This window comes from Dipteris shenzhenensis, chromosome 11 (genome assembly GCF_047967505.1).
Source record: "Dipteris shenzhenensis isolate YYH24624 ecotype China chromosome 11, Dip_SZ_1.0, whole genome shotgun sequence".
Classification (NCBI taxonomy): Eukaryota; Viridiplantae; Streptophyta; class Polypodiopsida; order Gleicheniales; family Dipteridaceae; genus Dipteris; species Dipteris shenzhenensis.
In genome coordinates this window covers 4628794-4689741 of record NC_141606.1, presented here as the reverse complement: position 1 = coordinate 4689741, position 60948 = coordinate 4628794, and the positions used below count along the sequence as shown (strand labels likewise).

At 44.2% G+C, this 60948-nt stretch overlaps 1 protein-coding gene across 1 annotated transcript; it reads right to left on the bottom strand.

The window, feature by feature from the left end:
* Positions 1 to 434: 434 nt before the first annotated feature.
* LOC147896521 (phosphopantothenoylcysteine decarboxylase-like) lies at positions 435 to 28834 on the bottom strand. Its single transcript, XM_087382034.1, has 2 exons — positions 28355 to 28834; positions 435 to 1259 (listed from the first exon to the last, which is right to left on the bottom strand). The coding sequence occupies exons 1-2, from the start codon at positions 28694 to 28696 to the stop codon at positions 957 to 959; spliced, it is 645 nt and encodes a 214-aa protein (XP_087238160.1). The 5' UTR covers positions 28697 to 28834; the 3' UTR covers positions 435 to 956.
* Between the last annotated feature and the right edge of the window lie 32114 nt (positions 28835 to 60948).

The window sequence follows — 60948 nt, the reverse complement described above, 5'->3', positions numbered from 1 at the left end:
CAAGTGCTTTTAGACTGATTTGGTTAAGGATGGCATCATCTAATTTGATTAAGAGTAACAAATACATTACGTTATTTCAGATTCTTAAAGATGTTGCATTTTTTGCTTGGTATACTATCTTAAGCAATGAAGACTTATGAAAAAATGAAAATTTCATTGCCAAAACTTTTTGGAACGAAAAAAAAATCGATGCGATAAATAACATTTGGGCTTCTAACCAGTACACTGGATTCAAGCAACGAGGTTATAATTTGTGGAGGTTTGAGTTGATTATTTTGGATCGGTAAACAAGATACAGTACTTAATAATAGGATTAGAGGTTCGCTTATTTTGTCTCTCCCCTTTGACGTTATAAAGGCTCTCAGCAATTGAGCATTAGTGCCCACAATTCTACATTAGACATTAGGAGGATACCTCTAACTAAGCCAACTTTCACAACCACCAATCTTGGAGAGCAACAAGAGGGTAGGTATTTTTAACTCTTGCAAGGAAGCCAAGTTTGTCACATTTTATAGCAAGACACTTTGTTTCAAGCAAACGAGCTTGAGAGGCGAACTAAAAATTTTAGCAATGAAACATGACCTGGCCGCCTTCAGGTAAGGCATGGAAGAGACTAATATAAAGCCTGGTCAGCTTGAAGCACTCCAATTTTAAAACAGTCGCACCTAAAAACACCACAAGATGAACATAGAGCATAGTTGTCTGAAATTTCAGTGCTTTTGGCCTGATTCAGTATTCTAGAATCTTACGGGGACTCCAGCATGGATGAATATGTCAACATAACCACTAGCAGGCAGCCTTTGATCTGGTACGAACTGCTTGAGAGAGGAAGCATTTACCTCCTCGCTATCTTTGAGTAGAGAATCCTTCCAAAGACATTCATGAAGGCATACAGTATTTTCTCGCTTGACTTGTTCGCTTGCAAAATATATTCCTCACATGCCAGCAGAATAGGCCTATATTAAATCCAAAACCATGGGTTTGACTTGTTTCTCTAGGTTATGCATTGAGAGCCTTAGCGTTGAATCTATTACAGATGGTTCTGCCATGGCTCCATTACCATAATCGCCACATGCAAGCCTTTTAGGTATAGGAGATATGACTACAAACCCCAAACCTTTGATTGCCTCAAGGTGCCTTTGTGTGAAAGGATTGTCCCACATAAATGTGTTCATGGCTGGAGCCACGAATACAGGCTTTGAAAAATCCCATGCACGGATGATGCATGTAAGAAGGTTATCACAAAGGCCACCTGCAACCTACATCCATAAATCTCAGTTAAACAATCAACTCCCAGTTTTAACAATCAACCAAAGACGGTAAAAGTAGCACCTTGTCTAGTTAAACCATTACAATCATGAATTAACCATTGTAACTACTCTTTATCATCACCCACTGTTGACTCAGGTCGTCCACCCCACTCCAGCCCTCTTTGCTGCAGCCTATGCTACCAGACAATGCCAAGTAATTTGAAGAGAAGCCAGCGAGTTTGAAGAGCAGACAGAGGAGCTGCGAACAACGCTAAGAAGGAGGAAGTAAACGAGAGGAACGCAAGGCAACACAGAAAGAAGGTGCTATAAGAGCAAATCCCAACCATTACGACGTAATACCTATGCATGGGAGAGGGTCATTACAAGACAGGGTGCCCACCCTATGCAGTCCTTCAGGGCTCTCATGCCATGTCAGAAAATAAATTGTAGCACACTCACCACAGATCTGGCCGATGCCCTAGACCGACATTGCTGGACCACCAATCAGCTGCTCTGACTTGGCCAACTGGCCCTTCTGGCCATCCCACAGCAGGCCTATACATAGCACTGCCCAGGTCAAATTCAGAAATTTGGTGGGCTTTCATAAGCCCCATCCTGCGCTCTTGTGTTGTCACATCTGCTGGCTCTCCATCACAACCCATATGGCTGTGTATTTCTTATCAGTCTTGCAAGGTCCTCCATCATGAATCATCTCTACAAGCTATCTTCTTCTCATGCCCTCTAGTCCCTATGGACGTAGTTCAGCATGATGAAGCCCCCCTTTCACAACCATCATTACCTGATCCTACTTTCTTTCTTTTTTCAAAAAGATCACTTCATTAAGTATGATTGAAAACCACAAGAGCAAGCTCTAATGCGGGAGTACGACAAGCCATGCATGAGAAGAAAAGAGCTAACAAAAATCGAAGGTGGAGGCTGAAAATGCCACCTCAACCCTAAAGAAGACTCACAGAAGAAGGGAGATCCTCTCCAAACTCTAAAGAAGATAGCCTTCCTCACAGTAGCTGCTCTGGAGGATCCTTGCATGCTCGACCAGATGGCCATCAGAGTATCTATAGTATCAGTCCATATACTGGCCATAGACTGAAAGGAATAAACCTGTGAACCCTCTATCGCCTCCGTACATCTAGCCCTCCATATATGCCATGCTGTAATGCTAGCCAGAATCTCCCATGATGTGTCTACCGAGGCATGAGCAGCTCTGAAAGGAGTGAAAGGAACATCCTGAAGGGAACAAGAGTCCATAGAGTGTCGTCGTATAATGAAGGCTGAATCTGAGTCATGTCCCTCGAAAAACACCTGAGTACTAGTGAGAGATAACCATGCCACTGATCCCCACATCATGAAGAAGGGTGCTCTATGAAAAATACAAAGAATCCTAGCAACACCCTTCCAAATCTCCTCGCCTGTCTGCACTCCCAAAGGCAATGTTGAACTGACTCAACTGCTGTGTGGCATCGAGGACAAGTAGGGTCAGCCCCCAAACCTGGATCTCCACAAGTTCACTACAATCCCTCCATGAATAGAAAGCCAAAAGAAAAGAGTGATCTTTCTATTCCTGAGGGATTTCCAAAGCCTCCTCCAAAAGTTCCTCTGCATCTCTATAGGAATCCAAAAAGAATCCCAATGTGGAGCTCTGGAAGACCACCAACCTCTACTGCTGAGCTAAAGTCTCCTAGCATTTCTGACTATGTAATGAAAGAAGGGAATGCTCTTCTCTCAGTGCCCTTCATCAATCCATTCCCATTCCACAGGGTCCCACTACCAGAACCTAATGGGGAGCCACCATACAACCAGAGTCTCCAAGACCCAAGTGCCAAGAGAAGAGGGTCGGGATCAAGATACCACTGTGAGCCCCACTCCATGTAACCTGCAATCCTAACAGGCTAGAAGGAAACCTCCAAAAGAGTATCACCTGAAGATCTGAGTAGCCTGCCTCCCGACTGAACATCAAAGACCAGGGTCTCCTAAAGTGCATCCCATAAGGCTATGACCTGTAAAAGAATACCCGTCCTCCTGAAAGCTTCCAACCAAGTGGACTCTGTGATCGGTAAATCATCTGTATCTATCCACTCTACTGGTATGGCTGCCTCTATCTACTGCATCCTGAGTGCACTCCCTCTGAGATGGCCAACAGAAGTGAGTCTCTGATCCTCTGGAAGCTGCCTAAACACCTTCTAGGCACCTACTGTAGAAGTAGGTCCCCTCTCCCATCTAGACCACTGCATATAATCTGATGCTCTTAGTGATCTGCCATGGTCATCCAGTATCGAGTCATTCCACATGACCGGTTGCCTGTCTATCTCTTCTCGAGAGGAGGGTGGATCTCTCTGAAGAGTGTTTCTGAACCTGCCCCAAGCTTTCAAAATGGCAGCCATAAAGAGGGTGATCTAAGATGGGCTGAAGTAAGAATCCATCTGGAGCAATCCATCCAATCTCCCCTATGGGATGGTATGCAAGACTGAATGCTGAGTAAGAAAAAACCCTTCCAAGGCTCCTGTCCAAGCATCAGTCTTCGTACTATGAACTTGCAGAGCAAGGATATACACTACAAGTTCGGATCAATAATATTGAGGCCTCCTTCCCCTGTGGGGAGAATGAGAGTCTCCCAAGCCACCCTGGCCACAACATCTGAGGTGCCATCTAACCCACTCCAAAGGAAATTCCTTATAGGTCTCATGAGCTGAGCGATACAACCTCTAGATCTGCACAAGCAAGAGCAGACGAACCATGCAATAGCCAATAGTACCTGGTTCACAACCACCATCCTGGATGCGAGGTCAAGTCTAACGGAACTCCAAAAATTTCCTCCTCATACTCTTTAACACGGAAGCAAACTGTTGTGCTGGAGAGATCCCAAACCCGACCTGAAATCCTAAGTACCTAATGGAAACACCCCTCTGAATCCAAGTGAACCCTCTGTCGTTACCCCAGTCTAGAGTGTCCTCATCACTAATCCAAAAACCATTGGATTTATTCCAATTAATGTGAGCCCCTACCGCAGTACAAAATAAATCCAAAGTTATTCTGAATGAAGGAGATGGATGGAGCCTTGGATCAATTAGGGTGGCAGAGGGTCAGAGTAGTGGGCCGTCTGGGCAAGGAGTGGTAGATCATGTAGGATCAATAAACGAAAGTAGAGCAAGTACAAGGTACAAGAGTCGATGGATATCAACCGTCACGTCAACTAGAGTGTTATGAAAAGAAAAGTACATAGTCCTTGTAGCTAGACCCTAGGACTAAGTGTCCTAGGTGTCACATAGGACAAAGTGTCCTATGTGGCATAAAAGGCACAAAATAAACTAAGTGCCTATAACTATGCCTACAACGCACAGACCAGGGCCCATAGGGCATCACTAGAACTGGGTGAAGATGGCCTACAAACCCCCCTCCATGATATAGGCTGAAGTATTCTGGAAACGTCTCAGAATACCTGGTATTTTCTTGTCATGGTGGCACATGTTCATCCAAAAGGATATAGCCACCTATGAATGTACAAGGTATGTCAGATCATGTAACAAAGGGAACCAAGTGTAAAGCTTGTCGGAAGACTTCGAACTTGAGACGAGGAAGTGCCTTTGTAAACATATCTGCTATGTTCTTCTCTGTGGGAAGATAGGACAACTCTATGTCTCCTACTGACAACCGCTCTCGAACATAATGATAGTGATCTTCAATGTGCTTGGTACGCACATGAAACACTGGGTTACGCACAATGGCCAAAGCACTCTGGCTGTCCGTGTAGACCATAGTAGAGGATGTCTGGCGAATACCAAGATTTGTTAAGTAACTGTCGAAGCCAGACACACTCTACTGTAGCGGTGAAGGCTGCCCTGTACTCAGCCTCACAATTGGTTGCTTCTTGCTAAGCCAAGAGATAAATGAATTGCCAAGCAAAAAACAATTGCCGGTATGTGACACTCTGGTGTCGAAACAACCTGCCCGATCACTATCCGTGTAAGCATGCATGGTAAGTGAACCTTGATCACCATAGAAGAGAGCTTAATCATGAGTGCCTTTGAGATATCTGAAAACTCTCTTCACTGCCTGCCAATGCTGTGAACTGGGCATGTGTATGAATCTGCTGAGCTGAGATACTGCATATTGTAAATCAGGTCTAGTGTGACGTAAGTAAATGAAACATCCAACAGCCTGCTGGTAAAGAGTGATATCACATGGTGCGCTCCCATCATGAGCTGAAAATTTGAAGCGAGGGTCCACTGGAGTAGAGATTAGCTTGCAATCCTCGAACTGAAAACAATCAAGGAGTTGTCCAATATACTTGGACTGTGACATCATGATACCCCCCTCAACATGAGCAAACTGAATGCCCAAATAATAGTGGAGCTGTCCCATGTCTGACATTTCAAAAAACTGCTGCAAATCAACCTTGAAAGCTGCAATATGCTGAGTATTTGGGCCCGTGATGAGCATATCATCCACATATAAAATCAGCACTAAAAAATCAGATCCACTCCCACGGACATAAAGAGTGGGTTCTGTGGGGCTATTCTGAAAACTAAGGGATAGTAAGTGTGCATGAATTTTGGCATACCATGCCCTGGGTGCCTGCTTCAAACCATAAAGGACTTTTCTAAGCCTGCATACCTTGTTTTCAGAATTAACAACCTCAAAGCGAGGAGGTTGTGTCACATAAACTTCTTCCTGCAAATCCCCATGAAGAAAAGAAGTTTTGATGTCAAGCTAGTGCACTTGCCAATGATGATGGGCTGCAATGGCAATGACACATCTAATGGTAGTGATCCTGGATGTGGGAGCAAATGTCTCTTCAAAGTCAATGCCTTGTTGTTGGGCATACCCTTTTGCAACAAGATGGGCTTTGTGTCGATCTATACTGCCATCAGATTTCCTTTTCAATTTGTAGACCCACCGGGTACCAATGGCATGCTTGCCGGGCGGGAGATCTACTAATTCCCATGTGTCATTTTTGGCAATGGATTGTAACTCAGCTCTCATTGCATCCATCCACTCTTTGTTGTCAAAAGCATCTTTATGGCACAAACGCTCTTCATTGCAAGCTGTAGCAAGGAGTGCAAACTCAAGAAAGTGACTATGCATCTGTCTATTCCCTGATCTTGTCTGGGCAGCAAAAGGCTGATCTTGTTTGCTGTCCCTCAACGTATCAAGAAGCCATCTGGGAACTTGCCTTTGCTGTCTATTGACAGCTCTTTCTTCAATCACTGCTGGAAGAGAAACCTGCAAATCAGCATGTTGTACAGGCTAATCATTGCTTGTTGGAGGCCCTGCAAGAGGCTCATGTTGCTGGTCAAAGTCTCCCTCTGAGGAAGGAAGCGGTAACCAAGAGTCAAAGGCATCAAACATGTCAGCTTTGCAGTCCACAAGAGAAGAAGTCGAATGTTCAGCAAAGATGACATCTCTAATAACAATAATCTTCCCAATATTTGGTTGGTATAACCTATACCCTCTGCTCTCCTGGCTGTAACCAATAAATATGCATTTGATTGCCTTGTCATCAAGCTTATGTCTCAGCTGAGATGGTACATGAACATATGCAAGAGACCCAAAAACCCTCATGTGTGAAAGTGAAGGCTTCCGACCTTTCCATGCTTCAGTCTTCGCCATCTCCATAGTGGACCTGTTCTTCCTTTCAAGAACAGGATTATGCTGAGGAGTGTAAGGAGTAGTGCATGAGTGAGCAATGCCCAGTGAAGACAAAAATGCATCAAACTCCTTTGACATATACTCTCCCTCCCTATCTGTGTTGAGGGTGACAAGCTTGCATCCTGATTCATTCTCAACCATATTCAGCCACCTTTGAAAGCATGAGAACACTCCAGATTTGGCTTTTAAAGCATATACCCAGCAATATCTTGTGAAGTCATCAATGAGAGTCATGAAATATTTGTACCCCCCAATGGCATTTGTCCTCGTTGGGCCACAGACATCACTGTGCACTAGCTGCAATTTCCTTTGTGAGAGTTTTGGACAATTCTTTTGAAAAGGAAACCGATGCATCTTACCCAAAAGACAACCCTCACACACATGTTTGGAAACTGTGTGAGTTTGAGGTACATCATTTTCCATGTCCTGTGAATGTAACTTGGCAAGAGCTCTATAATTGAGATGATGCATTCTCTCATGCCAAAGATGAGTTTCAGCAAGCTGTGAATCTGAAATAGCAAATGCTTCAATAGAGAGTGCAACTGAGTGATCATCAAGGTGATGAAGCCCCTTTTTCAAAGTGCCAGTAAGGACTATGGCATTGTCATCACGAAGATCATATACTAGGCATTTGTATCCATCAAAAATCACTCTGAAACCTGAAGTGGCAATTGCTGAAATTGAAATCAAATTGACTTCAATTCCAGGCACAAACAGAACATTTGTCAAAGTGATAGGATGGCTTGAAATGGATGTGAGTTGCACATGTCCAATTCCTTTCACAGCATAGGAGGCATTATTAGCACATGTGACAGTTCCCCCACGAGGTGCATTAGCTAAGGAATGAAACAACTGTCTGCAAGATGTGACATGCTTGGAAGCACCACTATCAAAATACCAAGACTGAGCATCATTAGCAGTAAAGAGTGCATCAACTTTGGAGGGATCAAATGAGCAATGGACAGCCCATGCCCAATCATCCTAAAGAGCATGTGCATGTGAAGCATCTTCTGGCTCGTGGGATTCAATTGCATGTGAGGCATTAACTGTCAATCCTGCTTTCTTTTTCTCTGAAACAATGCGCTTCCTGCATTTTGAAATGTCATGTCCAGGCTTGCGACAATAGTTGCATCTTTTCTTCTTTGACTTATCTCCTATATTTTTAGATGCATTGGAGGAATTGCCACTGCTATGCGCACATTTAGGCTTGCCCATGGTCTTGGAAGCCTTACCTCTTCCTGTCTACTGTGAAGCAAATGCATGATCAGGAATAATAGCTTGTCTAATGGCTCGACTTTGCTCTTCTGACAAAAGCAATGTGACTAGCTGATCAAAAGAGTAGTGGTCTGGATTACCCATGGCCACTAATCGAAGGGTTGTAGCAAACCCTTGATATGTATTTGGTAGTCCATTCAATGTGGTACTGACAAGCTGAGAATTTGGCACCACCTCATCAATATTGGCAAGTTGTTCCATGGGGTCCTTGACCTTTGTCGGTTATGCATCCATACCTGAGTCACCTTCATTCATACTGACTTCCTGCAATTGCCTTCTTAAATATGCAACACATTCCTCATTGCGAATCTGATAAAGAGAAGCCAATTTGTTCCAAGCATCCTTTGCTGTCCTCCAAGATCGGATGTGTGGAATAATGATTCTCTTGCATGATAAAGCAATACAGGAATGTGCATTTGCATCTCTAGCATCCCATCTTGATTGTTCTTGAGTTGGGGGAGCAACAGCAGGGGTGCTAGAAGATAAGGCATCAGAAGTAGTACCTCTGCAGAGGGACCAACAGTAGAGGCAACCACTGTAGCATTGGCTGGCCTTAGATCAACCCCAGAAACAATATTCCAAAAGTGCCTTGCAACAAGAATATGTTTCATGAGATAGGACCACATCGGATAGTTGGTCCCATCCAACTTATCATCTTCACGAAGAATGCCAAATAAGTCGTAATTACTCCCAGCCATTGTAAATAGTACTGATAGAAATGCACTGACAAAGTGACCAAAGTATAGCCTCAAGGCTTTAAACTGCAAAAATATGATTTATTGTCCCAAACACCTATGATAACAACAGATATTTCCAGGAGGCTGAAATAGGCCTCAAGGCAATACTGTGCCTTTTCTTGCTCAGATGATGAAATAGAAAGAGCAAATAGACTGAAAATATGTGCAGCAAGGTATAGAAACAGGGTTACCAGCTAAAATTGAGCTCCCAACACAAAGCCCCAAATTTTGTTGACCTGAGTGATGACGTGGCACAATGTGACAGTCCTGAACCTGAAATTGACTGAAAACTTCAATTTTTGGAATGATTTCAGTTGTCAACCTTGTCCAAGGTGTTGTATTGACAGATTGAAGGTCCAGATGTCAAAAGCCCTAAATTTTTCTGTTGGAAATTAGGGTTTGACAGTGAAAACTGTCAAAACTGCAAATGTTGCTTGTGAATCAGCTTCTAGTCCTCTGAGCTTAGGTCTGAGACTTAAAAGACCTCTGTAGGTAGAGTATAACAGACCACGGAGCTGCTGCAGCAGGTTGAAGTGCAAAAGGTGGCTGGAGCGTAGCTGGAACAGCCCTCAGACACCTCGAACTGAGTGCGTGGCTGCTAGTGTCTCCTTTGGAGGGCTCTGAACAAGTCGTGATAGCTGGACGTCTCCTGCAGATGACTCTGGAGAGGTCACGAGAGCTGGGCGCCTGGATCTACAGTACAAAAGTGGCGACAAATGGCCACGGGTACTATAGAAGACCTCGAAAATGCTGCAGCTAGGGCCTAGAAGCAGTCGCCTCAGCCTAGAAACAGCAATGAGGCACTTTCTGGCGACGAAAAGACTCTCGAACCCTTGGACAGCAGCTGGAGAGCCTTGAACAGGCTGGAGCAGTGACGACCAGCAGAGGAGCAGACTTCCAATGAGCAATGGAGGGCTCAAGGGGCTGAGGAGAGCTGGAAGACAAGTGTAGACCTTAGCTCTGATACCACTGTAGGATCGATAAACGAAAGTAGAGCAAGTACAAGGTACAAGAGTCGATGGATATCAGCCATCACGTCAACTAGAGTGTTATGAAAAGAAAAGTACATAGTACTTGTAGACCCTAGGACTAAGTGTCCTAGGTGTCACATAGGACTAAGTGTCCTATGTGGCATAAAAGGCACAAAATAAACTAAGTGCCTATAACTATGCCTACAAGGCACATACCAAGGCCCATAGGGCATCACTAGAACTGGGTAAAGATGGCCTACAGATCAACCCCTCTTGCATCTCAGATCTAGATGTAGCTCGCTGACGCTTATGGTTATGGGAGGGTCGTCCCCTCAATGAGGTACAGTGGGACTAGGGCAAGTGGTTCTAGCCATCCAGAGTAGGCCACTCAGAGAGAGTGGAGGAGGTACCCTTCTTCTCTTATACTACACACATAGAACGCCGCTTGCAGTTGGAGGCGGTAGCCTGGACTCTGTCGAGAGAGAGGCATTGGGCAACGCAGCAAGTACCTCAAGAGGTGAGATCTAGGTTCTGGACACGCCTCTAGTTCAATCTTGAACCGCGAAAGATCTACTTTTTCTAGATGAAAGCGCATGGAGGTCTTCCTATTGGCCCTTGGTTGGAGCAGATGCGGGTGGATGGTAGCCGCCATAGATGCACGATTGGGGCTTTGGAGACGATGCCCACTGCCTTTGAATGCTTGGTAAAGCTTAGTTTAATCTGATTAACAGAGAACTTGCTTCTCTCAGTCAATCATGTTTAGCGCACAGAGGATATGGCAAGGAGCACTTCGAATCGTGGCGAGGCTTCAGGGCACGCAGAGGGACTTCACGTGGGGCATGGCTGCTTGGTTGTCAGAGGGTGGCCATGCCTATCCCATTGATGTGGTCTATCCAGCATACAAGATTCAGGGCCTGTGCATTCACAACATTGAGTTTCATGAAGCAACCCCTCCCACTAGTCATCGACCTCTTCCTTCGGCAAAGGACAGTGTGTGGAAGACAGTAGCCAGCATCACGGCATGGAACATCTGGGTTGCTCGCTGCAGCTTGGTTATGGGCCAGCACCATGTTCCACCGTCAGCCAACTTGGTAGCCATCTGGCAGGACATCATCTTCACGCTTCGCGCCATTTGGGAGCGAGGCTCTTGAAGTTCTCGAGCTACCGTCGCACGGCAGGAACGTTTCTGCAAGGCTTGGCTTGCAGGTGTTTTCTACGACATCACCCCGAGAGGGATCAGATGGTTGTATAGTCCGCCACCCTTGTTGTTAGCCCTGTAACAGAGAAACCCTAGGCAGTGAGCTGGGATCTCTGGCAACAGAGAGTCTTTCTGACAGCCAGCATTTATTTTTCGTTGATTTTCACGGTTGGCACCTTTATGGTATTTGCCAACTTGTATTATCGTTTTTTTACAAGCATTAATAGAAGTTCTTTTCTCTGGGGGGGGGGGGGGATCCATCTGGTTCTGTCCCATCCAATCTCCACCTGAGGAGGGGCTGCAAGTCTGTATGCAATGAATTTTTAAAAAAATCCATGGCTCATCCCCAAGCATAAGACCTCTAACCAAAGGCCTTACATGCAAATCGGGGTCTATGATGTTGAGGCCCCCCTCCCACGCCAGAAGGATTAAGGTCTCCCATGCCACCCTGTCAATAGTGTTTGTTGAACCACCTAGTGTTAAAAATCAACCAACAAAGGGTACGCACAGCGGAAGACTAATAGAATAGCCTAGGGGCTCACACATTGTGTGTGGGGAGTGGAATCACAAACTTCTTAAACTTATGTGCTTCAAAAAGATATGCAGACTCATCAATAGACAATGATCCAGCTAGATATAGAAGAATATATTTCCGTCCAAAACTATAGACACAATAGAAAGAGAGAGAGATCCAAAGTTCCACTAACGCATGGTCCTTTGATCTTACCACCATGTACTTCTACTATCTGCCGGATATCTCTAGACTTGATCCTGTGTGCTCCACCTCGAGCGTATGTAGACTCTTCATCCAGATCACTACACCTTGCTGCCCAGCCAAGGTTCAGCCCTTGAGAGCTCAGTCTGCAGCACACCTTCTACTCTCCTTCACCTCCAGGATGAGGCCCAAGGAAGTGTCTTCTGGCTGCTCTTGTCTGCACCTTTTTCTGCTGAGCTGCTGGATGACATAATGAGGGCTCAATGGCCCCTTCTCATAGGCCCAGGAGCTGGCCAAAGCCACCGACCTAGAGGGCCCAATCTGACAAACTCTGGTCAGTCTGGTCCCCCCCCCCCCTGGCCGACAGGTTTGGCCCCAGGTGGGGCTCATTTACTAGGACCCTTGGCCCATACTTTCTTGCAGCAGGTCCCCTCCATTCCAGGCATGTTTGTACAGCCCCAACACCTGCCTTTCTTGCTCAACCAGCCTGCCTTTGTTCCGCCACCTGTTGCGCCACCTTGCAGGACATGAACCTGCCCATCCTCTCTGCCAAGTGTGTCGCCATCAAGGGGGCGCCTATGCTCCTGGATTACCACGCCCTGCTGCTGCTCCAGATCTGCCTCCTGCCAGGCCAGATCTAGGGTTTGCTGTCCCCGTCATGTGCTCCTTCTACAGGCGCTTTCTGTTTCAGCCATGCTGGTCCCTCAAGGTACCTTTCTCTCCTCTCTTTGATTCCTGGCCACATGGTAGTCAATACCCTGCCCATGTGTCAGTCTCTCAAGACCCAGGTCCACCCCCCAAATGATCTCCTCATATGGGGGCTCATAGACGGGGAGGTGACCTCTATTCCAACATCTAGCCCACTCCATTAAAAATTTCTTATAGGCCTTATGAGCTTGAGTGATGCAATCCCTGGAGCTGCACCAACAAGAGCAAACATACCAAGCCATGGCTAGTAAAACCTGGTTAACAACCACCACCCTGGATGCAAGGTCCAACCTGGCTGAACTCCAGAAAAGGAGTTTCCTCCTAATGCTCTCCAGCACCGGATGAAATTGCTACGAAGAGTAAATACCCAAACCGACCTAGCATCCTAGCTATCTGACTGACACAACCCTCTAAGTCCAAGTGAAGCCCAAATCAGCCCCCCAGTCTGGAATGTCATCGTCACTAATCCAAAAGCCATTGGACTTGTGCCAATTAATGTGAGCACCCTCTGCAATACAAAACAAGTCCAAGGCTGTCCTAAAGGAAGTAAGAGTCTGAAAGGAGGCCTCCAAGAAAATAGCAATGTCATTTGCTAGCTCACAATCAACGAGGTCCTCCTCTAGTCTGAGTGGAGTCTGATCAGCTCGAGATCTACGAAAAATGCTCATAGCCTCAGCCACAAAAAGGAAAAGAAAAGGGGCAAGGGGGCATCCCTAACGGACTGATTTGGAAATTTGAAATCTGTCTCCCCTAACCTCTCCGAGAAGCACCTGGCTGTGGGCTGATCTGCACAAGGCTGAAACCCCTTTGATACATGCATCTGAAAATCCAAAATGATGAAGGGTGCCCTCCAAGAAATCCCAATCTACCTTGTCATAGGCTGTTTCAAAGTCCACGAGAAGAATGGTGTCCGCTCTCCATGGCCCACTCAAAAGCCTCCCAAAAAGAGAAAATATTATCAAAGATGGTTCTGTCATGAACAAATCCTGTCTACATATCATGGATAAAATCTGAAAGTATGGGATGCAAATGCAACTAATTGCTTTCGCTAAGATTTTATAGCAAGTGCCCAATAATGTGATAGGTCTCCACTATGACACTCAATTTCTGCACTCCCCTTTTGTCATCCTGCTTCAACATGTATCCACTTGCTTGGTACTATTTCTTTTTGTTTTTCAATAGTATGCTTATTAAGAAATGAAATGTTTTCCTACTGTTTAGTTACGGACAATGGGGACTAGGTCTAGCATTTGAGGGTGGACCCCCTTGCTTGGGGTTATGGGCATTAGTGACCCACAAGAGTGATGGCCTCTCTTTGAGAGGAACATCTAGGAACCACACCCCACCTGAGTACCCAAACATGGGACCAATCAAATGCACAGATTGCATACCGACCTAGGAACCATTCAAGAGAATGTTCCCTGAGCTTTGGGTGTGGGCCTGGCAGCATGCCAAGAGTAATAAAGATACAAGATAAGACGACAAACAAATGAGCTCAGTATGGCTCAATTATGACCTTAGAGTACGTCAATAGATAGTCTAAGCTGTTAGGAACCCGTGGGTGCGATCAGAATTAAATTCTGACAACTTTGAAATTTTAGGGTTTTTGGGAGTGACGTGGCAGACTGCCACATGGAATCTGAGCTGGCAGGTCAATCCACCTGTCCCACACATGTGGCAGCATGCATGGCAAGTGGCAGGGCATGTAGGCCAAGTGTTTGGCCCCAAATCTGGTAGATTTGGGGCAGGTTGTGGGCTGTCCTCTTTGGGACTGCAGCCCACCAAAAATCTTAGACAAGTGTCCACCTTCCACTCTAGGCCTAGGGGGGGGGCTGAGCCTATAAAAGAAGGCCTCTCCCCTTCATTCCTCACATGAAAATTTCGTCACTTTTCTTCTCCCTCCTTTTGGATGATGCAGCAGAACCTCTCCAGCTCCTTGGGTGCAGCCAGCTTCTCCCCAAGCCATTCTCTCACCTCAGCAGCACTTTCTCTCTTTACAACAGCACATTCTCTCTCTACAGTTCCAGCCCCTCCTCTCCAAAAATCTGTCCCCTCTCAGCTCTTCTGGAACAGCAGCAGCATCCTCTCTCCTTCACCTAGGCTGGAGCAGCCACAGCCCCTTTCTCTCTCCTGCTGCAGTCTTTCTCTCTCTACTGCAGAATTTCTCTCTCTACTGCTCCAGCCCATTTCCCTTGCAGAAATATGCCTTTCTGTGCATCTCTGGAACAGCAGCAGCTCCTCTCTTACATCTCCTCCCTTGGGATCAGCATTGGCACTTTCGCTCTAGAGCTATCACTCCATAAAAGCTTTCTCTCTCTAGCCTACAGGCTGTTTTTCTAAGCTGTTCTCATTCCAGCCCCATTTCCACACTCTCCTCACCCAAGGTAGCTTCAGAGGCATCAAGGACTTCATCTACAAAAGGGTCAAGTCACGAAGGGAGCCTGTATTGTCAAGTTTATCTCATTTACAGCACTATTTCATGTTGTTTCTACTATCTTTCTAGAAACTAGTGCTTGTCTCTAATGTTGGATGTAAGTGGTGATTGTTGCAGGCTTCTTCCTTGTGGATTGGGCAAGCCAAGAGCTGAAACCTGAGCTTGGAGTCCTCCTTTTTGTTGTCTACCTTGTACATATGCTCTTGAGTCTTGTATCTAGGTCCTAGGTTTTCACTGAGTTCATCAGTTTGGAAGGTGCATTGCACCTTGGTCTTGTATCTCCATTTTCAAGAATAAAGTGAGCCTGGATAAGGAGGGGGGGCCGTCTTGGCCCCTCAATCATATTGCATTTTCCAATGATGTCACTTTGTTTCTAAGCTGTATAAGTCTTAATTCCAGCTTAATTGCAAACTCTTAAGTTCAAGTATATGTGTTTGGCAACTCGCAATCATCTCATTCAAATGCCTCTACAAAATCCGTTGTCTAAATTGATAGAAAGCACCGAGTAGTTTACATTGGTATCAGAGCTTAGGCAGTGGTCCTGTACTCTGTGCTTTCTCTTGTTGAGTCTCTCCTTCATTGAGTCATCTTGTCATCATGGCAGCCAATGGACATGACTCTCCTCCTAACCTGCATGAGTTGAGTGCTCTCTTGGCAAACATTGCTCAACAGGTTCAAGTGCTCGAAAGCAGCCAAGCAGAAACTCATGACATAGGGCCCCAATCCCAAGGAAGAGGCCGTGCGGACAACACCAACTCCAACAAGGAGGAAAGATCATCCTCTTCTTTCCCTCCTCGAGGTAGACGACGTCATCGGAGTCCATCTCCTTCGAGACGTCCACGGAGACGAAGGTATGCAAAGCATAAGGTACCTCTTGGAGATAAGCTCTTCAAGTTTACCAAGTACAAGGGAGAGGACAAGCCCGAGGTCTTGCTGGCCTGGATCCGAGACCTCGAGTATTTCTTTGAGGGGGACGAGTACGAAGACAAGGCGAAGATCCGGTTTGCCGTCCTGCACATGCAAGACCGTGCTTCACTCTGGTGGGCAGCTATGGTCAACACTGGACAGCAAGCCCACACCTGGAAGCGCTTCAAGAAGAACTTGATGAGGCACTTCCTGCCTAAGGAGTTTAAGAGAGATACAATGGTGCAGTGGGACATCCTCCGCCAACGCCAAGAAGAGAAAGTCAGTGAGTATGTTGATCGTTTTTGGGATACTTTGTTAAAAGTTCAAGCATTCAGTAGAAAGGATAAAAAAGAGCAGCAAAGGAAGTTCTTTGCTGGCCTACGGTAGGTCGTTCAGCATGGGTGGACAGAGCTACATTTCAGGAGTGTCCTGCAATCCTGAATGCTTATGAGGAAGCATTTCAGTTGAGGACAACTGAATGAAAGACAGAGGGAATGTCATCCTGCTTCAACATGTATCCACTTGCTTGGTACTATTTCTTTTTGTTTTTCAATAGTATGCTTATTAAGAAATGAAATGTTTTCCTACTGTTTAGTTACGGACAATGGGGACTAGGTCTAGCATTTGAGGGTGGACCCCCTTGCTTGGGGTTATGGGCATTAGTGACCCACAAGAGTGATGGCCTCTCTTTGAGAGGAACATCTAGGAACCACACCCCACCTGAGTACCCAAACATGGGACCAATCAAATGCACAGATTGCATACCGACCTAGGAACCATTCAAGAGAATGTTCCCTGAGCTTTGGGTGTGGGCCTGGCAGCATGCCAAGAGTAATAAAGATACAAGATAAGATGACAAACAAATGAGCTCACTATGGCTCAATTATGACCTTAGAGTACGTCAATAGATAGTCTAAGCTGTTAGGAACCCGTGGGTGCGATCAGAATTAAATTCTGACAACTTTGAAATTTTAGGGTTTTTGGGAGTGACGTGGCAGACTGCCACATGGAATCTGAGCTGGCAGGTCAGTCCACCTGTCCCACACATGTGGCAACATGCATGGCAAGTGGCAGGGCATGCAGGCCAAGTGTTTGGCCCCAAATCTGGTAGATTTGGGGCAGGTTGTGGGCTGTCCTCTTTGGGACTGCAGCCCACCAAAAATCTGGGACAAGTGTCCACCTTCCACTCTAGGCCTTGGGGGGGGGCTGAGCCTATAAAAGAAGGCCTCTCCCCTTCATTCCTCACATGAAAATTTCGTCACTTTTCTTCTCCCTCCTTTTGGATGATGCAGCAGAACCTCTCCAGCTCCTTGGGTGCAGCCAGCTTCTCCCCAAGCCATTCTCTCACCTCAGCAGCACTTTCTCTCTCTACAACAGCACATTCTCTCTCTACAGTTCCAGCCCCTCCTCTCCAGAAATCTGCCCCCTCTCAGCTCTTCTGGAACAGCAGCAGCATCCTCTCTCCTTCACCTAGCCTGGAGCAGCCACAGCCCCTTTCTCTCTCCTGCTGCAGTCTTTCTCTCTCTACTGCAGAATTTCTCTCTCTACTGCTCCAGCCCATTTCCCTTGCAGAAATCTGCCTTTCTGTGCATCTCTGGAACAGCAGCAGCTCCTCTCTTACATCTCCTCCCTTGGGATCAGCATTGGCACTCTCTCTCTACAGCTATCACTCCATAAAAGCTTTCTCTCTCTAGCCTACAAGCTGTTTTTCTAAGCTGTTCTCATTCCAGCCCCATTTCCACACTCTCCTCACCCAAGGTAGCTTCAGAGGCATCAAGGACTTCATCTACAAAAGGGTCAAGTCACGAAGGGAGCCTGTATTGTCAAGTTTATCTCATTTACAGCACTATTTCATGTTGTTTCTACTATCTTTCTAGAAACTAGTGCTTGTCTCTAATGTTGGATGTAAGTGGTGATTGTTGCAGGCTTCTTCCTTGTGGATTGGGCAAGCCAAGAGCTGAAACCTGAGCTTGGAGTCCTCCTTTTTGTTGTCTACCTTGTACATATGCTCTTGAGCCTTGTATCTAGGTCCTAGGTTTTCACTGAGTTCATCAGTTTGGAAGGTGCATTGCACCTTGGTCTTGTATCTCCATTTTCAAGAATAAAGTGAGCCTGGATAAGGGGGGGGGGCCGTCTTGGCCCCTCAATCATATTGCATTTTCCAATGATGTCACTTTGTGTTTAAGCTGTATAAGTCTTAATTCCAGCTTAATTGCAAACTCTTAAGTTCAAGTATATGTGTTTGGCAACTCGCAATCATCTCATTCAAGTGCCTCTGCAAAATCCGTTGTCTGAATTGATAGAAAGCACCGAGTAGTTTACACCTTTTGGGATTAGATGTATGAGACCCTCTCTGTAAGTGAGTCAGGTATCTCACCAGAGTCCCAAACACCCTGCAGGGCTGAGGTGATGTGATCCCCAATCATATCCCCAAAGGTCAGGAAAAAAGAGGGTGTGTCTGAACCTGGGCACTTCGCCTTATGGAGGGTAAGAAGAGCAGACTTGAACTCTACGTTGGTGAAAGGTGCATCAAGAGAGACTCTCATACCTAGTTTCACCCACATAGGAAAACACACGGCCATATGACCTGTCCGGCATTATCTGTGGCCTCGCTACCAGGATCTGTTGCTGAGAGAAGGGAAGCATAAAAATCTATAACTATGCGCATGACGGCATCTAGATCTGACTACAAAACTCCGTCTGAGTCAATAAGCCGAGAAACACTCTTTCTACTATGCTTGGGCCCATGAGTAGAGAAGAAATGCTTATCAACTCTACCTCCCATCTGGATCCAAAAGGACTCTCGTGTATGAAAGGCATACTCTGCTCTCTAATCCAATAAAAATCTACTCTACCTCCCATCTGGATCCAAAAGGACTCTCGTGTATGAAAGGCATACTATGCTCTTTGATCCAATAAAAATCTACTAATGCTTATCGACTCTACCTCCCATCTGGATCCAGAAGGACTCTCGTGTATGAAAGGCATACTCTGCTCTCTGATCCAATAAAAATCTACTGATAAGCCCTTACTGCAACAAGGCGCTTCTAAATCCAAGCATCATGAGGCCTCTTCTACTCTTCACTCTGCAAGGCTACTAACTGCTGGCGAACGCCAATCTCTCGTCTAAGAATCTCACGGCTCTTGGTACCAACGACCAGATGGTTAAAGTCACTAATATCGAAGAGGGCTGCTGCCATACTGCATAAAGGACATCGGGAATCCTAATACTGGCAGAATGTCCTCTCAAGTGCGGCTCGAAAACCATCAACACTACCGGAAAGTGATCCGAAGTGGAAACCCCAAGGGCAATGCATATTGATCCCCTCCTCTATCCAAGGCTCAATCATCAACATTAAACCGATCGATCCATGCATGGATAGGCATCTGCAGCCTCCTGTTTAACCAAGAAAACAAGAGTGACTAAGACTAAGTGTGAAAGGCATCATCAAACCAAACATCTCTGCCACTGAAACTAAAAGGAAGGCATCCCAAGCTGCCCTCACTAAAGAGTAGATGCCGCTCTCTCTGCCCCCTTTTTTATCTGAGGGTAACTCCATCATGTTGAAGTCACCCAATGACCCAAGAATCTGCTGAGGGGGCCTAGGAGAGCAACTCCTTCCAAAACACGACACGATCCCCTCTATTATTAGGGGCGTAGAGATTGAGAAATCCAACCTTACGTCCCCCAATCAAAAGAAGAATTCATTGAGCTCTAGAGGGAAGAATAACTAAATGTCAAACCACCAAGGGAAAAAAAGAATCCGAAGTTGAAATGCAGGTACCTCCCCTAGTGCCCAAAGCAAGTGACTAAAATGTGTGGCCCGAAAGTAATTTACTTGACTTTACGCAATCTCTAGCATCCAATATGTGCTCCTGAATGAATAAGAAGACATCAATGAAGCCAACAGTAACACCTGGATAAAGTTGATTCCGGATCAACTATCTGTGGCGACGATAAGGGACGACCTATATGTACCAACTAGCAATCCTCATCAACAGAAGGATGTAGCATAGAACACCTTACCCGACCTAGTCGGCGAAAACAAACCCCTCAATGGGGGAAGACCTCCTGCTCAACAAGCGAGGGAGGGAGGCCTCTTCTTCTTTTTAGGGCATTCCCTGGTGAAATGCCCAACAGTCCTGCAGATCCTACACTAGTCCTGTCTGCCCGCAATCTCCACTCTCTGTCAAAAGAAAGAACCATCCGAATACTGAAGCATGATATGATCATCTGATAAATTAGGGTCCAATGTAAGGACCGTAACCCTAGGAACCTCGTCAAACATGATCGCCACTACAGCTATCAAGGGCAAACCAGGGAGAGAGGGGATCTCAGTGACATTACCAAAGCACTCCCCAATCACCGAGAGTAAGCAATGGTAAACCTAGGGGAGACCGAAAAATCGGGCGAAAAACGAAAACCCTTGCTTGGCCTCCTCCACAAGGTCAAAGCCCAACATGAAAGAAATCTTTGTGTCCGAAGTGCAAGAACCCGGTTTTGAGCGAAGGGCTTGCAGCCTCCGGTGAATCAAAAACAACCTAGAAGAAAACTCGCCCTAATAAGCGAATATCTTTGAGTCCAGGGGTGAGGTCTGGCGATAGCGCCACGAGCATCCAATCTCTGGCTTGTGATCTGGAAGGGTGAGACCCATAGATGCATGCGATCAAAGTGGTATAGCTTTCAAGCTCTACATCCTTCAAGTTACTGCGACTCGTCTTCTAAAAATGTAACTATTTCGTGGCCGGTGGGAGCGGAGTAGGATAGTCTGAGTGGAAATCCATCGCCACTCAAGGTGAGAAGGCCAATTCGAGTACAAATAAGCCATGTCTAACCCAAAAGTGCTGCGGAACGAAGAAACCAAGCGGAGAGGGGTAAGTTGAAGAGAAGGGAGGAAAGGTAGAGCGAAGGGAGAGGCAAGGAGGAGGGAGGGCCTGAGGGAGAGAGAGGGGGAGGGGCTAAGAGAGAGAGGGAGAGGGGCGGAAGAAGGGGCTGAGAGAGGGAGAGTGGGAGGGGCTGTGAGAGAGGGAGGGGGAGGGGCTGAGAGAGAGGGAGGGAGAGGGGAGAAACAAGGGGGAGGGGTCATAGGATGGAGTGGGGAAGAGGGCGGGGGCGGGGTGCAAGAGGCGGGGCGGAGAAGGGACCGAGGTAGAGGAGGGTAGGGAGCGAGGAGAGGCGACGGGGAGGGGGAGGAGTGAGGAGGCAGGGGAGGGGTGAGGGAGCGGAGGAAGGGGGAGGTGGGCTAAGGGGACAGAGGAGGAGAGGAGGGGCGGGCTGAGGGGTGCAAGTGGCGGGGCGGAGAAGGGGCCGGGGTAGAGGAGGGCAGGGAGTGGGGAGAGGCGGCGGGGAGGGGGAGGAGGCGGGGGAAGGGGAGGGGTGAGGGAGCGGAGGAAGGGGGAGGTGGGCTGAGGGGGTAGAGGAGGAGGGGCGGGCTGAGAGGATGGGACGGGCTATGAGGGGAGGGGGAGAGGGGGCAGGCTGAGAGGGAGACGGGGAGAGGGTAGGAAAGGAGGAGGGAGGGAGGGGCTGAGGGAGAGGGAGGGGGAGGGGCTGACAGAGAGGGATTTCATCGGCTAGGGATGTGAATTCGTCATGATTGGAGAGAGAGGACTTGACGGTAGTGCAAGAACACGTTATGGTGAGGAAGATTGAACCAGAGAGAGGAATTCGCCAAGAATCTGGGGAAAGAAGAGCAGTAGCTTGCAGCCGTTGAGAAATCTAGCAAGAAAGAAGGTGAGTTTGTCCTGGAAAGATGAATCCTAGGTGTGAAATTTTTCCTGGAAAGGAGTGATGGAAGCTGAGTTCTGGAGAGTAGGGTGCTGCGAACTGATTGGCAAGGACCTGGTCAGGCTAGGAGACTTGCGTGGGATCTACTCCATCGCAGCACCACTCCACCTCTTTCTCACTTCTTGTGCCGGGCATCCTTCTCTTTGATTTCGCCATCATGCTAGCTCCTCTGGCTGAGATTCTCTTGCGATTTGCCATTTCTACCACTCTCTCCTCAGTGCAAGCTTTGTAGCTCTTTCTTCTTCTCTGCTGAATTCTTCGTCCCCTATGCTATCCTCCTCCTCTTCTACCATTCCTTGCAGCCATCACCTTCTAGTCGACGATCTCCCTTCCCTGCATACTGTCCTTCAAGAGATGGAATATTTGGCATTTGCAAGAAGAGCTTTGGGAATCTCTTAGATATTATCAGACTCCACAGAATCAGAAGTATGTGACTGCAGGCTCACACTGTAATAAGTGTCGAGAATGTATCTTAGAAGCATTGCATCAACACCATGTTCTTTATAAGCATAAGAGATCTCGCACTTGATCTCTAGGCACCTCGGCCTTTCTTTGTACTCACCAAATTTTGGGCTGAAATCTTTTCTTATGCTTGCCATAAGGTTAACTCTTAATCTTTTGATCCACTTACTTGTGGATGTAATTCTAAGTTTTGGGAAACAAGCTTCGTTTCCAGGTTTTGATGGGTATAGATAGATGCTTCGGCTAGGATGCTAGTCAAGGAAGTTTCTAAGTGCACAGATGGTATCTGTTCCATGGACCAAGAGTTGGTCCCTAGTCTCAAATTGCATTAATACTTTTTCAGAAATTTTTTCAGTTTGTGGTTTATGGTTGGCCATTTGTATTTTACTACTTATAATAGTTCTCGACAGATCCAAAAAATGGTGTTGTAGCAATCATAGCACGTGGGTGTGGTGTGTCTTATGGTGGTATGGGATGCCATGATCCATCACATGCAGCGGGGTTATGCCAGAGTATCCAAATTTATTTAGGACTCTGCGCCTACAAACACACGACTATCTTTTCCTTTTTTGGAAGATAGGTTACTTATACAGACAATTATGAGATGTTAGCTTAAATCATAATAATGACTGTTGAAATATTGGTTCTTGATACTCAAAGCTTCTTCGAGATTGACCGGTCAGATTTGCTTTGAGTTAGGACCCAAAACTACGCTTTTTGAGCTTGAAAAGCAAATATTTTGACTTTCTGAATCTGGGAAGTCAGATTTGATTTCACTTGTAGTTTAAGAAGTGTAGATTTGATTTCACTTCCGAGTCTGAGATTTGATTTCACTTCCCTAGTTTGAAAATAAGATTTGCTATTTTTCCATTTGCGAAGAGACTACTGTTGTGCTTATACTTCAGTAGAAGATTCTGGGTTTTTCCAAGTATTTGGTTTCCCAGTGTAAAGGACGTCAAGATTAGAGCAAGCAAGTCAAATGACAAACCTTCGGTATTGGTAGCATTGTCAAAGCAAAGTTGCCAGTTGGTTCATTTGACAGAGATGTTGCTTTTTTACCAGGACTTCATGCTCCTCTGATGCTTTTGAGCAGGTGGATCTCTTGGAGGATTGTCCTTGAGTCTATTGGTTTTGACCAATAGTGAGTCGTTTCTAGCGAGTTGCTCAAGAGTGAGCTCTTTGAGGAAGGAGAGTATGTCATGTGCACACTAGCGACAGGCAGGCAGATGACAAGCTAGAGTGCTATCCATGGGAAGATGGGTCAGCAAGATTGCTTTTTCGCTTTTCTTGGCGCTTGTGTGCTTTTCTTGGCTTTTCTTCGCAAGCACCCCTCCCCTAAGGCTATAAAGGGAGGCCAGGGCCATAGTTACACACACCAGCCAGTGAGGGAGAAGAACTAGGAGCTACAAACGCAGCTGTTCGAACACCAGGCAGTATGGGACGCCAAGGGTGAGGTTTGCCTTGCAGGGCTCACAGTTTCCACGAGGCTCTCTAGCCTGGGCTCAGTCGGGCTGATCGAGTTTGGATCAGCATGGTTGGGTGGCGAGTTTTCCTGCATACAATTCTGATATTGTAGACCATGGTTCTGATAGGGTTAGATCCTGTGAGGACGTGACACTCACTAAAGCCCAAAACCAACCCTGGATGTGGTCAAGCTTTTTCAAAAGCTCCCTAGCTTTCTTTGCTCTTGCTTTTCAGCCTACAGCCCAGACCAGCCTGCTGCGAAACACCATAGGTATCTCAAGGAGCTTCAATTGACTTCCCCTACTGTTTCACCCATGTTCCAGCCTCCCAATCAACGAACTATTGGTGCACCTTGTGGAATCAATGGAACGCAACAAAAATCCACCCCTACCTTCAACGAACACCTAGTAAGTCTACCACCTGCTGTCCTAATGACCTCGCATGGAGTTCTAGCAGTGAATCCTGCACAATTACAGCCCTTTCCTTGCACCTTCGCCTGGAAAAGACCTTGGTGAAGCCTACAGCAGTTCACACAGTTTATGGTTGGTCTACTCCCCCATCTTGAGCACAATTAATCTAGGGGCTTCTAACTGCAAAAGCCAATCGACTTTTACAGCAAGACACCACCCTAGAACTACGAATTGTTCGTTGAGGGGCTGCGAACTGACTTCTATCAGTTGGTTTCCTTCCTAAGTCCAGCAGAACAACTACGGCAATACACCCTCAATTCTCAAGCAGCACACGTCACAACCCTGCTCTATTCATTTGCAATCAATTGTACAGCCCCCCCCCTCCTTGCAGGTTCAACACCTTCTTGCAGAGAAACCTACTGCAAACAGTTCCCAATATCACATTCGAGCATTTCGCACTGTTTCCAACCTCAAAACACTTCAGCAACTTGCAGAAACTCAGCAACTACCAGCATACATACCTGGCACCATTCGAACTGCATCCCTCGCATCACTTCACTATATTAAGGGTTGCTCTGATACCAACTGATGCATTCCCACTAGGATCTAACCCCCAAATAGAAAAACCAAATAAAGATCAGCAGGTGACTCACCTCCCAGCCACCCCGGAGCACGTGGGCTAGAGATCAGACTCCCACAAGTCTGCGCCAATAGCTCCAGTGTCCAATTCCACTGGAACCATCCACAGGGAACCTTTCAAATAGTATTTCTCATGATCCACCATGTAGAAGGCAGGAGTCTAAACTCATGATCCACACCAGACCTTCCAATTGTGTCAACACACGGAATGCCAACCCAATAGCCTTGGCCACTCTTATATGGAAGAGCATTCCAGAAAGCAGGATGACTAAATATAGCCAGCTGGCCCTTTGCTATTGTTCTAAGTCCTCTAACCCAACGTTAGCCTACTTCCCTCAATCCCAGGACCCCCTAACCCTCCTGGAGTAAGTCCACTAATCCAAGGATGAGCACCAAAGTACATAACAGAGAGAGAGCTAGAGAGCTTCCCGTCGGCAGCAACAACAGGTACAGGTACAACAGCCAGGTACAGGTCTCTAGCAATACACCCGCCTATACAGCAGCAAGGAATGGTGTAAGGGCTGCCAGAGGTAGGCAGTAGGGACAGAACCAAAAGCAGCCAAACATTGGTGCAAGCGCTGCCAGAGGTGGGCACCAGGGGCAGCACCAGCTGGTTTCATAAGCCCCCACAAGCAGTTGGCAGACTGCTGACAGACCCAGTTGGCTCAGATCTAGTCAGCAGACTGCCTAACGGCGTTTCTGGTCTATAGGGCCAGTTGGCCGGTTTGGTAGGCTGGTCCATCCATCCTAAAGTGGTGCAGGAAAGGGAGCTTTTTGTGCAGTACACATCAGAGCATACTTTTGCAAGAGTGCTCAGCCTTGACCAGCTAGACACCTTCAGAGGGTGCAGAGCCTGGATGTTTCTTGGTACATGTGTTGGCAAGTTTGTACATGATTTTTACCTATATATCTATTATGTCTTGGCTGTACATCTGAGTTCCCTTTCAGATCTGAGTTGCCCTCTTTACATTTAAGTAAGCACATGTATAAGAGTTGTGTTCCTTTAAGTATCTTGCTACCTCAGGTTGGATATGCCGCTGCAAAGGAGAGTTGGCCTTTATCAAGCAGCTTCCCTATTTCTCTATACAAACTAGGCCACATAATACATATGCATTGCTCTACACTACTCTATTGATTATAGTGAAGTAATAAAGTACAAATAAAGAACATGATACATGTGACATTGAAGGCTGGCATGAATTCTTTGCTCACTTGGTAGTTAGTTAACAACCACAAAGATTTAGCAAGAAGCAGCAGTAAGGCTCATACAGTAAATAACAAGTGACTGTCTTTTATCTTTTCCATCATTAAAAAACAAGAAACAGTAAACCACTGCACATGCAAGAAGTTGCTCAAGGACTAGCAAACGAAAAACCCTTATCTTTCATAGGCAAAGCTTCAACCAATCCGTACATACCAAACAGGGCAAGACCAATCCAACCAGCCTGGCATTACCTTCCTTTTTTTTTGTTGAGTTGAAGTGGCGCATGAGGACTATAAGTACTTATACTCAAGACAGGCAAGACTTGCCCAACCTTATAGGAAATTTCCTTCCACTTCCATCCAATGTTCACCACTACCTCCTACTTCGCATGAAGTTGCAGGGTAGACACCTTTACAAATCCAAGTAGTGAGGGATGTCTGTCAATGAAGGCTGCCCTGCCCCATTCGGGTATTCCCTTCTCTTCACTTGCATATCCCTTGTTACCAGGGAAAAGTTCTAAAGTTCATCACCTAAGAAGGTATGACGGTAGTGTGTTGTCCAAAACAAATTTGAAGATTGTCCATCTTGTATACGTGTAAAGATTGTCCATCTTGTGCCTGTAAAAATAAAGCAAAACAAAAAAACCCCAAAAAAAATATTTATTGTGGCTTTCCACCTTGATCCCAACTTTGCTCTAGCCTATTGACAAGATTCATCTCCTCTAGCTTGAACTTGAAGAGATTCTCAAAGTGAGTAACATGGGCAACCTTTTGCTTTGCAAGCTCGTCAACCACCTCAGCTGAAGCTTGAGGTACACTGTTGGCTGCTAAATTCTTCTTGTTGTGTAAAGCTCTAAGCCTAAGTTGCAATTCAAAACTGCAGTTTGTAATTCTTTCATTTGCGCCACTGCAGCATGCATGTATGCTGAAGGATCCACACATGATCAATTGCTAACGCAGAAGCATGACTAACATGAAAGCAAGAACATCGATTATACAGCCATGACACATGACCTCCCAAGACTTGCTTTGCACTCGCAACGGTGAGCTACTCTCCTACACCTTGTAGCTCCCTCAAAAGGATGCCTGCAAGAGTGTAGCTAACTTTGAGCACCACTTGCTGACGAGGATGGAGATCTGCCAAAATACAGTGCCCATCAGGGAGGCCAGACCACTTCGCAGCCCACCCAACTGCTGCTGACATGGAAGACTGCCATGTGATGCCTCTGCCCTTGCTGGCTCCACCCTGGTGCCTTCTGTGTTGTCCAAGCTTGTCCATTTGCCCGTATAGCAGCTTAAGGCTGCATAAACTGCTACCTGTACAGCCCATTGGGTGTCCCTGAGTACGTGGCTTCTAGTTGCCTGCCTGACACCTCCTTGGCTCCTTTGCTGACCCCGTGCATGCCTAACAAAAAAAATGTCTAACCTCAGACTCCCTCCTATGTACTCACAAATAGAGGCTCACAATGGAGGTTGAACCTATGCTACAAGATGGTGGTCTAGTTATGCCACTGCATCCAAATGGTTTAGAATGAATGTGACAGCCACAGCACCAACGGGTCTTTTCCTTTATTTTTCAAACAAGAGATTTCCACATAAAGACAGCTCATCTTGTGAAAAGGATCCATGGGTGCTACTATTAGACGTGGACTGTAGGCTTCCCCCTCTGACCCCTCCCCAGTTTGTTGCCCACTCTGAATGGCTTTCTGGTTACCTCATATTTTTGCTTCCTTTCTCTTAATCCTCTAGCCACGATCTTTTAGTAGAGGACCCTTCCTATTTTGTCAGGTGGAGCATTGGCCTTTGCTGTACTTCAAGATAGAGTTGAAGCTATCGTTTTGGCCCCCACTTCTTTTTTGCCATTTGGTCAATGTTCTTGCTTAGTCATAATAATGCTTCATTGTCACTATAATGAGGGATACTATGATTTAAGGATTTCTTTAACTCTGCTGCCTGCATGATTTTGGTGGTGGTGGGGATGCATGAATTCAGCCAAAAACAAGGCCATAAATGACAAATCAAGCTCTGAGGCCGATCCCCTCTAAATCGATTATGAGCTGGCGGTTTAGAAAGACAAAAGTAAGAACCTAAAATAAGCATCCAATAATGGCAAATTTGTATTTTTGCAGATGAGTCATCTTACAAAAGCAGACGACCAAAAAAAATTGTCCGATAATCACCTACTTTTGTTTGCTGAATTTATTTGGCAGTTTGCTGAATTTAATGGTGTTATTTGGCAGGCCAAGCAGAATGGCCACATGTATGTAGAAAGGATACCTTGTGGAATTTGATCGTCTCATAGTCCACATTCAGTGAAAAGCATAATAACACCACATAGTCTATGCACATGAGTGTTTCAAAGAAACTTTGCTGAATTTGATTGTGCAATTATGTATAAATGGACAAAGCTAGTCATTAACTTCAGCCCCCATAGTATTAATATCCTATAACATTCAGTGAAAAGCATAATAACCCCAAAAGATCTAAATCCAAACCAAAGTTAACCTCTACAAGAGAACTGAAAGCGTACCTTTGCAAGTGTATTTGCAGAGAGAGGCGCAATCACCATGGCATCGGCCCACTTTCGAAGTTCTATGTGAAGTACGTCATCTCCTATCTTGCTCCAACTGGACCATTCATCCTCATCCGTGTACAACCTTACACTTGTAGGCAAAGAAACCTTATCGATAAAGTGAAAAGCAGATTTAGTAGCCACTGCCCTCACCTCTGCCCAATCAGAAAAACTATCAGCAAGGATTCCAAATTTTATCGCAGCTACACTACCGCTGGCAGCCAGAATAATTCGAGGCTTTTGGCCGGTCTGGCTTCCCGAAGACTCTGAACTTGCACCCAAGGATAGTTTTGTGTCCATTACCACGTTGTGAAACTGTAACGTATATCACTCAAATCCAGTGATGCAAGCGGGAAAGCATGCTCAGGAAGGGACCTTGATGTACTGAACTACAAGGCGGGGGAACACTTTTGAAAGCGAAAAGCGATGAAACTCGGATTCCAACTGAAGAATTCTTCCCCGTGCGTTGAGGTTGTAATAGCCGAGAATATTAGCGCCGAGATTGAGTATCGTGAATATGTAAGAGAATGATATATTACGTAAGTCTCAATGAGTGTATCTGTATTCCAACTCGAGCATCGACCAAATTCTTGTCATGATTTCTTGCGTCATTTGCCATCAAGATCCTGTCTCTACCTCCGAAGCGGTTTCTCGATGTGAGCGATGTTGGAGAGAGAGGGCAGCAGAGCCAACATCAGCTAGATGATCCAAAGAGTTGAAGCTTGCGAAATATATAGATTTAGAGGTAGTAACCGTAGTCTATGGAAGTTTATGCGCACGAACCTAATGAGTGCTAAAGACCATGAAGCAAAGAAGAGTACCTAGTAGATGAGGACATCTATGTCCCAAGCAAGATGGCATGTCACGACTCAATTTTATAGCCTAGAATGTATTAGGCTAGGTTGATTGAAATGTAATAATTACAAGGTAGGCTAGGTAGGCTTAAATGGCTAAGGCCATATGGATAATGTATTTGATATATTAATTGATATGGAATAAATGGTGCACTCACATGTAGGTCCTATGACAGGAATGGGTAGTAATGCATGGGTATGCATTAATAAATGGTAGGCATAAAGTGTTATAGGCTAAGGGTAGAATAATGGGGTATGCCCAAGGGATGGATCCCAAGAGGCATGAGAGGTTGTGACCTCTCGTATGCATGGAGTGTGTGCATGAGCCATTATGCATTCATATGTGTGGTATCTGGATTGCATGAGGATTCTAGTTGTCAATAGCAAAAGTACACTCACATGGGCACTCCTTCCACCCCATTTGGAGGGCCAATTCTTCTCACATTATGCATCATTCTTTCACACATGTGCATCCTCCAACCGGTTTGTGACAGGAAGCCTGAGTTGATGTACTCGATTGTTCCATCTTCTCGCTAGTATATGTTGAAGGGGAAGATGATCATCGTTGCTCACTTCTCATCCGCCAAGCTGCAAATGTCTTCCTCCATGTTCGTCGCGAGCTCTGAAATCATGCTATACATCCACATAGCTAGTCGCCACGGTCATGATTGCATAAGAATTTCTCTTTGGGAGATCACCTTGCAATTGGTGGTAGACCATGGCAAATAGGCTGCATAAAAAGCCAAAATCTAGGACAACACTAGGATACACATTTGGAACACAATATTCACACCTTTCGATCTTTTATGAACATCAAGGTCTACAATCGTGACACTTGGTTTCATGAGGAGTCTCGAAATTAAAATTTCCCTCTAGGCTGCCTATTGTAAGAAAGCAAACAAAACAAGGGGCACACACGTGCCTACAGCACTGCCCCAAGTGGTTGAATAGATCCGCTTTCAAAGGGTATTAAAAGAGAAACTTTATAGTAGCTAGAGCTCTGCCCCTAATGGGGCAGTGCTAAAAAAGAATCCACTAGACATGGTGCTGGAGGAAGACTCCAGGAAATAAAGGGAAAGAGAGGGGGGGGGAGAGGAGGAGGAGGTGGTTGGGGGGGTGGGGGAGAGAGAAAAGGTGGAGATGGTGTGTAGGAAGACTTGAGATAAAGAAGGGAGGGAGGGGGAGAGAGAGAGAGAGAGAGAGAGAGAGAGAGAGAGAGAGAGAGGCAACCACTTTAAAGTCTGGACTCTGTAGTCAGCGAGCTAATGAAGAGAAGCCAAGTATGTCCAATAGGGAAAATGCACTTCCGAAAATTCTAAAAATGCCTAATTTCTGCTTTGCCCAATTTGAAACATTGCTAAGTCTACCTAGAGGGCAGGCAAAAAAGTGGGTGTTTTGTTACGCAAGGTAGCATTCTAGTTTTCTCAATCCTCATGAAGCCACTTGTCGCAATCATGCTCTTTGATTTCCTAAAAGTCTAATGGTCAAAAGCACATAGAGTCAACTTCACTGAAGACAAAGACAGTAAGAAAAATGAGCATCCGCAAAGCACTCTAGGAATGATGGAGATGCTTATGGAGCAAAACCAGATGGTAGTTAGAAGAAAATAGAAGACAACTAGAAGAAACCAAGAAGCAACTTGAAGAAAAGGAGGTAGAAAAGCCTCGAGAATCTAAAGAAGGATTGGGATTTGAAAAGCCTCTCTTGTTGATGTGAGAAGAACACAAGCATGAGGAGGTACTTAGGCATGCAAAGCTTTCCCAGACTGAGAAGCAGCACGGACTTGATCACGAGGCCATGATGCTTCAATATAAGCACATGTTAGCCACTATGCAAGCTAATTTGACCGCACCTACACCCACCCAACTACTACGACCTCTTCATTAGCTCCAGTCACTCTCCATCTTTTTCAAGAAGCATAAATCGGCCCATTTATGCATCCCTTTCTATGTGGTTACTTTTGGCACAATTTTGAATGATTCAACATTGAGACCTTGGCTGCTTCTGGTGCTACTAAAATCTCCTACACTACCGCTTGGCCTCTCAAAAAGATCGAACGTTTGATATGGCTCGATGGGCTGAAATTCTATGTTGTCGCATTGATGTTGTCAACTAAGTAGATTGTCCATTCGCTCTTCATATCAACGTTCTACAAAGAATTTCGTGTGCTTCACAACTCCTAGAAACGAGACAATGAAAGCCGCAGCAATGTCGACATATGCACCCACGGTCAGGGATGTTTTGTGTCCTTGTGAATTGGGAGAAGCCTGAGGGGCAACGAGTTTCCTTCAATAATTGGAGACGTTTGAGGCATTTAGTGGTTATTATTGAACTGCTCGAGCTTCCAAAGAAGCAATGTCGATTGTTTGAGAGGCTCGTTTCATTACAGTTGCTACTGAAGTGATTTGAATCGTGTTTACTATTGCAACAGCAAAACTAGAGTGCTTGGCCAGCTGGGCTCATGATGAATACTTCTATCTTTTGCTATCTTGTTGAGGTTCACATGAGTCACGTTGTCAGAAATGATGCAGAAGATTGATGTTCAATTGCATGCAACCTTTTTTAGAGATGTTGTTGATGTCGACAGTAAAACGTAGTTTTCTTTTTTTCGGAGGAAGACAAATTCCTATTCTTTGCACTGTAAGCAAATCTATTGTCATTCCACTTCGAGCGAACGACGAGGAGATGTATTTCAGAAATGTATAAATAATAAATCAAAACCAAATTGAGCCAGAAGCATGCAACTGTGACAGGAAAAATCCAAACCCAAAGCTGCATTGCATGTACGACAGAAGTTCCAGCACCATTTGCAACTTCATTGGATCCCTTTTTTCCAAGGCACAAATGTTTATTTTTTGGGTCAAATTATGTTCCTACGCTTTAGGAAATAGTACTTCCGCGCTCTGGCCGGATGGCCCTCGAGCGTGTTGTAACCTAATGGACCTACTGTGTTGTGGCTCCTTATGTAGTACTGCTCTAAAGTTCGTGCTTTGTCTACGGTGTCTGTTGTTTCCAAAACTTTGATTTTGAAATTTTCTTCGAAGGGCTTGTAACGTTGCAAGTCCTCTTTCATTTTCGTCGGTGGTTTTTTATTGTGCTGTTTGATCCTCCGTGGCAGGTCCGTCGTGCTCCCTATGTACTTTCTGTTGTTGGGCTTGCACGTGATGCAGTAGACGACGAGGCTCGCGCGATTCCCTTGCGGGGGCGCTTCAGTGGAGGCTCTTCCTTCATCTCGAGGCTCGCGTCTTTCAATGTCGTACCTGCGTAAACATTGACAATTACGTTAGTCATCGAGGTTTTCGGTCTTTTTTTTTTCGTTTGACGTCCATAATAGAATGCATTTATTTACTTGCCCTGGTTTTTCTCTGTTGCCGTGAAAGGATCGTTTCCAATACCGAAGCGCTCCTCGTATAAGTCCCTGTCGAAAATATACGTAAGCTTCTCCATTGTCGTCACCGGGTGCGTCACGTCGTGCGTCCCTCCAAATTGTTCCATGAATTGTTCGAGTATAGCCGTTGCTTGATCGCGCGTCGTGTCCCTCAGCAACTCCAAGGATACGTTGTACCCGTAATGCAGTAGCTCGCACGCATACGCTGTGATCCCTTTCGTCTTCGTGTCTAGTAGCTTCTGCCCCTCCAAACTTTCCATCATCCTATCGGTCTCATCAAACTCAATGTCAAGCTCGACAAGGATCTCTTTGAGGAGTCCTGCAGGAGAAGTGCAATCCAGGATGAGTATGTTGTTCTTGCAACTCGTTAATTCTGTTTCTCAAACTGTTGCGTTTTTTTTTAATTTTCGGAAGCATTACGCACCATTTGCGAATCTCAAGCCTCCCGGCTCTCTTTTAGCTGGCAAACGCCTATTGCAGTTGTCAATGAAGTCGCGTAGTTCCGCATACGTGTTGAAGCCGTTGATGTAAGCTCCCGGACGTTCTCCTGCATTGTTTGCTAGCCGGAATTGCTTTGTGGTTAGGAAGAACCTCCTCTTTGCTGGTGGAGGTTTTGTTGCCTTCGCGTTGCTTTTGTATAGCGCAAATAGCTGCTTGCAGGCACGACTTATTACACCATCTTTTCAAATGAGCCGTCTTTTTAAATCTTCAAGAAAAAAAGATTCTTTCATGCTGGTGGAATTTACCTTGTCTGCGTCCATGTCTTATGCTGCAATGTCCCGAGCTTTATGATTCTCTGCACCTGTTCTTGACAACAGACAAGATATTAAAACCATTTTCCTTGCACGCATGTTTGACGCAACATATTCATGACTTGCCTCTGCCTTTTTCAATCTCTGGTAGTGAATACCTTTATGCGCGTGGTTGTGTTGTCGGCTGTGAGAACTCTCGTGGAATTGGTCTGAATATGTCTGGATGTGGGTAATGTAGTATGCGCAGCCTCGTTCTCTCAGTCACTCTGGACAACATCACGTATGCCAGGCCAGGGGCAAACACTCCTCGGAATATGAGCAGCGCTTTGTTGGATATGGTTGCGCCTTGGGATTTGTGTCCCGTGATAGCATATGCTAGGGTCAGTGGAAATGTGGACTTGTGGAACCATTTTCCATTTATTGCCTTTCGCTGATGCTTCGAGCGTCGTAATGTGAGCACGGCCGCTGTTGTGTCCACGACGACAGTGATACCGTTGATTTCCCCCCTGCTAGTTGCATTGATGCTCTTGATTTTGCACATTGCTCCATTTGCGGCACCTATTGCGAGGTCGATGTTTTCCGTTATCATTGCCTTCGCCCCCACGCAAATTTTTCCTATCTCGTTGAAGCTTTTGTCCTCCAGCCATTCTTTGAGAGCTAGTTCGCTCGCGGCGTTACTGTGTATTTGAACATGCACAATCGTCTCGGGAGTGTTGAATTTCTCCACAAGCTCATCGTTGAAGGTAGCGACATCGACTCTGTGTGTGCAAATGATGGTTGTTTCGGCATCAATGAAGTGGCATGCACCTTCCTTGTCGACAATGCACTGCCCCAAACAGTCGGAAATCTCGTCAGTTGTGGGCGTCCTGAGTCTTATGGTATGCAAGAATGCGAGGAACGGCATGTCTCGTGCATGTCGCACCGAGAATTGCATGTGGTACATTTTCGCTGCAGGCCAGTGCGCGGAGGACGTGATGTGGCACGGCTCGCAGAGATCCTCGCGGTGTTTGCAGACTGGCGGTAATTGTGCCAGGTCACCAAAAATTATTAGCATTTTGTGTCTGAATGGCTCATGCAATGTGCCATTAGTGACATTGACGATTTGTCTTACCACGAGATCGAAAGTCATCCTTGTTAGCATAGACATCTCGTCAATGATGATCGCGTTGGCTTCCTTGATTGCGAGGTGTCGCTCATCCGTCTCATGGATGTTCAGTGGATATTGACTGCTGCGCACAGGGATCTTGAATTGGTAGTGTACAGTGGTTGCAATCCCGCTCAGCCGCGTCGCAGCTGCCCCTGTTGATGCACAGAGTATTGCCGTTTTGTTTTGCGCTACCAGATGCGAAACATAGTACCGTATCAAGAAGCTTTTGCCGCTACCTGGTGTTCCACAGACAACGTGTAGCCCCGAGCTTGTTGAAGCCAGGCTTTCAAAGACTCTTTGTTGTTCTACTGTCAATGCAGCATTGGCGACGGTGCGAAACTCGGCCATTTTTTGCAACATCCTCGCACGTGTTGGTCCTTCGACGGTTTGCTGGTCGATGTTAGGCGCTTCCATCGGGCAATCTCGGATGATCGCAACCTTTTGCAATATCATATTGATCAACTGGTCCGTGTGGTCAGTCGCTAGCAAGTTCCTTTGCGTGTATTCGGTCACATACATCTCGAGGTCCTCGTTGCTCAATATGAGGCCGCGCATTTGGCATTCGACAAAGTAGGATCCTGCTGTGTTGGCAGGTGATATGAGCTCCGTTTCATTCCTGAAGCTGAGTTTTCGCAAGAGCAAGTTGTAGAAGTACCCCTCTGGTTGATGTCCAGGGTGGTAGTCAGTGAATCTGACTACTCGCTCACATTTTGCGATCCTGTTGCCGAAGAGGTCAAGACCGACCGTTCCACGTTGCGTTTCCTTGGGCTTTCGTATCACATATTGCCTATGGTAATCGTAGAACGTGCTCTCCTCGATGACGCTCGGTCTCCCGCAGTATATGTCGACCGGGTGCAGGGTGACGTTGTTGTTTCGCGAGACAATGCGTTGTCTTAGAGATGGTGGCGAGGAGTCGACATAGTGAACGGTCTCGCTCCTTGTGATTGTTGGTATCTGCATGCAGTTTAGCGTGGCCTCTGTTGGAGAGGTTGGTTTTGATAGGAGGCTCGCGGCGATGAGTTTCAGCTTTACCTCGTCGAGATGTTGCAACCCCAAACGTGAGGCGTCTTCTGAACGGATGTTCAGTTTGCCCATTGGTTCAGATTTCATCGCGTACTTGAGGAGGTAGTGAGAGATTGAAGAGTTTGTCACCCGCTGTATGTTCATGTGCGCACCCCACAACAGTAACACGGAAGGGTGGTAGGGGACGACGTTTCGGTGCTCATGTCCCGGCCGGTAATACAACCAACGTTGTGTCAGAGGGTCGAGGATGGGTTCATATTCTGGCTGTGTTGCGAAAGGGAAGCCGTGCTTGCAACTGTGGTGTGACGGTCCGACGTAGCACGCTTTCCTGCATACGTGCGATTGCTTCCTGAGAACTAGTTCTCGCAGCCTTGTGTTTCGAGGATCCAGGGCCTCGTCCCTGGGGACGTAAGCTGCAATCTCATTTGCAATTTGCTGACGGTCATCATGGTGGACCCACAATATGACATGGGCGTGTAGGGAGCCCCTGTTTTGTATCTCATAACGAACGACATGGTGTTGTATTCGGCCAAGAAACCGTCGGATGAAAGCAAATGCTTGCGCACGAACATGTGGAAGCGTGCGTGGAAAAGTGCCACGCATTCAACAGGACAGTCCTTCCAAGTGAATTGCGCATTATAATGCGTTGCGATGCTCTCGATCACATTAATTTCTTGCCACCGTGTATCGGTGACCTCGTCTGCAGTGAATGTCAGAAAGAAATCTGGGAGGCCCCAAGCATCGACCATCGTTATGAGGTCCTTCAGTTGCTGTCGATGCCACGATGGGGACCCCGGCATTGTTGATGGCATGCTGTAGCGAAGCACGTGTCTCATTGCGTCTTCATCAGTCGTGCTTTCCTATATTGGTCGATGTCTCGTTGCAAGCATGTAGAGTTGCTTGAATTGGCAATCATCACTGCCTGTTTTAACTGGAACATGATCAACAGGTACGGCTTGTAGAGCGTGTAGATAGAGAATAAGGTGCATATTCTCATTTTCACATAGTTGCTGAACTGTATGCAACCATCATAGTAGCCCCGTCCGAAAGGGAACAGGAATGGGAACACTGCTGACTCCATGGTTATGTCAACGCACGCACTGCCAGCTGCTGCTACTCCATCGACGTGGAATGAAGCGACCCTCTCTGAAAGCATTTCTGTACCCCGTAGCTGTATGGAGGCAAACTCATGCTTGTCCCTTGCATCAAAGGCGCGACGGTTCGCGGGGTCCACCATGTTTTGCAAAAGCAGGAGCTCAGGCTGAGATTCCGCTATTGACATTAACTCGAAGGGAGCTGTCTCATCGTGTAGTTCCAAGATACCTGCAATGGTTTGAGGACTCAAGATGCACATACCCATCTTGATGTCCGCACGCTCTGCTAAAGAATTGTACTTGCGCAATATTGGATTGTTCTCAATGTTGTATGCGAGCACACCTGACAGCTCGTTCATCACGATTTCTTGAGCCGAGCTTAGTGGGACGTTTCGCCAAGATATCAGAGGATTGTCTAGAAGTGACCTTCGATCGAGTGTGCCACGAGCAATCGCATTTGCAGTCGTGGTAACTGAAATGGATACATCTATGATGCTTAGTAGTTGCGTGTGGAGGTGGTTTGTTTTAAGCAACTGCCGAGAGTACTGTGGCATCAATCGCACAATGTATCTGCTCCGCTGGGCATCTCGTGTGCAGCTTTGGCATTTCCAGTAAGTCACTTGCATGCCCATATTCTCGCAGGCATCCAAAAGTATCATGTTTCCGAGTGCGGTGCTGTGGCTTGAGATCCCTATGCCTTGCGAAGAAACGATCCTTTGGTTTGCAGACAGTAGCGTGGTTATGCCACAGACACCGCAGATTTGAAGGCTAGAGAAAATAGCCGCGCAATTACTAACCCATTGCTTGTATCTATCTGCGATGGTCAACCACGATGACGTAGCTGGCCTCAAGGACATCTTTCTTGATGTTATATCAAGTTGAATAGCTCGATCTCTGGCTGCTCTGAGCGTTGACGAATGGTCACGTTCGAAGGAGTTTCCGGTGGTCATTTCTACATCGTGACATGAATCGATGTCTTATGTTCGGGTTTAAAAACCTACATGGATTAATAATAAAAACCATCCGAAACTTTGCTACAATTTCACTCACGTGGTTTTGTCTAAACGCAACAGGAAAAACAAAATGGACTGAACCTCTATCTTTAGAAGGTGAAAGAATTGATAAAATAACTTGAATCAAGCAAATACATTTTGTTGTGCGTACCTTTAGGAGAAGACACTCGTTTGGAGGCTGCAAACATCTCGAAAACAGAAGTGTTGCAGACATGATTAGTATGTTGGTTGAACCAAGCAAATGTAATGTTCCCTTGCGGAAACAGAATGTGCGAAGAAGTGTGCGTGCTCAAGATGAGGAGTTAAAAAAAAAAAAACCATACGTAATGTATGGTGGAGAGCCGGCACATGTCTCTCCAAAAATTATATATCATAGGGGAACGTGCCATCCCCCCGTTTCGAATAGTCACCTCCAGTGTTGGAGGTGTAGCGCATTAATGCGGACCAGAGCAACAGACGGTGCAGAAACATTTCAGAATTGAAATGACCGTACATTGTACTTACGTGGAGTATCCTTTCTGACGTCCACAGCTCGACGACAAGTGGCCTATTTCTTTGCTGGAGTGTTGGAATCTGAAAAGCAATCATGATTAGTCAATATGCATTCCTCGTGTTCAACATGTTTGGATATGTTTGTTAGCATATGTGCAATTTCCTAAAGATGATAAATTCAAGCAGAAAAGCTATACACAATCCAACGTCAGACATCGTCCGTGTGCTGATATCTATCTCTCGGAGGCTCAATTCCACTACCAGCAACATTCTCTGTTTTGCTAATAAATAATGGAATAGGCTGAAGAACATCATCCGCTGAAGTTGATTATGTAGCTGATAAAGATCATTAGCTATAATTGATGAGACAACGTTGGACTATTGGACATTATCCGCTACAATTGATCACACAGTAAAAGCCCTGCACAATTAAGCATATAGCCGTGGATCATGAGCTATAGTTGATCACATAGCCCAAGATGCTTGGAATTGATGCCTGGGCAATTGAGAGACATAAGCATATGCAAAGCTAAGCAGTTCTGTAGAGGGTCGAGTCTTCGTTGCACCTTTTGATCATCTCAGAGTTAATAGCAAGGCAGTGAACAATTGGGACAGAGATTATCCGACAATTTTTTTGGACCCTTACATGCTGTAATTGTTCCAGTCGGGGGAGCTACTCTCGTCTCTCCCCTCCCCTTTTTGTTATCCGTCGAAGCTCTTCTTTCCCATGAGCATAAAAGCACACAACAAAGTCTAAGATAGAAGTTGCGTTCTTAGTGATCGCTAAAATGATGTTCCACAACAGACAATTGAATACTCCATCAAGACTGTCCGCACACACAAAACACCTTATCAAGCGACTTTATATGGTGTCTCTATCAACTTTGTCGTATAAGCCCGTAAGAAGACGATCGTGAAGAATGATGATATGTTCGCATGCTTACGTAAATGTGTTACTTGCATTCATCAAGACTTAATGAAGGAATGGGACAGAATGTTGTAATGGAGGACTATGATATGCTATGGACCGCGTTAAAAGCATTTGGGCTTCATGATCTTCTTGAGGAATACGGCAAAAGCTGACAGAACCCAACTTCATCTTGGACCTTTGCCGATAGAACCCATCTTTAGTATTGGACGATGGATAATGGTTCAACAATCCATCGACATCTACTCACACAAACCCTCCACTAAATACCGTAGTTCTTCCTTCCTAACAAAGAACTACAAGCTCCCACAAATATACCTGACTGCGCAGATAATTTTGTGGATGATCGGTGAAGGCCATGCTCATGGTGTGATCGACCATGTTGAAAATGCGATCCAGAACGATCTTCACCAAACGTTTTGCCCAGTGAAAGGCGCCCCACTACCGAACTAGCTTGTCGCAACGAGATTCAGCCACTGAGTAGCTGCAGCAGATCACAAACGGGTTCGCGGTAAAGTTTGGAGCTGGGGGCTTGGGATCAGTAGCTATTCTTGCATGGGAAGCGGGCACGGAACGCCTGTGCAAAAGCATCTCCTCTACGCTTGGCATTATCAGTAGCACCCTCACTCGCACAACAGTAGTATCAATGTCATGCCATCCTTCCTGCCGCTCTCTGCTCAATGAGCTCGAAGCAAGCAAGCAAGCTTCCATGTTCACCCCCTGCTCGCAGCTCCGAGCTACAAAGAATCTATTGCGTCCTTACTCATCTTTCTTGCATCGCAATCCGCTCCCCCTCTACTTCCCTTGTCTATACACCCGCCGACACGCCCAACCCCCCTCCTCGAAATCCTGCACCTTTGCTCGTGCTCATGACAACCCTGCTCCCTTTTCTTTAATTCCTCCCTGAAACTTTCAATCCTTGATCTCAACACCGCTCGAACAATCTCTCCTCGCGTACCTTTCTTTCTGTTTTTGAATATCCACATCTTTCCCAATCCCTCCCTTGTCTATTTCTGCGGGCTTTCCTTCTCCACCGCTTTTGCATCGGTTTCCTCTCCCCCTTCCCAACCGATCGATGTCGGGATTCGAGAGGACTGCCCGCAGATCTCACCCCACTGTCGCTACCGGCTCTCTATCCCGTGGATACTTTTGACATCCTCTTTTCTATGTTCTCAATTGTGGCTGAGGCACTAGAGTCTACCGGGCAGTCTTACTCCAGCTCTTCGTGCATGAAACCCGCGATGCTAATCATAAATCAAACCAGCCGCAGAAGAAGGTCGAGAGAGTAGCAGGGAGAAAGAAGGATTGATAGCATGAAAACTAAAGAAAATCAAAGTTTTGGCTTGGCTATACGAAGCCCAGCTCGGCTTGGAATCATAAATCAAACCAGCCGCAGAAGAAGGTCGAGAGAGTAGCAGGGAGAAAGAAGGATTGATAGCATGAAAACTAAAGAAAAAAATCAATTACCTCTACAGATATTCTTTTGGGTCTGATCAATAGGAGAGGCAGTACTCGTATTTAATAGACAAGCGGTATGTTTCGCCTATATTTAAAGGTGCAGTTGGCTTTTTACCGATTGCTTTTCAAAAGCTTTCAAAGCTTGGCTTTTTACGCAGATGGCTTTTCAAAAGCTTTCAAAGCTTTTGGGCTTTCAGAATTTAAATCTAAGGGTGTATATTGTGCCATGTGGAAGCACAGGATTTCAGAATTTGAAAAAACGTCCTAGTGCTGGCCAAGTAAAAACGAGTTGGAATTTTGCTTGTCATTTATACTGCTCCTACTACAAAGAACGCAGACAAATTAGTGATATTCGACCACCCCAGCTGTGGGTTTTGTGGAATGGGCACACACGTTTCTCCTTGATGACACAATCATCAACAACGAAGAATGTGGACATATTACTGATTTGACCACCCCATCCGTGGGTGCTATGCAATGGGCACGCCGGTTCGTCCTTGATGATGACACCATCGCAACAAGTAGATCTACTTTACAACTCTAGTCCTCTTCACCGTAGTGTTCTCGAAGCTCTTGCGGTTGTAATTAGCATATTATATCCTAACTTGCGAGCTATGTATCTGCGCTTATAAAGTAGAAAGGATCTAGCAAGGCTTGTCATCCCGTTTTGCTCACATAACCTCCTTTGGCAGTTCACAATCATCTTCACTGGCGACCCTTGCTAGTGGTAGCTTGCAACAATTGGATACTTGACATCAGAGCAATTAATCTCCAAAATCATGCAATTAGCCACCATAAAGTAGCAAAATCAAACTTTTTTGTTCAGTAATCTAGTTGTACCAGCCATGACGCGATGGCTTTTCCTAAACTTCATAATAAGTGATCCAAAATTGGTAGGCTAATGTGTGTTGTCCACTCTTCACTAGTAGAATGGAGCATGGAAAAAGTTGGTACAAAGGCTTCCTATCAGAGCGGATGGTCAAACAATACCATCCCGATGGTATGTTTTGCTTTATAAGTTGTCCTACTTTCTATCTTCTTTTGTCCACTACACCCTTGAAAATTAATACATTAGCTTCTCGACTACATCCTTTGTTCAGTTTATGATGGCTGTGGAGATCTAGGAGAAGGGGAGACAACAGAAGGACGATTTATCAAAATTCATGCAGCTTATGAGCTTCTTATCGATAAGGAATAGAGAAGGCAATAGTGTTGTGCTAGGAAAGAGGACAAAATACTCCAGTTGGCATCATGCAAGAGTGAGAGCTCAATTCCAAATGTAGTGCTAACCTTAATGGGCGTATCCTGCTACACAACATGATACCTCACAAGCAAGCTGATGCTAACAACATAGGGGGATCATGTAGAAAGCCCCAAGTGACAAATTCGTGGGTTGTAGAGTGGGATTTGTGGTTTGGATAGCCTAGCACATGGTAAGGCCGTCATAGGTGGAGTTGGCAATCTTATAAAAGAAGTCTTCGAGCACGATGGTATGGGTTGTTGGAATATGAAGACAAAGTGAGTCAAGAATGAGTGTACTAGGTGTCTAGGGGGTGTTTTATAGTCTAGTGAATCCTAGACATGCCACGTGTCATATTGGAAGTTATCCCATATACACTATGGCTTTCTAGAGTCTAGTGTCACACTATATAGTGTTGTACTTGTCTATTGTCTACACATCAGTCAACATCAACCTATTTATTCATGTGAGTATTTTGGTTATCATTGCCTAAAAGTAATTGTTCTTTCATTTGCTTTCCTTTTTGCCATTATGCTTTCCATATTTCCATTCAATTCCTAGTTAGCTTGGCATTCTCCTACTACCATATCTCTTCATATGGTATCAGAGCCACCTCCAAGAGGTTAAGGTAAGAGAGTAGCCATGAAGCTGCCTTCCCTCCTCCTTATTGGAAGGTCCTCTCTTCCACTTGGAGGGCTAGCCTCTTCCTCCTCTCCTTCCCTGAGCACTCCCTCTTCTTCCTTTGCCTCTCCACCTTGAGCTCCTCTCCTCCTACCTTAGCGTCGCCATCAATTGTCCCTTCCACTCCAAATGCCTCGCCAACTGCCAATCCTTTAGTCAGCCCTGAAGCCTCTTCATCGACCTACAAGAAGATCGTACAACCCACTGCAAATCAACCATACAGCCTATATGGCTTGCTTGTCGTACGACCATACCTGCACTGTATGTCTGCTGTACGTTTTGTTCTACTTGCCTGCCATTTGTACTAACGTGCCGTATTGTCATGACTGCTGCATGAAGGAGCTGATCTACATCGACATGTGGCACACTTTCTAGGTGTCATATATATGGGACATATCCTTTGAAGCTGCATCGCTTATCTACAACTATTCATCGCCTATCTCTTGGGTTGATCTCTTGGGTACAGGTAGCGAGGTAGGCAAAGGTTTTCTACATGGCTGCTCTACATTTGCATTTTGCCCATGCATTCCTCTACAAACTACCCAGTTCATAATTACCCATCTCCAAATCTATTACTCGATATTTTGTTGCGCACTCTCTCCTGGATATTTTGTGATCGATTACTTCAACACATAAATTTGATGAGTTAGCTCCCTAAAATTTTGGGGCTTTTTTGTTTCTTATCTTTCATTGGCATACTTGAAGCCTCTGCTATGTAAATATTTGGGGATTCGCAAAATCCATGTAAAATCATCATTTATTTGTATTTTGTATTTGGGGATTTTGCTACCTTAAGCAAAATTAACCCCCATTGAGGCTTCTTTCCCACATCTAGTGATTCTTCAACCAGCATTTTGAGAGTCACCATGTGAGTGCTCCATGTAGCTACCCCATGGACTTCACCGACACATCTTTTGGAGCATTCCTGCCAAGCGCTTCATGGACATCATCATCGTCTCATAGGGATGTGCACACATGTGCAGTGGCTACTTGGAGGACATCTCTTATCATAAGAGATCTATTTTTTATTACTACATGCTTGATATTATTTTGGGGTCCTCTGCCCTGGGTAGTCCCCCTAAAATGATATGTATTGAGTGTTTGGTTTTCATTGAATCTAAAGGTCCTCTGCCTTGGAAAGTCCTCCTAAAATGATGTATTGGTTTTCCTATTTTTTTGGTGTGTGGCTTCCTAACATGTCCTATTATGAAGGGGGGCTGTACTGGGAGCCATATGTATTGGCTTTGATAGTTCTATTTGTTTATCAGACCTAGCTTGAGAGTTCCATCATGTTGGTGCATTGGTCTCCTAGACCTCTGAGTTGGTCATGCATCCATGCATGATGAGCCTCTGAGCCATGCTAGATGTGATTTCTATGTTATGCTCACTAGCCTCTGAGCCATGCTCACTTGTCTCTCTATTGATTAGCTTTCTACCTATGCTGATCAATTGGTACTTTTTAGTAATACTTGCTTGGTATTTCATTAGTTTTGGGTCACTTGCAGTCCCTCTGACTGTAAGAACCTTTAGTAGCTCCTCTCAGCTTTTAGCTTATTTATTTTGTTGTTCTCTTTGATGAGACAACACTAGCAGATGTATCAACTGTTTTAGTCTCATAGGCTGTTTGGCCCTTTAGAGACGTTAATATCTATCTATTTATCTATCTATCTCTCTCCCTCCCTCCCTCCCTCCCTCCCTCCCTCCCTCTCTCTCTCTCTCTCTCTCTCTCTCTCTCTCTCTCTCTCTCTCTCTCTCTCTCTCTCTCTCTGTATATATATATATAATCAATTAATTTTGTATATTGACAATTTCTCTCTTTTGATGCATGTTGTTAATGCATGTGAACATTCTAAGTCAGCACAAACAAGATAACCAAGTTGGATGCAAGATCGAAGGATGACGACAACATTATATAGAATGTACAACAAGGATAACTTGTGAGCTCTTGTGAGCATATGCTTACTCACTATTTGTTGGGCTCCAATGCCCAAAAGGCACAAATATTTTGGCATCACTAAATTAATAATAAGCACCACCCCTACCATTTGTATGTTGTGAGAACGTTACAAAAGCCCTTGTTCTATTGCCAAAATTTACAATTTCGTAAATGTGAATGGCTACTTTAAATGGATCTTAAAGTACTAATTCAAACTAACATGAAGTAGCTTGCTCTACATCAATACCACCTACCAATTCAAACCATGCCTTGCACAATTCTAGTTAAAGAAGGAGAAACCAAGTCTTCACAAATGGGTGCAAACAACACGAGTTGAGAGAGAGCATGTCCGACCCATTTCGAACATATGTCCACCCCTTGATTCACAAATGGGCGGACAAGTTTGCAAGAAGTAATATATGTTTCCCTTCTTGTTTACCAGTCATAAATGGCTTGGTGGTAGGGTCTTTGGTCTATGAACAGGTTGTCAGAGGTTTGAAGCATATTTGAGAAAACTTGGTTGTCGTTTTGTAGGCGGACACCCTGATGGGCAGCCTTCGGAGGTTGACCAAGAAAGCTGCAATTTTCTCACTCCACATACGGTTGACCCTCACCCATCAGCAGTTGGCTGGCCGTGTATGAAACACTTGCAAAGTGGCTCTGAAATCTCATTGGTGGATATCCCTTGTTTGTTCATGTCCATGAAGAAGTGTGAATTGAGCCTTAGCACCTCTCAGAACCTCAAGACCACTCTCTCCATACTCGTAAATGGAGAAGCTTAACCTGGAGCCAAAAGAGCCCAAAATGGAGCTGAAAGAGCATGGAGGAGTTCCTTAATCACCTCTACTTCATAGAAAAAGTATTTTGACACTTGGTAAGTGTTCAAGTTCAAAGTACACAGCAAATTAAAAATAGAAATAAAAAATTCAACAAGTAACCAGGGAGTAGTCTGACAATTTAGGGCAGTCTGACAAGAGTTGGATGCATTCCAAAGGTTGGAAACAGTCCAAAATATGGATTTTCAATTCAGTATAGGAAAGTTTTGAATGTCTAACAGTATTTTTGATGATCTCTTAAGGTCAATGGAGTTTGTCCATTTGCCTCAATGCGAAGGTACCCCTCGAGCTAGAATTGAATGGAAGTCAAAACGGATTTGCTCTAAAACTTTGATGCGCCGATCCATCCTCATAGTATACACATGCTTATCTCAAAGAGACCTTTGGACAAAGGAAGAGAGAGGAGGGGGGGAGGGTGGAAGAGAAAAGAATCATACCACATATTGAGAGAAAAGATTGAAAACTGCCCTTGATTTTCATCCATTACAAAGCCTTTGGCTACAAAACAGCTAATCATCATTTTCATCATGAGCGAGTATTTTCCTCTTTCTTTCCCATGATCATAGCCATTTCATTTCTCAAAATAGGCAAGTCTCTTTCCAGAGTACTAAAGGTATGAACCAAGTGCAAGATCGCCAAATGTGCTACAGGCTAAACTAGACCTACAACAAGAATTTCAGAATTACATATACAAGGATAGAACATCAGACTGCAAACTGCTATCGGAATAGAATTGCATTGGAATAACCATCTTTCCCACACACACATACATGCAATGTATGAATCAATACATCAAGAATGAACATGTTGGGGTAGTTACTAACTCCCACATGACCCATGACTCACTAACTATTGCTTATAACCATACTTAGCTTAAGACTTAGCCAAGGTGCCTAGTTAACCCTCAACAACAGACAACTCCTAGATCACTTAGTACCCACCCTTGTTAACCAAGCTTGACCATTGCCTAAGACTCCCATTGAACATGAGAAATAAAACAAAAGTAAAGCCAATAGACATAAACCTTGACGTGCCAAGAAAATAATCAATTAGACAACAAACCAACCCATCTAATGAAAAGGGTGAGCATTAGAATGGAAGTAACCAAAAAAATTCAAAAAACTAAAAGAGTAAACATTAGAATGAAAGTAACCATAAAAGATTGTTGTGGACTAGTCTGCTAATCCAACACATTCTGTCCATGAGCTAGTCTATAAAAAAAACACCGAAGCTTACAAAATTTTAGAAAGCCTCACTTAATAACAACTCTCATGATAGAGACCCTCCCTAAACAATTGAATGAACAAAGACTTTGAAGTGTGAGGAACTAGAGAGCACCAAAAGCTTCACAGCACGACACTCATTCAGCACCTAGCTCTATATATGAGCATCATGACTCCATGCAAAATGCATAGTAGTAATACTAACACACTTTGCAAAAGGAGAGACTCTCCGAAGAAGGGTGATTGTTGCAACAAGCTGGCAATAGACCAACCTTTTTGAAACCCAATAGGAATGCACTCTCTTAGACAAAGCATCGAAAAGGGAAGACTAAAACTAAAACATACAATCAAAGATGAACATTTCCAACTACAAAGCCTTAAGAAATCACCAAATCCATTATAGAGAGATAAAATAATAGTGAGAAAATATCATTGCTTATAATGCACTGATCCATCTCAGACAATATATGATGATTCATCATGATTCAAAACGAATCACAGTCTACACTTTACACAAACACTAGCCCATTGATCACACTCCAACAAAGGAGCACAACATTAAAAATGTAATACTTAAGAATGTAGACAACTTTGTAGATAATAAATAAGCTCTAACAGCACATGAAAAAGAACATAGATAGCTTTGCATATAGGATATAGCACAGTAGATGCAGCACCTAAGAAAAGAGAAAAGTGTGGAAAGACCCAACCTATGATGATGACTAGCCCCACTCACCCAATACTCAATGACCAAAACACAACCATTGCTCAAACCATTGCATTGCCAATGCAAATCCCAAACCTAGATTTTGTTTGCTAAAATACTCAACATCTCCTTTAATCCTCCTTCGAGTCAAAGCTACCCTCACTAAAACTTTCCTAAAAGCACATGCTAAGGGAGTCAAAGGAGCCTCCATAAAGACGGAGATCAATTAATCTCCAATATTGACAAAGAATAGTCAATGACTACACTAAATTGAATTAATTTAAGAAATATTTAGTAATATACATATTATCCATACCAAGGAAACCCATACATACAAATAATACAAAAAGAACCAAAAACCACAAAAAGACATGGAAGACCAAGCTATGTGCACCAACAAGAAACCAAGAGAAAGCAAATATGTATAGAAGAAAGCATACACACCCCTGAAAGCAAAGTCATAAGAAGAAGCAAGGCACTCCTAGATGATAGGAGAGAAATAAACTCTAAAAATCAAAGACCTTTCATAGTGTTGTTGAGGTGTTGTCTCCTATTTTTTAATAGGAAAGTTCCTCCCAAATAAAGATCAAATAATATAAATATCCATTTCATTTTTTTATTGTGTACAAAATGCCTTCTCGAAGGATATCATGACAAAATCATCCTTTGATTAGGTAGCAAGTATGATAACTCCATAGGGTGGAGTCTAACTCTTCACACCTATGAAACACACTTGCCATAGACATTTTTTTAGTGCATTCTTTTCTTCACTTTTTTTTGCATATTGTTTTACCATGAGTATGACATTACGGTATGACAATTTGTGTGCATGTTTGCGCATGTGCGCATGTGTGTTCATGTGTGCAGATGTTATACCCACCATCCATGATAAGGATTCGTCTTAACATCATGTATTGATCATGTGCATAGCACTAACAATAGCCCTAAACGGGTATGTATATAAGAATTCTTTTCAACTAATATGGTGTCATTTTTTGTGTGCTCTCTAGCGGTGCCCTCTCTACTGATCTCCACTCTACTCCTCTCCCTCTTCATATTTGTTCCTGGTATCAGATCATGGTTGTACCTTTCATTGAGGTGCCATCCTAATGAGAGATTGAATGTTCTAGAGTGATTGTGAGCTCATTCCGTTCACTTCCCTTGAGTGAAAATTTTTGTTCATTTCTATGAGTTTTGTGAGAGATTTCCATCCATTTTAGATCTTTGCTCTTGAGAGATTTCTTCAGAGAGATTTCAGTATTCTTCTTCTCTTTTGTGAGAGAGTTAGTGGTCATTCTTCTCCTTAGGGTAGGGAGAGAGAGATAGAAGTCTTTGAATTTGAGTGATTCAAAATGGTTCTTTATTATGTGAGAGAGATCGAGAGAGACGAAGGAGAGATCTCTGCTCTCCTATCCTCCATTGAAAGAGAGAGATGCAATTGTTGTATCCACTTTCATTGAGACAACTAATATCCTAAATTAAACCAACTACTATGACTGTAACACTCAGATGACAACCTCTACAAGCAAGATGCAGCATGACATCTACAACAAACTACAACTCCTCAAAGGCAACGACACACAAAAGCTACACCTATCTATTACTCAAAAACTAAGTTAAGGCAACACAGGTAAACTACAAAGCTAAATACATAAATTCAAGCTTCAAACTCCTACAGCCAACAAACCAAGTGACACTTGCCTCAAGCTTCTACAACAATAAAGTAAGACGACTCAGGCTACCATAAAGACTCAAACGACCAGCTTGCAAGACAAAGTCAAACACGTAGCTTCAACAACACATGCGCAAGGATCAATGACATGTCTCCCAAAAATAAATAAATGCAAGGGGTGAATGGTCTCCCAAGCGTTTTCATTCTATGATGTCCTCAAACAACAAGCGCTGTTGTTTGTTCAATTTGCGTCGTTGCTGATGATATTCTTTGTTTGGCATGAGCTGGTATGTGAAGTGGTGGGCATGGCTGGATAAAGTAACTTTACTTGAGTTGTTAAGCTCTCTTTAGAGGTCAAACTCTATGACAACTGTGGAAGCAATATTGCATGCAGGGAGTGACATGGAGGCATCTGTTAAAGCATGCAAGCATGGCATAGGCTGGAATTATTTTGTAAACTTGGCCTTGTCTTGTTCAATTATGAGTTGGTTCGTCGTGTACATCGTCGTGTACATGTCATGCCAAGTGGGAACCCCATCTTTTAGAGAGTTCTCATCTTCATTGAAGGGCAACTAAAGCACACATAGCTCATGAAAGTGATTCTGAGGATCCTTTGCCTTGCTGATATTGTTGAAGCGTATGACTTTGGGACATTTGCATTTTTTGGTGCATTGCCCTCAGAAGGAGTACTCACTGACATAGTCCGTTAGACATAGGGCAGTTTATGCTAGGTTTCATTTCAAATACTTTACCAGGATGTCATCAAACAAGCATCGTCATGGGCATCTACAAGAGGCAAAGTTCCCATGGGCTTACCATCATTATCATCATCATCATCAGGTAGTGGTGATTGAACATTTTTTTGAAGTGGCTTCTCAATGCTAGACTAGAACTTGATCATAGGATCATTTGTCAATAGACTTAAAAAAAAGGGACTCCACCTCTACGACTTGTGCATTTGTCAACACCAAAGAGACTACTCTTCGATGAGAGGATAATGCATGTGTTCCAGCAACTCATTTGGAGGAAAAGTCAACAACATACTGATCCTACTCTCGCTAAATCTCTTGATTCTTTCTTTGATGATGTGATCTTTAGTAGCCTCTTGTCGATCCTCTAGTAAGTATATCTTCATCCTCACTATCAATTAAAATGTTATCCTCCAATATATTGTGTGGCTTGGTGGCTTCCACAATGTGATCAAATCCTGAAACCCATTAGCTCATTATCATTTGTGTAAAGGACATAGATGCACCTTTAGCTCCATACTGAACACTCAACAATGGCATCCTACAGATTTACCATCTTTGTCATATCAAAAGGAATGATTAAAAAACAAAGTGGAATGGAGATAGTATGATTTGCATCACACCTTTAACCAGCTTCTGAAATGTATCTTTAATCTAATGGATGTCTTTGGCAACCCCTTGTGTATATCAAGCACACACAAGCCAATAGAAAGGTCATCCTTAAAGTGTTGTGTTAAGAAGTTATCACATTCCATTTCCATATTTACCCGAGAGACCTTCCATGGAAAACAAGATTTTAATCTAAGGCTACCATCCTTTTTAAGATGTATAATCCATTCAACATACTTGACTGTAGCTAGTGGGAAGTTAGGTGTTGCTCTGCCAACTTGGAGCTTCTCCTTGAGCCATGTCTTGCAGCATCCATGTAAGCTCTGATAAACAGCTGGACTAATGTCAAAATAGTTCCCAGGTCCCAAACAAGGGATGTGGGTGTCACAAGTTGAACACTTTAAGTAGCTCCTCTTTAAGTACTTTGCCTTGTTTCATGACCACTCCCTTTGAGACATGTCGATGACTTCCTTATCTTGTTTGGACTTGATAAGTAGAATATCACCTGACTCTATCTCCTCTTGGAGCTTTCTAACACTACCAGCATCCAACCCCGATAAGTGCCTCATATATGTTATTATTGGTTGACAACCTCCCTCCTACATTGACATCAAAATTTTGATCCACCTTTTGTATATATCATCCTCATAGGTCACCATATGGGTGCCCTTAGTGGCAAAGTTGGCACCCATAGTTATGTTGGCAATTGACACAAATTTCTATTAAAAGCCAATGGAAAATTATAGTGAACACATGTACAACTGAGTTCAAATTGAACCTCTATAGACAAACTAGTGCTAACAAAGAATGGCAGGAGTGCCACTCTTACTCTCCACTCTATAGAGTGTGACAAAATCATAGAGAGTAGCATTGATGCCATGCTTTAGCAAGGGATGATACTTTGATCATTCACCCCAAAGAGAGAGTGGCACTAGTGCCATTTTTCTAAGAGAGTAGAGCAAGAATGGCACTACTGCCACTCTCTTTGCGGAAGATTGACATTAGTTCCATTCTTCAAAAGCAATGGGACAACAAACTTGAAATAGAAAATGAAAAGTATATTTGAAACCTTTAGCAATAAATACAACAAATTGAAGGTAGGAATATTACAGCCCAGTGTAGGCGATCCTTACGTGCTTTCACAAGGCTTGGGGATGGCTTATTTGGTCACCCAAAGGCAATCGTTCGGGACCTAAGATGATGTAATATATCAATGTATGGTTGGTTTGTTAGAACAGTTTGAGCCTCTATATTGGCCAATGATGATATCTTTTCGCTCACACTTTTTAGAGTGTTGACCACAATGCACACCCTTCTCCTTGTATAAAAACTCTTTCTTGCCACAAATATTTATCTCGATGGTGCATCTACTATGAAAACTCAAGCCACAACTATTGAGTGCTAGCCTACAAAAATCTCTTAATTATACTGCCACAACTTTTCTTTTTACACCTCTTCCATCTGCATTGGAGTATCTGGTTGTCCTTCTGTGCCTTTGTGAAATGGCATGAGATAGGCACATGTGTCATGACGTTTTAACATTGTGGCAAATATTCGAACTAATTCATTAACATAGCTAATTGTCAAGGTTCTGCACACATATTTATTGGGTGCTACATGACATTTCACAACAAGAATGGACACTTCAAACTCAACTCCAAATGGAAGGTACTCTACATAATCCATCAAGTGTGTCATGCTAAGTTTTTCCAGAATTGCTTTATAGTCAATAGCCTTCTCTAATTTCTTGTATGATGCTACTTTATTTCTCATTCTAGATGTATCACCTCCCATACTAGATTCATCCACCTTGTCCCTACCAATGCTTTTATCCCTGCCTACTACTTTGTCCCTTGAACTTGTGCTTGAACCATACTTGTCCACCTCATTATCCCCTAGACCTATTCTTGAATCCATCCCCTCCAAAGAACTTGACTTTTTCCCCACATTATCGGCCCTTGTATCCTTCTCTGTCATTTTGTTCCTTGACCTTACCCCTTTATCTTCTATTGCCTTATCTTTCTTAGATCTCTTCCTGCTCTTAGTCTTGTCTTCCTTTACATTTCTGTTAATTGTAGAAAAGGCATCCAAAATCTTAGAATTGTTCAAATTTGTAGACTCAACAATCCATTCCTTAGTTTCCATGGAGTCATCCACACTAGATATCATCCTTGCATGTTCATAACATGTGGGATCCAACAAATACATATTGCCACCATTGTTATGAACCTCGAGGCAATTTAGGCCATCCATTCCTTGAACTTCAGCTTTTGGTGTTCCTGGGAGGTTTACCAAGTGATGTATCTTATGGAGCCTTTGCATTTCACTATTGTATAAGTCCATATACCAACCCTTTCTAGAGGAGTGTCTTAGCCATATCTACAAATCCAATCAACAATAATTTCAACATACTAAACTAAATCTCGGTTTGAATTACAAAATAATCAAATAAAAATGAACCTCATATGAGTTGGGGAGATTGGCACTAGTGCCATTCTTCCCCTAGAAGGGAACATTGACACTACTTACATTCTTCCATTTGGGAGGGAAAAATAGCACTAGTGTCATTCTCCATGTCGGTGGGGAAGAATGGTACTAGTGCCATTATTGCCATGCAAGGGATAGATTTAGGACAAGTTCCATCTTGCAATAGGGGGAGTGGCACCAATGCCATTCTCCACAAACTCACATGGAGATTGGCATTAGTGCCATTCTCCATGTAAATTTGTGGAGAATGGCACTAGTGCCATTCTCCACATAATCATATGAAGTGGAGAATGGCACCAATGCAATTCCTCACATGGATTGTGGAGGGATGGCACCAATGCCATTCTCCACAAACTCACAAGTAGACTGAGATCAATGCCATTCCCCACATAAGTGTATGGAGAATGGCATTGGTGCCGATCTCCTCATAAAATTTATTATCAAAAATTTTGACAAATTTCAAAGGTACATCTCAAGGAAATTTTCCGCAGGAGATTTTTTTTGTTGAAAGTTTTGAAAAACCTAACACATGATGTTAGGAGAATTGTACTTGGCCATTCTCCACAATATCATATGAAGTTGTGGAGAATGGCACTGGTGCCATTCCTCACATGGATTGTGGAGAATGAGAAAAATTCCATTCCCAATGAACTCACATGGAGATTGGCATGAGTGCCATTCTCCATGTAAGTATATGGAGAATGGCACTAGTTCCATTTTCCAAAATATCATATGTACTTACTAGTGCCATTTTCCAAAATATCATATGTAGTTGTGGAGAATGACACTATTGTGATTCCTCACATGGACTATGAAGAATGGCATTATCTCCATTCTCCACAAACTCATATGGAGATTGGCACCAATGCCATTATCCATGTAAGTCTATGGAGAATGGCATTGGTGCCATTCTCAATGAGAGTTTTTCACATGCTATTAGGAGAATGGTACTAGTGTCATTCTCCACATAATCATATGAAGTTGTGGAGAATGGTACCATTGCCATTCCTCACATAGATTCATTCTCCACAAACTCACATGGAGATTGGCATTAGTGCCATTCTCCATGTACGTCTATGGAGAATGGTACAAATGCCATTGTCCATTAGAGTTTTTCACTTGAGAGTTTTTTAGATGAGAGTATTTTCACATGAAGTTCGGAGAATGGAATCAATTCCATTCCTCACATGGATTGTGGAGGAATGGCACTAGTGCCATTCTCCACAAACTCACATGGAGATTGGCATCAATCCCATTCTCCATGTAAGTCAGCGGTGGAGAATGGTGCTGGTGCCAATCTCCTTGCAAAATTTATTATCAAGGTTTTTGACAAATTTCAAAGGTACATCTCAATAAAAAATTGGCATATTCCAAACATACATCTCAAGAATTTTTTTCACATGAGAGTTTTTTCATAGAAAATTTGGAAAAACGTAACACACGATGTTAGGAGAATCGCACTAGTGCCATTTTCCACAATGTCATATAAAGTTGTAGAGAATGACACTAGTGCCATTCCTCACCAGTGCCATTCTCCACAAACTCATATGGAGATTGGCATCAGTGCCATTCTCCATGGAAGTGTATGGAGAATGGCACCGATGCCATTCTTGATGAGACTTTTTTCAAATGACGTTAAGAGAACTCACATGGAGATTGGCACATAAGTTTTTTCACATGATGTTAGGAGAATAAAACTGGTGCCATTCTCCATATAATCATCATATGAAGTTGTGGAGAATGTCACCAGTACCATCCTCCACATTATCATATGAAGTTATGGAGAATGACATCAGTGCCATTCCTCGCATGGATTGCGGAGAATAGCACTAATGCCATTCTCCACATTATCGTATGAAATTATGGAGAATGGCACCATTTTCATTCCTCACATGGATTGTGGAGAGTGGCAATGGTGCCATTCTCCATGATATCATATGAAGTTGTGAAGAATGGCACCAGTGCCATTCCTCACATGGATCGTGGAGAATGGCACATAAGTTTTTTCACATGAGATTTTTTTTGCATGAGAATTTTTCATATAAGTTTCTTCACATGATGTTAGGAGAATGGCATTGGTGCCATCCTCCACATAATCACATAAAGTTGTGGAGAACAGCCCAATGCCATTCCTCATATGAATCATGGAGAATGGCACCAACCTTTTGAGCATGTCACAATTTCAACTTGTGCCCAATCTTTTCCTAGAGCACTCTCATCCTTTCTTTAGGGCATGATTGCATTTTTCTTTATAAGATACCTTTCCGTTTAGCACTCCTATGATAAGAATTCCTAGTACATTCGACAAATTTACAAATTTTATAGAAATAATTTTAACAAAAGACTCACCAAGAGTTTACTTGAAATTTCCCTAGCATATCCACCCCTTGTAATATAAATAATGGGTCCATTAATAAAAAAATTATGAGGGTAAGAATTACTTTTTAAGAAAGATGATAGGATCTATCATGTGGCTAACCAAAGGTATAAATGGATATGTGTTGAATGATATTGCGTGCAATAAATAATATCATTTCAATAATGCACTAAGGAAAAAATATTATTATTTGGAATATCAAATATTTGATATAACTAAGCAAGAGGATGATGAAAAACCCAACATATCTAGCAATAAATATAAGTATCCATGTCATTCTTTGAATAAGATATATGTGAAACAAGTACTGGAATTACTATTGTAGACTATTATATACACTAGAAAGAGAGAATCTCTTTATGAAGTAGCCTTAAACCAAGGTATCACCACCTTTGCATGATGAGCTTGTAAGGTCAAATTTTGGGACAAAAGAAATTATATATGAGACCTTGAGATAACTAGTTTTTTTCAAGATCAAATTTAAGTGTTTCATAAGAATTAGCTATCTTTCACCAAGGGTTTGTGGGATATCATTGTTGAGATATCAAGCTCTATCCCCGACATATCTCCTGGATGACTATCATTTATGTCACCGTCTATGTTAGTTGTACTCGTGGTGTAGTTAGACTACCACGTATGTTTTTGGTTTGGGTTCACATATGAACCACGTATTCTAGGTTTTGACATATAGGGTATTTCCCTCTTCTATTGTATTGTTGTTGTGTGTAAAAGTGAAGAAAGGCTTCACCCTCCAACCTTGTGTCCTCTCTCTTTTGTGTGTTGTGAAGAAAGCTGAACTTGAGTCTCCTATCTCTCTCCCTTATTCTTTACATGGTATCAGAGCCTTGTTCGTGGTAAGGAGCTCAAGAAAGCTAGCCAAGTTTGTGGTGTCCTGGTAAGAGGACCAGTGTAGCTTTCCTATTTCGAGTTTGGGAGCAAATCTCTGCAGGTAGCACAGCCAGAAGTGCAGGAGTGCACTGCTTCAGATTGAGAGGCCCTTCGCGGTTTCGGGGCCCGTTTTGAAGGCAGAAGTTCTTCGCAGGCACTCAGAAAAAGGCCCTGTTTTTGCTATGCGACCACCGCGCGGCTAGTCGGTGGAAAGGTGCCACAGAAAATGCATCGTATGCCTATGTGCAGAGATATTGGGAGTTGCAGATTCATGCCTGTTGCCTGTTGATGCAAAATCGTCACGAGGAAGTGACTGTGTGGTGAAATACCACTTTCGTCAGTGTTGCAGATCTGCCCCTGTGAGGCTCTTTGCAGAAGTTTTGCTATTTGCCCTTCTGAGGCATTTGCTGTGTTTACAGGTTGCTGTTGCAATTCGTGATTTGTAAAATGTCTGAGAATCTGTCTACCATTGTCAGTGAGAAGCTTGACAAGAACAACTTCCAAGCATGGAAGTTCAGGATGACAAACTTCTTTATGGGAAAGGGAGTTTGGGATTACATCAGTGGTGAAACTGCAGAACCAGTTTTGGGTGCTGCTCCCACTCCTGCTGAATTGAAGGCCTTTAAAGAATGGCATGAAAAAGCCAGAAAATGCCTGTATTGGCTGTCCGTTAGCATTTCAGATTCTATGATTGTGCATATACAGGATCTAGAGACGCCTAAGGAGGCATGGGATACATTGGTGAAGCTGTATAGCACAAATACCAAAGCACGGAAGATGCAGCTAAAGCAGGAGTTGCACAATGTGCAAAGGAAAAATCTGAATATAAATGAGTATTCCTTGAAGGTGAAAGGCCTTGCAGATTCTCTTGCCTCCATTGGAGCACCTGTTGATGATGAGGACTTAGTGTCCGTGACCTTGAATGGTCTTGGGAAAGATTATGCACAATTTCGGACATCCATTGGAGTCCGTGAAACATTTCCTGATTTTCAGGAACTTATTGCTCTCTTGCTGAGTGAAGAGCAAAGGAATGGTGGTTCAGCCACCTCAACTTCTCAAGAGACTGCTTTCTACTCGAATACAGGTAGAGGCAGGGGTAGAGGAAGAGGCCGTTCTGGTGGCCGTGCAGGAAATCAGAACCAACAGCAACAACAGGAAAACCAGTCCTATGGACGAGGACGTGGTAGTTCTAGAGGCAGGGGGAGCCAAAGAGGCCGTGGTTCATGGCAAAGGAACCAGCAAGTAAATAGCAGCACAGAATGCTATTATTGTGGAAAGCCTGGACACAAGGAGAATACATGCTATAAAAAACAGAATGACATCAAAAGTGGGAAGTTGCAGCAAAGCAACTATGCATCATCAAGTGGGCATGGTGACGACAGAAATGAGCACCTTTTTGTGATGCAGCATATGGTTAACTCCATGTCAGGAGATGCTGCAGCTTGCAATGATGTTTGGTATGTTGATTCAGGTGCCTCTAACCACATGACCAGTCATGGTGAGTGGTTTCATGATGTTAGAAATTTGGATAAGCCAGGTTATGTTGAAACAGGTGATGATACTGCGCACCCAATTACGCAGGTTGGTAGAGTGCCATTGGCTATGCAGGATGGCAAAACGAAGTACTTGGCAGATGTACTTCATGTTCCAAAAATCACTAAGAACCTGGTTTCAGTTGGCCAGATGGTTGAGCAAGGTCTGCAGGTTAGATTTAATCCTGATGGATGCTTTGTTGAGGACTTGAAAAATAAATGCCGCTTGGTTGCGAAAGGCAACAAAAATGGAAGAATGTTCACCTTGGATGTTGATATGCCTGAGGTGAAAGCTGCTATGTTTGCGCATGGGAGAGGTGTCATTGCAGATATTGAGATATGGCACAAGCGCATTGGGCACGTGAATATACAAAGGCTGAAATCTATGCAAACGAAAAACATTGTTGCAGGTTTGCCTAAATTCAGAGTTGAGGGAATGCAAAAGGTATGTGAAGCATGCCAAATGGGTAAGCAGGCCAGACATGCATTTCCTAAAAATGCTAAGGTGAGCAGAAGACCTTTGGAAGTGATCCATTCAGATGTTTGGACAACCAAAGCTGCTTCTATTGGTGGATGCCATTATTATGTGACGTTTATTGATGACTACACAAGGAAGGTGTGGATTTATTTTATGAAGCACAAAAGTGAAGTGTTCAGCCATTTCAAGGCTTTTAAGGCCATGGTTGAAAAAGAGAAAGGTGTGCATATTAAAGTGCTAAGATCTGATGGAGGGGGAGAGTACTTTTCAGAAGAATTTTGTGAATATATGAAAGAACAGGGAATTCAAAGGAAGTACTCATGCAGGTCTACCCCTCAGCAGAATGGGGTTGCAGAAAGGAAGAACAGGCATATTGCAGAAGTAGGACGGGCGATCCTAAATGAGAAAAACATGCCTGATTATTTTTGGGCTGAAGCAGTAGCAACTGCTGTTTATATTATGAACAGAACCCCCACTGCAGCTGTCCATGGCATGACGCCTGAAGAAATGTATACAGGCCAAAAACCAGATATTTCTCACTTGAAGGTATTTGGTTGCATAGCTTATGTTCATGTTCCTGATGAGAAGAGAACAAAGCTGGATCCAAAGGCAGAAAAATGCATCTTTATTGGATATGCTCAGCACCAGAAAGGGTATCGCTGTTATAACCCTTCCACCCGCAAAATGCAAGTGAGCAGAGATGTTGTTTTTGATGAAATGAGCAGCTGGTATGCACCAACTGTTATGGTAGGAGATGCAGATGCAGGAAATGGGAATGCTGCAATAAATGCAGAGCAGCAATCTCAAGCCTTGAGTGGACCCAGAGAGTTCTCTACTAGTGGATCTAATGCATGGACAGGGAGATTGAGATCTAGTGAATCGTCACATGGCAGTCCTGATAGTGTTGTGCAGGTATCACATAAGGGAAAAGAAAAAGTGGACCATGCTCCAGTATTTGATGTGTCTGCTGGTAGCTCTCATGTTGATGGAGAGTCAAGCGGCTCTGAAATGAGCCTTGATGAGGAACTTGGGATTCCTTCTGTTGTTACACCTGGTGCAAGGAAAAGTAGGCATGATTTAAAGATGCCTACAACTGATCCAGTTGTACGGAGGTCCACTCGTATTAAGTATCCAGTTGACAGGCTGAGATATGATGGGTATACAGCACATCACTATGCTTATATGGTCAAGGTTCTAGAGGAGCCAGAGCCCACATGTTTTGAGGATGCAGCAGGGCATAAAAATTGGGAAGCAGCTATGGATGAAGAGATGGCTGCCTTGGATGCAAACCACACTTGGGATTTGATGCCTTTGCCTCATGATAAGAAGGCTATTGGCTGCAAGTGGGTTTACAAAGTAAAGCACAATGCTGATGGGTCTGTTAGCAGGTACAAGGCAAGATTGGTTGCCAAAGGTTTTGCACAGACATATGGAATTGACTATGAGGAAACTTTCAGCCCAGTTGCAAGGATGGCAACCGTGAGAGCAGTAATTGCTATGGCTGCTGCAAAGGGATGGTCTTTGCATCATATGGATGTGAAAAATGCCTTCTTGCATGGTGACTTGCAGGAAGAGGTTTATATGATGCAGCCAGAAGGTTATGAGGATAACTCACACCCCGACTTTGTATGCAGGTTGCGCAAAGCCTTGTATGGCTTAAAACAGGCGCCGAGGGCATGGTCAGACAAGATAGGGCAATATCTTGTCACTATTGGATTTTAGATTTCCAATTCAGATTTTTCACTTTATGTGAAAAGGACAAACAGAGGGATTGTGCTTATAGTCATCTATGTTGATGACTTGATTATTACAGGTGATAGTGATGCAGACATTAATGAAGTGAAGCTGCTGTTGAAGCAGAAATTTGAGATGAAGGATTTGGGAGAGCTGCGTTACTTCTTGGGCATTGAGGTTATTAGATCCCCGAGTGGGATATGGCTGTTGCAAAGGCAATACGGTTTGGACATGCTGTCCAAATATGGGATGACAGGCTGTAAGCCTATCTCTGTTCCATTGGAGCAGAATGTGAAGCTCAATGCAGAGTCAGGTGAGCTTCTTGAAGATATTACTATGTACAGGCGCATAGTAGGTAGCTTGATTTACATGACTATAACCAGACCAGATTTGAGCTATGCTGTGGGGCTGGTGAGTCAGTTTATGCAGGCACCAAGGAAGCCACATTTGGATGTGGCTAGGCGCATACTGCGGTATGTGAAGTCCACATTGCATTATGGACTGTTTTATGAAGCTGGGTGTGCATTACAGGTACATGCATACACAGATGCTGACTGGGCTGGTAGTGTCTCAGACAGGAGATCTACTAGTGGTTTTATGTTTTCCCTTGGGAGTGGTGCCATCAGTTGGAGCAGCAAGAAGCAGCCAACAGTTGCCTTGTCGAGCACAGAGGCTGAGTACAGGGGTGCAGCAATGGCTGCATGTGAGGTAGCTTGGTTACGGAAGCTACTTGCAGATATGGGACAGTCAGTTCATGCAGCAGTTGTCATTCATTGTGACAACATTAGCAGCATCATGCTTGCTAATAACCCAGTTTATCATGCTAGAACGAAGCACATTGAGGTGCATTATCACTTTGTGAGAGAGAAGGTTCTAGCTGGTGAGATTGATCTTGTCTATGTCAGCACTGAGGAGCAGGTGGCTGATATCTTTACGAAGGCATTGGGTACCGAGAAGCTTCGCAGATTTAGGAGCTTGCTTGGTGTACGTGAGATGGATTTGAGCTTGAGGGGGAGTGTTGAGATATCAAGCTCTATCCCCGCCATATCTCCTGGATGACTATCATTTATGTCACCGTCTATGTTAGTTGTACTCGTGGTGTAGTTAGACTACCACGTATGTTTTTGGTTTGGGTTCACATATGAACCACGTATTCTAGGTTTTGACATATAGGGTATTTCCCTCTTCTATTGTATTGTTGTTGTGTGTAAAAGTGAAGAAAGGCTTCACCCTCCAACCTTGTGTCCTCTCTCTT

What these genes read in the sequence shown, in the direction of transcription:
- LOC147896521 (XM_087382034.1), bottom strand. Translation starts at nt 28,696, where the DNA reads ATGGACACAAAACTATCCTTGGGTGCAAGTTCAGAGTCTTCGGGAAGC. An exon ending in CTGCAAATACACTTGCAAAG is followed by an intron (nt 1,260 to 28,354) that starts GTACGCTTTCAG and finishes TTATGGATGTAG; the next exon opens with GTTGCAGGTGGCCTTTGTGA.